At 32.8% G+C, this 71,503-nt stretch overlaps 7 protein-coding genes and 1 long non-coding RNA gene across 8 annotated transcripts; 4 read left to right on the top strand and 4 right to left on the bottom strand.

Annotated features, from left to right (window-relative positions):
- Positions 1-8,210: 8,210 nt before the first annotated feature.
- LOC131649548 (uncharacterized) lies at positions 8,211-13,881 on the bottom strand. The gene is made up of 4 exons (XM_058919308.1): positions 12,939-13,881; positions 12,568-12,705; positions 8,621-8,860; positions 8,211-8,506 (listed from the first exon to the last, which is right to left on the bottom strand). The coding sequence occupies exons 1-4, from the start codon at positions 13,800-13,802 to the stop codon at positions 8,417-8,419; spliced, it is 1,332 nt and encodes a 443-aa protein (XP_058775291.1). The 5' UTR covers positions 13,803-13,881; the 3' UTR covers positions 8,211-8,416.
- Positions 13,882-13,985: 104 nt separating this feature from the next.
- Positions 13,986-16,657, top strand: LOC131649549 (uncharacterized). The gene is made up of 3 exons (XR_009298223.1): positions 13,986-14,401; positions 14,764-14,888; positions 15,387-16,657. It is a non-coding gene; the product is annotated as an uncharacterized LOC131649549 (long non-coding RNA).
- Positions 16,658-26,844: 10,187 nt separating this feature from the next.
- On the bottom strand, positions 26,845-30,740 carry LOC131648690 (protein FAR1-RELATED SEQUENCE 5-like). Its single transcript, XM_058918424.1, has 5 exons — positions 30,547-30,740; positions 29,766-30,139; positions 28,480-28,553; positions 26,989-28,005; positions 26,845-26,863 (listed from the first exon to the last, which is right to left on the bottom strand). Exons 1-5 carry the CDS (start codon positions 30,554-30,556, stop codon positions 26,845-26,847), a joined length of 1,494 nt encoding a protein of 497 aa, XP_058774407.1. The 5' UTR covers positions 30,557-30,740.
- A 1,982-nt stretch (positions 30,741-32,722) lies between these two features.
- On the bottom strand, positions 32,723-33,898 carry LOC131648691 (uncharacterized). Its single transcript, XM_058918425.1, has 2 exons — positions 33,727-33,898; positions 32,723-32,937 (listed from the first exon to the last, which is right to left on the bottom strand). Exons 1-2 carry the CDS (start codon positions 33,896-33,898, stop codon positions 32,723-32,725), a joined length of 387 nt encoding a protein of 128 aa, XP_058774408.1.
- Positions 33,899-35,345: 1,447 nt separating this feature from the next.
- Positions 35,346-39,298, top strand: LOC131648692 (uncharacterized). Its single transcript, XM_058918427.1, has 8 exons — positions 35,346-35,414; positions 35,550-35,838; positions 35,949-36,012; positions 36,099-36,197; positions 36,375-36,429; positions 36,734-36,832; positions 36,935-37,045; positions 39,215-39,298. Exons 1-8 carry the CDS (start codon positions 35,346-35,348, stop codon positions 39,296-39,298), a joined length of 870 nt encoding a protein of 289 aa, XP_058774410.1.
- Positions 39,299-45,350: 6,052 nt separating this feature from the next.
- On the top strand, positions 45,351-47,141 carry LOC131645994 (transmembrane emp24 domain-containing protein p24delta3-like). Its single transcript, XM_058916174.1, has 4 exons — positions 45,351-45,661; positions 46,110-46,322; positions 46,410-46,486; positions 46,678-47,141. The coding sequence occupies exons 1-4, from the start codon at positions 45,452-45,454 to the stop codon at positions 46,820-46,822; spliced, it is 645 nt and encodes a 214-aa protein (XP_058772157.1). The 5' UTR covers positions 45,351-45,451; the 3' UTR covers positions 46,823-47,141.
- A 4,655-nt stretch (positions 47,142-51,796) lies between these two features.
- On the top strand, positions 51,797-55,548 carry LOC131645995 (transmembrane emp24 domain-containing protein p24delta3-like). Its single transcript, XM_058916175.1, has 4 exons — positions 51,797-52,142; positions 52,361-52,573; positions 52,667-52,743; positions 53,017-55,548. Exons 1-4 carry the CDS (start codon positions 51,933-51,935, stop codon positions 53,159-53,161), a joined length of 645 nt encoding a protein of 214 aa, XP_058772158.1. The 5' UTR covers positions 51,797-51,932; the 3' UTR covers positions 53,162-55,548.
- A 7,733-nt stretch (positions 55,549-63,281) lies between these two features.
- Positions 63,282-67,318, bottom strand: LOC131649550 (alpha-xylosidase 1-like). The gene is made up of 3 exons (XM_058919309.1): positions 66,997-67,318; positions 66,178-66,866; positions 63,282-65,278 (listed from the first exon to the last, which is right to left on the bottom strand). Exons 1-3 carry the CDS (start codon positions 67,233-67,235, stop codon positions 63,411-63,413), a joined length of 2,796 nt encoding a protein of 931 aa, XP_058775292.1. The 5' UTR covers positions 67,236-67,318; the 3' UTR covers positions 63,282-63,410.
- Positions 67,319-71,503: the final 4,185 nt, after the last annotated feature.

Raw genomic sequence — 71,503 nt, forward strand, 5'->3', positions numbered from 1 at the left:
TAATTCGTAACCTTGCTTCTCATCAGAACTTCGATATATAGGCGTTTGAGAAGATGACCGTTGGGAGCATTTAATGCTTTGCGTGATCCGTACAGCATTGCATTTAATGTTTCACTCTTTTGTCAACTACCTCGAGCCTTGCTTTCGCTGTGTCTACTGACGTTGCCTTTAATAGCTTTCAACGTTCCTTTTGTCAGTCAGCGTAACCTGCCAGCTAGTACTTACTTCTGATCTGATGTTTGTGTAAACAACGTTTGAATATCATCAGAGTCAAACAGCTTGGTGCAGAGCATCTTCTTGTCTTCTGACCTTGAAGTGCTTCTGAGCGTGATACCATGAGAACTTCAGTGCTTCTGCTTCTGATCTCAAGTCCTTCTGATGCTTCCATAGACCATGTTTTGATTCTGCTTGACCATCTTCTGATGTCTTGCCAGACCATGTTCTGATGTTGCATGTTGAACCTTCTGAGTCAGTGCTTCTTGCGCTGATTTTGTGCATACTCTTTATATAGTTCCTGATATGGAAATTGCAAATTATTAGAGTACCACATTATCTCATACAAAATTCATATACATTGTTATCATCAAAACTAAGAATATTGATCAGAACATATCTTGTTCTAACATCAATTTCTCAAGCCATTATCAAAATTCTTCAAGAATTTATTCATTTTGTATTCAAGTGTTCATCATTGGGCCATTAGGTGCAAGGAAATAGCAAAAATCATAAGTTGGTGCATGTTTGGTTGACCTAAAATAAAGTATGGCATGTCATTTGGTCCAGTCACCATAACTTTCTCATCTCTCAACATTTTTGGAATCTACTTTGAGCCAAATGTCACATTTGAACTCCTCTACAACTTTGTTTCAAGGATCAAACATCAATTTTGCATCTAAATATCTCAATTTTGGAATTGGCCAAGATGCCCATGTGTACACAAAATCTAGTCCAAAACCCGGTCAACCTATTGTCTGACCTAGAATTGCAGCCTATGGCCGCAACTTGTCATCCATACCATTTTCAACTCAAGTATCCTTTTGACTTAGTTCTTTTTGCATTTGATTTTATGTCATGAGGATATCATTAGGCTCAAATAATACCACAAAACATATGAGGGAGTTTCATTTCTTCTAAGCTCAAACATGTTGCCATGAACTCTACATTTTGCTCATGACCTGTAACTTGAAATCTTCCAAATCTTCACTTGGTGCCACCAACACATGTGAAAACTCATTTTTCCTTGCAAAACGCGTAGGGTGGAGTGTAAAACGACCTTGTTCCATGTTCAATTCATGATTTTCACCCATACACTTACACGGATTGCAAAATGAAAATTTCTCACTTGGTTCACATGTTCTAGATCCAATCTCACACGTACCATGACTTCATTTCATTTCCTATAATTAGAGGATCATTTTGCCTTCATTTGCAAGCTTGAAGAGCCAGTGAACCTCTTCCATTTTCACTCACGGAAGCTCCGAAAAACCAGAAGCTCTCTTTTCATTTTAAGCTTGTCTTAACTTCAAATATTTACCATAATCACTCACCAGGACCTTTTGAAGCTAATTGAACCATTATTGAAGCTTGTAACCTCCTATAACCTTCAACTAGATTTCACCATTGTTGACCTTTAAAGCTTCAACTAAAAAGGTAGATACAAGTTACATTTCTGAGCAAACAAGTTACCACTCTCTTCGTTTTGATTCACTGATTAAAAGCCCTCACTTATCTAAGATTTATCGTTTATATTTGTCATTTAATTTTACTTTGAAGAACTATGGTTCTTCATGTTCTTTAGCAAACTCTCTCTGCTCAATGGCAATCAATGGCTCTAATGCAGAGAGACATGAACGATGACATGAGTAGAAGTACAAATGTGTGTTGTTTGAGCTTAAAACTCAAAGTTCATGGATTTGCAGAAATTGTTTCAAGGTTGAAGACGAAGAAGCTCTTCGAGCGCTTTGGTGGGAGAATCCAAATTCTAACCAATCACAAGGCGCCACGTAGCTAGCCGTTGGCCTATTTTTATTTTCTTTTGTTTTTTAATCATTTTAATTTCCTTTTATTTTATGATTTAATTTTAAATGATCCTTTAACATTTTTTACTCCTATTTTTTTCCATAATACACAAAAATTATTTTCTATCACTTTTTTTTCCAGATTTTTAAAATCATTTTTAATATTATTTGCTATTTTATCTTTATTTTCTTTTTAATTTTCATTTAAAAAATAATTTTTAGACATTTTTAAATATATTTCTCTCCTTCTTTTGAGATCCATTTATTTGGCATATTGTGGACTTTCTGAAACTTTCTTGGAAATTTATTTGTTGTTTCGATGCTTCTTTTGAATTTTCTATTTTATTTTTTTTAAAACCATTTTAATCTCTTTTTAATTGTTTTTTAATCTATTTTTTGTTTGACTTTTGTTAACTTGGATCTGAATTTTGGTTTATTGATACTTCATCAATCTCAATTGGTCAAGAAATGATATTTCGGTTCATGAACTTTCTTCATTTCAAACTTATCATTTAAATGATCATTTGGTCATTTTTGGTACTTTGGATTAATGATAAGTTTATCCCATTGTGTTATAATCTTGAATGATTAAAATTGAAGATAGATGATCCCTTGCTTGATTATAAATGTGCTTGATCATCTCTCATTCTTCATCTTTTTCTTCTTTTGATTTTGTTTGGATCATTGTGTTATATTATTTTAGGAAGATAATTTTGTGTCATTCATCTAACATGTGTGACATATCAATTTCTATTGACCGGCCTCATATAGGTGTGACTTCTACATAAGTCCACTTACGATTGCTTAACATAGTGTTAATTTTTCCCCGACTCGGTTGATTACTCATTAACATTAACATTGACCTATAATTGTACTAATTACGTACTTTTATTTTTATGCTCTTTACATTAATGTCATAGTTATATGTCATTTACATTCATGTCATTCACATTCTTGCCATTTTTACTGTGCCTTTTACTTTATGCTTCTTCTTTTTGCTTTATTGCTTTCTTATTTCAAGAAGAACAAAAATATTATAAAATGGATAAAACCCTAAAAAAACTTTTTTCTAATCATGTGGACTTTATGTTACTATCCTTAGCTTGAGGAGTATTTTGGACTTTGGACCTTAAGACTTAGTGCTTTCCCTTGCTTGGAGTATTTGCATCTAAGACTTTTATGATTCATCTGGACCTATGAACTTCAATTCAAGACTAGGCCTTGTTCTGAGAAACTTTTGATCTTTACTTTGAAGACTTGGGATTTCTCTGTGGCTCTTAGATCTTAGTTTTCATCTGGACCTTTTGATGTTCGTCTGCTTCCATTGCTTGCTCTTGATGATTCATATGCTTATGTGTTTGCTTACTTTCTTTGCTTATCTTGTGGCTTAATCCAAAGGGAAAAGAAGGCTCATTTTGATTTATATAAAATTCTTGCTCCATCTTGTGTTTAGTACACTTGCACGCACAAAGGCTTTCTCTTGGACTACCTTACAATGAGACATTTTATTTCATGTCATTTACTTTATTCTTTAGGATAGTCTATTCATCTTTTACCCACTTCTTCAATTTTCCAAACTTCTCCCTATTTTCAAAACTTCTTGTTTTAAACTTCAAACTCTTTCTCAATAAACCTTGACTTTGTCAAGTGATCCCGAAAATATTTTTCTTAATAAATGCTTAAACATTTCAGCATATTCAAACTCTGTTCAAAATTTGTAAAAAATAAAAACCTCATCAAACTTCTTTCTGTGCCCTTTGTTCACTTTTTCTTTTAAAACCTTTTCTCAAATATTGGATATTACTTTATTCTTGTAGTGATGCATACCCCTATACTTCTACAAGGTGTAGTGAAGTGATTGATATTTTCCACTTGAATGTTGAGATGTGCTTGTGAGAAAGTCCAAGTAAAAGTTCTCCATATTAAGATGATTCAAATTATCACTTTCTCATACTTGTGGGTACTAAGTTGTGTTTTCCACACGAATACGACAAAATGCATATTCCTCGACTGAAGAACCATGAAGCAAATGAGCTTGCCCAAATTGCATCAGGATATAGAGTGTCCAAAGAAAGATTGGAAGAAGCAATCAAAATTCAAGAAAAATTTATGGCGACAAGGTTAGCCCCGTCGGATTTAGAAATGTTGAAGTTGGGGTATGTAGATTATGAAAATTTTGAGATATTCGCCATTGATGTTTTGTCTGATATTGATTGGCGAAATCCAATAGTAGAATATCTACAGAATCCCTCAAGATCAATTGATCGAAAAGTGAAATATCACTCTCTAAATTACATTATTGTCAGGAACGAGCTATTTAAGAAAACACCTGAAGGAGTGTTGCTAAATGTTATATTGAGATTGAGAGTAAGGCGTATCTGGCCTTGCTGAATGTTCATAGTGGGGCTTGTGGTGCTCATCAGGATGGACATAAGATGAAGTGGGTTTTGTTTCAACTTGGGATTTATCGGCCTACAATGCTAAACTATTGTATTGAATTCGCCAAAGGTTGCCAATATGTATTTTGGTAAACACATGGCCATCTATTGCAAACCCTTGCCTTCACAACAGAGTACAAGGGCTTAGGATGCAACTATTCTGCGCCGACAAAAGGGCCCACAAAAGTACAAATCCCAACATGGGGGTAAGCCAAAGCAACACAAGGATAGAAAAAATTTGTTTCACACACCCCCCATATCACATTATCCAAAAAAACACATCTCCATCATCTAGATTAATCTAACGGTCATCTGCGCCTCACGCTCGTTTTCACATTTCAATTACTAATAAGCTCTCTGATCGGTCACCATTTCTATTAACTTTCCGTCGTTTATCCAACAAAAATTCATCATTTCGGTAACACATTCGGTTGTTTTATTGGTTTTATGTTAAGTTTATCATGTTTATTAATTTATAGTATTGCATAGCATTTTGTTTAAAGTTTATGTCAAAAGAGCATCTTTATGCCTTTGTTTGGTAGTGTTAGTGTTTCAGGTTGATGTGTTTGATCAGAGGAAACAATGGACGCAATTAGGGGACTTTGGAAGGCGGAGAGATGGAAGTTTATGAGGAATCAGGAGGAAAAGCACGGGCACCCGTGTGAAAAAACACTGCCCGTGTGGAAAAGCCAAGGGAAAGCACAAAAAGACATCAAGACAGTGGAAAAGCACGGGCACCCGTGTGAAAAAACACTGCCCGTGCTTTTGGGCCTGATGCAAAATTCCAAACCACGTGAATCAGAAAATAAACACGGGCACCCGTGTGAAAAAACACGGCCCGTGCTTTTGGGTGCGGACACAAACTTCACTTTTTGATCTATTTTACTCTGTCTTGTATTAAGGGTACTTTGGACTTTTTGCTGACACTGAGACTGATACTGAAGCTACTTAAACGAAGTTTATGTAAGGAAAAGAGGACTTTTGGCATCATACGATAGAAAACCATAGAAGAGAGAAGATAGCTTCATCAAGGGTTTCGGAGACGGAGAGATTCAACGGTGGACACCATTGAAGATCAAAGTTCCCAATTATCTTTGTAATGTCTAAATTCTTTACTTTGTCTTTCTTGAATATTATGAGAGGCTAAACCCCCCAATGCTAGGGGGTGGTCCTGATTTGGTTTTTGTAATAACGATGAATTTGTGATTTCGTCAATACATTGGTTTATATTATTCAGTTAAATTATGCAATGTTCTTCATGTTTTCTTTATCGGTCAAATAAGGATTAATCCATGGCTAACAAATACAGGACTGTAGTTGTTAGGGTTTGTGCATAATTTGATTATAGTAGATATCACCTAGGACTAGGGATACCCTATAATTACCACGTAATCTTGATTATATAAAAGCTTGGTTTCAATTTAGGTTCCTAAGGACTTAGGATTTAGGTTGGAAGACCAAAGGTTTTCTCACTAAGGACTTAGGAGGAAACACCCTAAGGATGTGGTAACTGAATGTTATGAACTTGTTGAAGAGATCTTAATTCTGAGTGTTGCATGCCAAATCAACCACTCACCCTAGCATCTCATATATTTGATAACAAAAATCCATTTATTTTCTCGTTATTTTTTCTGTGCAAGGATTGAATCCACCAAAACCAAAACATTAGTTTTTTTGTTCAATTGAATTAAACTTTAAGAATCTGTATTTCCTACGCAGTCCTTGAGATCGACATTCGGGGAATTTCCCCTATTATTACTACAGAGGCAAAATAGTACACTTGCTATTTTTCCGATCACTCTCCTATTTAAAGGGGGTGGCGCCCCATTTTCAAGTATGAATTTCATTTCCCATTGACACTAAAATTCTCACTTTCTTTCTAACTTGGGTGTTGGAATGCTAACCTTGTAGGTCATCTCCACTCCGCCGCATTAGAACTTTGCACCACCGCAATATTGCATCAATTTAACCTTTCCGATCATCGTTTCATTCTCGAACTAAACAAATAGACTGACTAAACCTTTCCTTATTCAGAAGAAACCCATAAACAAGATTTTTTCTAATCTCAAGGACATATAAGAAATCCTTCAAAATCAAAGTCTTTCTACTGGTGTGAGCATCTTGCAACAGCACTTTCTCATCTTCAGTATTCGTGTATGTTTTGAACATTGCATGATCATAATAGACATTACGAGAGGCGCCAATGTCTATCCATCAACCATCAAATCTACCTGCCATGATAATTTCAATTATCGTAGTAATAAATTATTCATTAATCAATATAACATGTGCATTAGGGGTAGCACCAAGTTTCGGTCTGCTCTTACATTTCTTGCAGATATGATTCTTTAATTGTTTTCCATATAGCTTTAGAACCGCAACAAATTTATTTTTGTTGTTCGAGATAACCAAGACTTCATCTTTTGAATCTTGTCTCGAATATTCTTTTTCAATTCAAAGGCGAGTAATCAAACTCCCAATTAAAAAAAAATTGTGGCAAAGTAAGTTTTTAAAATCCTCCCAACCAGGGGACAGTTTGTCAATAATAATAGTAATTTAAAACTTCATCTAGGGGCATACCTTCAGTGTTGATCTCGTGAGAAATCTTTCGAAGTTTATGACACTTCTACAAACTTTTCATCGATTATCTGATACTTCAGGTAGTGACTAACAACATACTTATTTGCTTCAGCCTCTTTAGTATCATACTTCTTTTTTAGAGTTTCCCATATCTATTTTGCAACCTCGGAATTACTGTAATAATCATACAGATCATCCGCGAGTCGATTAAGAATGTGATTTTTTCATAGATAGTCATTATCTTTCCATAGTGCGATTTTTTTTTGGGCTATAAATCATTGCTTTAATCTGAGCAGAAGATTCAGTAGTAGGAAGTGTACCATCTGAATCCACACTTTTCTTATTGTTAGTTTGCTCGCGTGATCTAGAAAAAGCAATAGGAATGTCATCAGTGGCAAACTTTTTTAAGGTTAAAGAAAATTGCATTTTTTTATTGTTAGTGTTTGAAGTAACTTTCTTCAAACTCGAAAGGTTTGTCAGAGACAACAGCCGCACAAATGCCCATATTTTCTTCAATAGACATGGCAGTTTGTAAACGTCTTAAAATTATTGTTTTATGATTTTGAAAATTTGTCATTGAAGAAATTACCATATCAAGTTGTACACTAAATTACTCTCTTTAAGACGTTTCGCGATACTGCAAATTGTGCAACGCAGACGATCACTTTAAATAACCGGTTGAAAAATACACCTTCTATGACATAAAAATCACTTTAAATAATTTTTCAAACAAAGAAATTCAAATAATTATTTAAAGGAATTCAATAATTATCGTTTGACCACTCATATAAAGAAAAATGCAAATAATTCTAAATAAAATTCAATAAAACACTAAAAAAAATCAACAAATAAAAAAAAATTCGCGTTAAGAAAAAAAATTTAACATTGAATTGATAGTGCATATTCCTTATATAATGCAATAAGCTAATCTTAAGCAATGTGAATTTTCTAACCATGTGAAACTGAAGGATTTTTTTTTTTAAAATTCATCATTATATTAGAATATTGACATGTTCCAATATCATAATGAAGAACCTGTTTAAGATTTTTTTTAGGACAATTTAATGATGTAAGATTTTTAAGGACAGTTTTATGATGTAACCACATGTTTAGGATTTTCAAGACATTTATGTCCCGTGCCTAACACTGATTATTATACTTACTACAAATACAGTTTTATCATGCAATACAGAATTTCATTCAAATTATTCAGACATATATTACATTATTATTTAATCTCCAGAATACTTGGAAGTAGAACAAATTTGATAGATACAATACACATTCAGAGAAATCCCTTAATTATATACCTATCAACATTCTCAGAATGAGATAACACAACTCAGGTGCCTTTCCATTTCCAAATACAACTGTATGCAACTAATGTGAAGCTTCTGTAAACGAACTCAAAGAGCTTATCAAAGACTCGTATACCTGTATTCCCTTCATGTACACAGTATCTCGTAGATGCTGCATGTTCAAGTTACCGTGAGTCAAAAAGATAATATAACAAAAGTAAAAGAGTTCATGCATAATGGAATAAAAGTTACAGAAAATAACAGAGAATTAGTAAAGTTGTTTAACCTCATTGTGGTCATGAAGCAAGATGGGAGTATTTCTCATTGGGGAAAAACCAAGTACAGGAATCCCTTTCTGTCGAAGATACCGAGCATCTGTTGTGGATGGAAGAATTTCAGGCTTTGAAAGTTTTTCTCCAACTGAGGATATGGCGTGCTTGAAAACTAACCACCATGGATTGGAATCATTAGTTGCAGTTAATAAAGGACGCCCCAAATAGTCTCTGATGGGTCCTTTCTCTATGATCTGCAATATTTAATTTGTCAAGAAATAAAGAAACTGGTTTTAACAACAGAGCCACAGTTTCATTAATATCTTTTTGTTTCTTATTTTGACCGGAAGAAAGAAATCCAACAGGCCATCAACTCAGTGAGAAAAAACTAATTAAAATAATTGATCTAATTGTTACAAATCACATGATCAAAGAAATTAAGAATTATCTCATTAGAAAAATAAGCTTCAGAGTTTAGTAGAAAGAAAAACTCCATAGATTTTTAGAGATAGATAAAAATGATTACACTTTGCTCTTTTTAGAAAATCCTAACAAACTAACTAATTAAAATACTACTACTATACTGGTTTTTCTTCCACCTTTTTCAACAGTAAGCCCTGTCGTCAGTGTCAGAGAGGATAATGGAGTAAGCCCAATGCAGACATCAAGAAGGAGAGGGAAGCAGTGGTCAGAAAAGCAGAGTCGGTGGTGATTACCGTGACAGAAATTTTCATTCAGTGTGTCAAAACTCAACAATAGTGCTGTGAAAAGCGGTTATGGCGTGGTCAAAAAGCAACTAAGCTCATAATTGATGGAAAGCATGGGAGAAAACAAGTGAGCGGTGAGTTGAAAGTTGAAGCCAATAACAAGAACGAATATTTTTCATATCATAATAGGATGACAAAGTTTCAATCTGATTGGTTTATGCTATCATGTTATGATTTTAGTTTAACCAAATCAAGCCAATTGTTTCCTGTATTTTTGTGACTTTTAAGTACTAGAGAAAGATAAAAAAAAAAACTATATACTGTTGAAGTAGGTTTTCTCTCCAAAGGGTCTCCTGTATTAAGTTACACAAACACTAACGATTTCCAGCTGGTTCATCGTAACTTGACGCAACAGTTAATATGGACCACCATTATAGACAGATCTAGCCCTTATTGGTACCTTTATTCTTCACTGTTAGATTGATCTAGCCCTTACACTTGTGTGGTGCACTTTCTACACTGGATATTCTCCCATCCACAACCCTTTCTTCTCCCCTTCCCCTCAGCGGGCCACCCTTCACAGGCCAAATCATTATTTTTTCAATAGTGATGATTCAATAGTTGCAACTGAAATATTTTCTACAAAAACCGATGAATCATGTTCTATGATACAAATACAATCAAAACTCAAACGAGGTATAAATAAAGCATGTTCTACAAAAATCCTTTGAGAGTGAGTATCTTTGTTGGATTTAATACTTGAGTTTCTCATCAATCATCATTCATGAGGTCAATCTCTTTGATGGAGAGTTTGTGTATATTTAATTTCCATTATCCTTATTTCTAGATGCTTCTAGATATTTCCGTTTGTTTCCTTTTATTTTCCTTCGTAACTATTTTCTCCTTTAATTGGACTCTGCTTTTTTCCAACTCGGCAAAAATATATTGAAAGGATCATATAACTAGCACAACGAGTGCTATGGATGATCAAAAGTTCTCCTAAAACCAAGCTGCTAACCAGCACAAGATCCAAGCCAAAAACAATAAGAAATACCCACATTACAAAACCAAACCAACAATACAAGACAAAATCCAAGACATACCCAACCCGATGCAAGAAAAACCATAAAAAAAAAAACTCAGGATAATACAAAAGTACCACTAACCCAAATATCCCTCCTCATGAAGACACGCAAAATAGGAGCCAAGCATCGAAACCAAAGGCAAGGCAAATTAAATGCAAGCTTCAAACACTGTCAGACCATGGTAGTGAAAAGAAGTCATACAAATGACATGGATTTTGCAGAGCCCATAATCTGAATAAGAGAGAGATCCTGCAGCAAAGGCATAACCGGCCACCTCCCTTATCAAACTGATACGCTCATACGCACGCTGAACCTACTATCTCTTGCTTGACAATTAAAATCCACTCGTTCTGCCACATGACCGGCTCAAAGATGTTGCAACTTACAATTGCCCAATCTGTCAACTCACCAACCATCACTACCGGGCACACCTCCCTTATCAAACTGATACGCACACTGAACCCACCATCTCTTGCTTAACAATTAAACCCGCCTGTTCTGCCACATGACCGACTCAATAATGTTGCAACTTGCAACTGCCCGGTCCACCAACTCACCAACCTTCAGCACCGGGCCCATCTGTAAAAAGTCATCTTTGCCAACACGTTACCCATATTAATAGGTTGTTGGACTTTTTAACTGCACTCAGACGCATTTCCTGAGTAGCCCTTGGTTCACCTCTCCTAAACTTTGATAAATTTATCATCAACTTGTATGTTCCCGCCAAACATCATTGAGCCTCTATGGCGAGTCTTCCTTCATCCCTAACATTTTTAACTTCAAAAAATCTCCTCCCTGTTTTATCAACTTTTGTTGGAATAAAGACCTCTACCAAATTTGACGAAAACATGCCATAACAGCTTTGGGCTCCTCCAAAAAGTTAGTGAAAAGGAAAGAGGTTGAAGAGTTTTCTAGATTCGTAATGTTGTTTTGTGTGTGTGTGGCCCTCCACTAACCCTCCACCACCTTTGTTGTCCCTAGCCCCGCCTATCGCCCTTCTTTGCCTACTTTCTTTCCCATCACTCTTTGGCAAGAGTAAGATGATTATGTTATTTTTAGTACTCTCTATTTAAACGAGCTTTGAGCTGAGGAATAAATCATTATCGCATTCACCTCTTATTTTCTATTACTCTTAATCACAGTTTTTCACAAAGTTATAAATTTCATTGTCTTGTTATTGTCATTCATTGGCTCTAAGATAGCCAAAAGGATTATGTGTAGAACAATCTCCAATTAAATGTCCCATTTTGGTTGGAGTTGCAACTGTCCCTTTTTGTTTATTCAACCCACAAAATGACATGTAAAAATCAAATGTGAATTCTTTAAGATTGCCGTCCCCTGACAGAACACAAAAATCTTTTCTAATTTTGCGAGGCAAAAAGAATATGGAATGGAGGTGAATAAAACCTATATATATTCATCTAGTTGATTATGCTCAACAGGAGGCTGGATGGTGCATTGGAGAGCAAAGATAAGATTATTTTGGATCGGTAGCAGAAGAGCCATAAAGGGTGGAGGGCGGTGAAAAACAGCAAAGGGGTGCCACCAACTAACTGCATGGGCGGTGGTGTGTGGCTAGAAACACGACAATTCCATATTGATTCCCAGAACAAGCTGGATCTCTGCCTGTGGACAACCTACTGATCTTCGTGTTGCAGTTCCACAAAAGGCTTAACATGCCTTTTACAAAAAAATAAGATTATATTGAGTGTGTAGCAGAAGAGTTATTGTCATCCAGTCTCAATGACGGGGAAATACAAAGTGGCTAATACCCAAACAGCAAAGGGGAAGACGTGTTGCGCTGACAGGGGAATTATACAGCAACTAAAGGATTTGGGTTGAGGGAGTCAACCCAAATGATGTTTCCCTTCCTCGTGGACTCATTTTCTTCACTGTTCTGTGAAAAGCACGGAAAGGAGAAGTACAGTACTTTTACTTCCCCTCTCTTCTATTTATTTATTTACCAACCAAACAAGAGACTCCTTCTCTCTCTTTTTAAGTCTCTCTTTCCTATTTCTCTCATAACAAAGTGTAAGTCTTCCAATTTCCACAATCTATACTTACTACACTAGATCTACCTATAGAAACTTCCTTACTTTACAAAAACACAATCATTCTGCAATAAAATCCAAAAGAAAATTAGATTTTCATAAGAGAAAGAGATCTCACCTCAAATGACACATTTCTAACCGAGGGTGCCCATTCCGCAGCAATTCGCCTCTTCATTTCCTCAGGGTCAGTGGTAGGTGTCAACCTAAGATCAAAACCAGCTTCAGCCTCCGAAGGTTGCACATTCATCGCAAATCCCTTCATAAACACCATTTAGCAACATCAACAACAATCTTCCCAAATAACAAATGAATTTAATTCATCTACACCTTACACATGCATCCAATATATTTCACCAGATGGATATTTGAGTACATAGTAGTAATATAACAAAGTGGCATCATAGTGATTTCTTACAAGCATCCAATCAAATTGCAAGAAAAAAAATGTGAGGCATTAGGCAAATATTATACAAATGTAACAACACTCACATCTTGAGTGGGAACTCCTGCTTTGAGATAAACCGGATTCACAGAAACAACTTCAGAATTCATAGCCTTCCCAGCCTTAACAACATCAAATTGGCTCTCCCTAAACCTACTCACAACTTCAACACTCTTCATCAAATTCTCCATAGCACTATTATCATACAACTTCGAACCATGTCCCGGTTGTCCCTTAGCCTTAATCTTCAAATTCCACGGAATCCTATCAGCATAAAAAACCCTAAACTCATCTCCAACAGAAGCCTGTCCTTCGTCAAGCGCGAAACCGACGTTAAGCGCTTGAAACTCCTCGGATTCAACGAATTTCGCCGCGCCACCGAAGCCGCCGACCTCCTCATCGGGGACAAGGGAGATATGAACGGAACGAAGAGGAACGAAGTTGTTGCTTCGGAGATTGCGGATTGCTTCGAGATACTGCATGGCAATGCATTTATCGTCCTGAGCGCCGCGAGCGTAGATGTTGCCGTCGGAGGTGCGGGTGGCGGAGAAGGGAGGGTGGGTCCATTTGGAGGATTCGGCGGGGACGGAGTCGAGGTGAGAGTTGAGGAGGATGGAGGGGAGGGAGGAGTGGGAGCCGGGCCATGTGAGAAGGAGGAGAGGCTTGCCGGGGGAGAATTCTAGGGTTTTGTGGAGGATTCCGCCGATGGAGTTAGCTTGGGAGATGAGGTATGAGACGGCGGAGGAGTAGTCGGGGGTTGGGTGTGCGGTGTTGATTTGGAGGTAGCGTTGGAAACGGGTGATTGGGTTGTCGTTTTGTACTTCGTGGGTTGCGGAGAGGAGGGTTGATGAAAGGAGAAGAGTGAGGTGCATGAGTGAAAGACTACACTGTGAGGTTGTTGTTGCCATCATTATTGTTGTTGGGGGTAGACACTGTGGAGTCGTACTTCAGTTCCGTTCTCAATCAATGGACTGGTATTAAAGTTCAAATGATAATTAAATATTTTTAAGGCAAATTCTTAGGTACCCTGCTTGTTTCAATGGGTACCAGTACCCAAGTGAAGTGGACCAATTAAGATGAGCTATTTGTATTATTTAATTGGTATTTTATTTAATAAATTTTCTTTTAAAACTAAATATGAAGTTTACATAAATTGCAGAGATAACCCGGTCTTTTTTTCTCACATAATCAACCCGGTCTTCTCCTCTTATCAATCTTTCTAAATCGTATGGCCAAATTCCCTTTTCTCTTGCCCTAGATTCTAGCCCTTTCTCTCACTTCACCGATTTAGGATATTGATTTCAGAAATTTCCTCACATTTTATTTCCTTCCTTTTTCAATGGACTCCGAGGATGATATGCACGATGACAACTACGTGGAGTCGCTCAACAGTGACGATATATACAGCGGTAACATCGATAGTGCTGCCATGGATTATTAAAGCGATTATGATGATGACTCCGGTGACTAATTCAACGATGCCAGTGAAATTGAGTCTCGTCGACCTGAGGTATCCATATTTTCGATTCTATAATAATAACACTAATTTTATGATGTCATGAAAATGATAAAGTTTTGATTTGGGAACATATTTTCTGATAATGTTTTCTGAAACCAACGAAAACCTTGTTTTATTTTTCCTTAAAAAATTGTTGTAGTGATTAATGTTTGTCGGATGAGGTTTATTGCAGTAATTATTGCTTTGATATATTGAGATAGGATGTTGGTTTCAATGGTTAAATTATGTCTTTATTATTGTTGTTTGTATTTTTGTTGGTTTTGAATGTGCTGGATGTGAGTCCTAGGTACTACATTTGTTTCTGCAATCTTATACAAATTTTATTGTGGCTGATTACTCTGGTTGGATTTCAGCAGAATTTTACCATCTTGAAGGATTCCAATATCCATGTAAGACAAGAAGATGACATCAGTAGAGTTGCAACTGTTAATTCTATATCAAGAGTTTTTGCAAGCATACTACTTTGTCACTACAATTGGTTAGTGCAATATTTTAAAGTTGCTTTAAATATCTATTTTGGTCGTAAGTTTGATTATATTTTCTATAAGAGTCGCTATTTGAATTTTATTCAGTTTTAATCTTGTCTTTTAGTGGCTATTTGAACTTCAACCAAGATGTATCATGCAGTTTGATTTTCTCCGGAATAATGTTTACTTGTCTAATCTGCATAATCCCGTACCACATAGATTAAGGGAGATGTTACCATTATTATTATAGAGACCTTATATTGTACTTTTAATTGTCATTTGGACTTTGGACTAGCCCTGTGAATGTCTAATTTCTTAACTGCCATTGTAATATACTGTAACTAGCATTCAAACTATCTTCTGGTTGATATGCTCAAGAGGATGCTATGTACTCACTTTACAATTTTCTTGTGGCTATTTAATTGAATTTCGCATAGCCAAGTGGTGTTTCTGACATTCATGATTGACTTTGTAGAATTTTTTATCAACTAATGTCAAATTGTTTGTAGGCACCATGGTGATTACAAAGGCAAGGATTACAGGAGAAGTGGCAGCAGGAGTTATGATAGGTATGAATGTGACAGGTACCTTGGCGGAAGAGGCAGGGACTATCGTTGTCGAAGTAATGAAATAGTGCGGTATAGACCCCATGAAATTAGTCATTGAGTGGAAGTCGAAGTAGATTGAATTCGGCGTCAGTTGGGTCAAAGTAACATTATGCAACTTTCAGATCTTTGAGTATCTAGAAAATCGGGTATAAAGAAAGTCGAACTGCGATGTAACTGACAATGCAGGATGAATATGAGCTGGCATAAGAGCTAGATGTTTGTTAGAACGGGAAAGTACACTCTTTATGCATGAGAATATGAAGGAACTGCAAACAAGCAACCTTGAAATTGAATTAAAATTTTGTAGATCCTGATCAGATTTCGGCAGCATTGGAGGTTCTGCAGAGCGGGTGCTGTAAACTGGAGTTGCAATTTCTTGGTGTAGTTTATGCAGAGTTGGTAATGCAAATATTTGTAGTGGAGTTGATCTAATCAACTATCAATCAAAAACAACTTCATGAGCTGTTAACTGTGCTACCTTAGATAGTTCTGTTTGTTGGCAGGGTTGTGGCGGTTTATGATTAATCAGTCCTTCAATTGTTTGGAAGTGCAGAGGCAGTGTCAGTTTCCTTAAGAGTTTTGATGTTTGGTTTATGGTGTGAGAATTTGATCCTGCATGAATTAGGTGTCAAAGAGTTTATGATATTTGTTTTTTGGTGTGAGAATCAGAGTTTAGTGTTATTGAAAAGGAGTGTAGCTTCTGAAGTCCTATGTTGATGCGGATGCTGGTGTAGGTTTTGCAGGCTCGTGCAGGGTCTTAGTTTTATTGCAAGTGAAGTTTTTAGGCTCAAATCTATCGTTTGTATTAGTTTGAGGCGTTTGCTTGGTTGTCTTTGTAGTATTGTTCCCTTCAATTCGATGTTGCGTTGGATCTTAGCTCTGCCAGTGTTCCATTGTGCCGGTCTTTTTCTTGGTGGCAGCTCCATAATTTCAAGTGCGTAGTATCATTTGTTTTGTAGTTTTAGGGTGATTTAGTCCTGGTATACTTGTAGATGCTGGTGCAGGCAGATGGTTTTTAGACTGGTTCGGGTGTTTTAGCGGTAGTGTGGCCTGGTGTGCTTTATCCTTATATTACAGCAGCACTTCTTGTGTTGTTCATTTTTAGTACAATTTTAGTTTTTCCAAATTTTTTATTTTTTAGAGTTGTTTATTATACTTCGTTGTCGATACACCTGTGTATACTAATAGACTTTTGTGTATGATTGCTCCTTGCTTATTTTTATCCAGTTTGATATGCTTAGTTAATGCTCTCACCTCGTGATGTCTAGATATATCACTGCATGTGAAACCTCAAAGACAGGCTTGGAGTTTTTTGCCAATGTAATTCTTAATGATATATTTTTTATATTCATTTATTTGCTACTGACATTCATTTATTTATATTAATTTTTTATCTTATATATAAAAGTTGTTAAGTCTTTTAACAAATTTTGATTCCAAAATTTTAAAAATACTATTTTGTCATTCTTATTTATTTATTATTTATTTTAGTTAATTTAATTATTTTATAATTTTTCTTTCAATAATTCATTAATATAAAAAATATCTAAAATTAGCAAACCACGTTCTCCATAAATGTTTTTAACCCATTTCTTTATTATTTGTTTTATTTAGTTATTTTATAATTTTTGTTTCAATTATTCTAACTACTTTTTCTTCTAATTAATCATTAATAAAAAATTAATTAAAATTAGTTAGCAACCATGTTCTCCATAATTTATGATACAACATCACACTTTGTAGCTCTTTTCTTTGCAGCCACAAATTATATGCCATTAGAAATTTTTATGTGATGAAGTAATTGTACATCAAATTAAGATATTTTTTGTTTATGCAAATCTCTTGATTCCTCTTTTTACGTTGGCATTATTAATACTGTAATCAATTTTATTTTAATTTGTTTGTCATACTAATATAATTAGATTTTTTTTTTACATAAGCTAACCATATCCCCCACTTCTAGATAGTTATGTAAGTCTTGATTTTTTTTTATTAATGACTAAATTAATTTGATTTAATTTTTTTATTAATGACAGTTAATTTGATTTACTGGAAATGTTTCATTTTAATTAATAATTAAGCGGCTGTTTGAAATTATGAAATTATATTCTTTGAAATAATATTTTTTGGTTTATTATTGTTAGAAGTAATTCATATTTATAAGTTGTTGTTAGTCAGAAACAATAGCTTTTGAGACTGTTAGTTAGAAGCTTTTCTAGAAGTTATTTTTAGTTATTAACTTAGCTTTATAGGAACCAGAATCTTTAGAAGAAACATCACATGAAGTATTGAATTCAGCTGATATGGCACCTCTACGAAACATGAACAACTTTTCAGATTCACTTTCTTCAACAAATATCGATGAAATGTGGTTATCACGGGCTAATTTAGTCCATCTCTTACGAATCAAACTTTTCGAAAACACATTCATATCCTCATGCCTCATGGCACAAATAATGTAAGAGCACGGAATTCCCACCGTTCAAAGAGTCCACAATCACATAAAAATACATTATCTATCTTATCAAGACAAACTGAGAATGACCCCTTTGAAGGTTATTCGAAGTATCATTTAGTGTGAAGTGGTTTTTACCTTGTCGAAAGGTATTAAAGTAAAATAGAGACAAGGATAAAAGACTTAATGTATTTTAGGAGCATTTGGAGAGTAAGTTTTGACGCCTCGAACAGAATGAGATTCAAATTCAAAATGATTCGTCTTATCCAAAAGGACATGTGGAAGCCTTAGGGTCTATTTGGTTCAAATAAGGGGGAGGGAGGGAGGGAGGGGAGGGGAGGTGAGGGGATTTTTTTAATTAGATAGGTGTTTGGTTCAAACGAGGGGAAGGGAGAGATTTTAATTAAAAATATGTATGGTTCAGGAGGGGAGGGGAGGGGTTTTATTAATAATTTACATTTTTATCCTTATTATCTTATATAAGTGATACAATATGATATTAAAATGTGAAAAATTTATACATATTTTTTTGTTAGTAAAATTCTAATATTGAGTGACTAAAAAGTTATAATTTACTATATAATGTTAAAAAATTGAGTTCACTTAATTTGATGTGTGTGTTGTTTGATCCTCAAGACGTTCTTGATCTTGTCACCGATGGTTGTGTTCCGTTTGCAGTAGATGCGACGAAGGAACAGAGAAACGCGCAAATATATATGAGGAAGAAAGATAAGCATGTGTTCCCAAGCGACCTCTGTAGTATGGAGAGCCACTCCAATTGCATGATCAATATTCGCCTTCGTACCGATGCACTTCTTTTGTGATTAATGGATTAAGGTTCACTTGCCTATTAATAAGACATCTCCACCTGAATGCCTTGATTTTGCAAGATACTTCTGAACCCCAATTCAAAGCCAACGGCTTATCGAATTCACCAACCGTACCAAAAGGAATGTAAACATAATCGTATCAATATTATTTGAAAATATTTTTATTAAACATATGGTATGAATAGTTATTTAATTAATAATAATTATTTTGATTTAGTTAGAGTTAATGGGGCGCTTTTATTGAATAGTTACTGAAATTACCATTTTTTTTAATAACCTCCCACAAATGATATGGTAAGTGATACCATAAATCAGATCATTGAACATGTCATTGGTTGTTAGTCACCGGCGGTTGCTCGTGCAAGGTTGTTAGTCACTAACCAACATTCAGCTAATCCTTTTTAGAATTGTTCGATTGAATCTCTCAGCTAGACAATTTTGCTGAGGAGTACCTACAGTAGTCTCGAGCAAAATTGATTATACTTTTCAGAATTGATTTTACTTGAAGCTAGAATTTGTAGCTTTTAATCAAACGTGATTTTTAAATGTGATTTTTATACTAGAAATTATTGTTCAACTCACTTTTGCCAAAAAAATTTCGAATATAAATCACTTTATCTTTAACTCACTTTTATCCATAATCAATTTTAAATAATTAATTCACTCAAAATCATTTTTTTTTCACCATAGAACCTAACACGTGCTAAGTTTTGGAACTAAAATTTAGGGTGGTCTTGTTATTTTTTTATAATTATTTTGCAATTTTTTCTATCTTTATTTGTCATTTGTTTTATTTAATTTAATTACTTTATACTTTTTATTTCAATAATTCATGAATACAAAGTAATAGCTAAAATTAGCGAACCACGTTCCCCGTAGATGTTTTTCACCTATTTCTTTATTATTTGTTTTATGGTGAATTCTAGCATAAGTTGAATAATTATTTTCAATTAAATTGAATTAATTGAAGATTTTATGGTTCCACTATCATTTAGACCATTTCTTACTATCCATTCAAGAACACACGTTCTCCTCATTTTTCATATACTATATAATATAACCTCTCATTAACTATTAACTGTAAGCATCATTGTAACTAAGGGCCCACTCCACTCCTATTTTCCTCCTCCACTCACACCACTCTAGTATCTACAACCATACAACCATTCACTTCAAACGTAGGTATAAATAATTATTCCATATTTTAGCATTAGTTTTGCTTCTATTCACATCACTTTTTGTTTCTACAGGTAATATCATTTTCACCCAAATTTTTTGTACTATAGAAACACAACAAAAAATTATGCATGTGTTTTTTCTACTCAGGTATGGTCAAAGATAAAAATTCAAAGCGGCAACGAAAAGATGATGACGGATCAATTACGTCACGCTCCAACCGAAACAAAAAGTTGTTGTATCAAGGAAGTTCTTTGGTCATATTGGATAGGTACTCATCTTATTTCGTATAATGTGTTTACAATAAATTTATAGATGGTGGATGTAATATATTTTATTTAATGAACTTGCAGTGAAGACAACACAAACGGCAAGCCAATGAATTGTGAAGAAGAAAATTATGATGATTGGAATCCAGATATGTTATCCTCTAAAAAAGATGATGACACGGTATTAGTTTTTAATGTTAGTTCTTGTAATTCATTAGTATTATAAAATTATTTCACAAGATACAAATTTTTCAATATGTGAGAAGGACACATCAAAAAGGATTTCTAATTTGGAGAACAATTTCGATAAAATAATCAAATCTTTTGATGATTTTAAAGAAATTGTAACAAATTACATGCGGCAATCAGTGATGTCTGATGTCAATACATCTATACCTGACATGAAAAAGCAAAGTAAAAAAGAAAAGATAACTGAAGAGGATATTGAAGATTTTGAAACTAATGTTCTCGAAGTTCAAAATTTTTTGGCACCAGGTAAAGATGGTAGCAAACCTCTTGTAACAATCAAAAGTTCATCTGGATTCTATATTAAATCCAAATCTAAATTGGTCGGACCGGTTATTCCTAAAGTAAGTAATTTTTTATTTGTGTTACTCATTTAATATAATAATTATTTTTTCATTTTTTTCATTAAGTTTTATTTTTAATGTCATATTTTTATGCAGTGGTTGTCTTTATTATTTAAACCAAAGAAGACAGTGAATCTAAGTTCTGACGAATGTGATATTGCATCATATCTATTTGGTCGTTCAAGAGATGGGTTAGTCATACTTATCCTGTTATATATATTTTGTAAGAAAAAAATTAACATTGTGAGTGTGATATAATTTTTTTTTTTGCAGTAAAAAGGTAGTGATTATCTCAGATAGATCCCGCTGCGAAGGAACAATAGAGCTTCTACAATGTTTAAAGCCTACAAAAATGCTTGATCAAGATGTAATATTAATTGTGTTTTTTTAATATTAATATATTTGTTATTTAATTAAATTATTCTTTTAACATAATATCTTTATATTGTTTTAGATAATTAATCTAGTCGTATCTATGTTGACTTATAAGGCACATAATGAGATGATCAAAAGAGGAATTTGGTTTATGACGACTACTTTTACGGTACAATCTTCACACATTTTTTAACGTAAATTATATTTGAAGTAAAAAGGTCGTGATTATCACTGAAAATATTTTCTCTTGTAGCAATATGTGATGGCATGGAATTCACCTAGACATGCCATGATACAAAGATTTCAGCATAAATTTATGAGAAACTCTGACATGATTTCAAAGGTAATTCAATAAATTATATTAATGTTTGATACTTATTTCAAATGGATATTTATCTAAATATTAAATGTCGATGTATACAGATATTTTCACCGCTACATGATTCTGAATATTTGCATTGGTTCTTGATTGTGATTGACTTTGAGAAAAAAAAGTTAATTTACTTAGACTCATTGCCAAGTATTTCAGCATATCCCGGCAGGATGAGAAGTATCAAGATATTGGTAAAAAATAATTATATTTTTATATGTTTATTGAATTAATTATATCATAAATACAGTGGCTACATCAAATGATTAACCATCATTGTTGTCTTTAGGCTTTATATATGGAAGAGTTGCTTATGGATCCATCTTTCCATGGGAGTGAGATAGCAAATAAGCCAAAGATATCTGAATATAATTTAGTCATTCCTAAGAATTTGGAAATGCAACCAAATAACTCGTAAGAATTTTAATTTAATTACACTTTTATTTTTTTATATATTTTTATTTCTTTATATGTTATCTAATCAAGGTGTTTAATGTTAGGAATGATTGTGGAATTTGGGTGATTACATGGATGATGCAAACGGGAGCACATGAATATAAGATTAATGTATGACTTCCAATATTATTCTATTTTTTTAATATATATTTTAGTACTACATGTAAATTTATTAATAACTTTGAAATTTTTACTACAGGTTAATGAAGGGACGAGGCTAAAGATAGCATTGGACTTGATATTGCATCCTTCCAACAACTTGAATGAGGAAATTTTGAGTCTGGCAAAAGAAACAAGAAAAGTTGAAGAATGCAATAAAAGTTGATTAGATTTTATTAGCTTTGAACTAATTGATTTTATTATTCATAATCCCTAGTTATATTCATCCGCTAGTGTTTTTATTTAATGGTTTTGTTATCCGAATTATTTTTTTTACCCTTTCTAATTATATAATATTTTGTTTTAATATTTTTCCTCTAAATTAATTTTTATAGATAGATTAAATTGAATTATTATTTTCAATTAATTAGTATTAATTAAGGGATCTTATTGAACCATAATAATCAAATTACATTAAAATTCATTAATTCATCGTAAGGATACAGGAATACAACATCCAAGTGAATTTCATATAAAATGCAAATCATCTAAACTTCACAAAACAAATATTATTTTATAATTTTAATTTAAGGTTATTCATTGTTGATATTTAAATTTATTACAAAAATGTGAAAAAACTTCATATAAAATGGAACCACGGCAAGTCTAATATAATTTAAATTTAGTAATTGAACTCTAAAACATATGAAATATATCAATTTAATCTATATTTTAAATTAAAAAATAATGTTTTTTTTAGCATCTTAATAGCATCAATTAAATTTACTAATTTTCCATACTTTATCAACTACTTAATAAAAAAAGTACTTGTTATATTTATATAATTTTAAAAATAAAATTAAAAAACAAATATTATTTTATAATTTTAATTTAAGGTTATTCATTATTGATATTTAAATTTATTACAAGAATATAGTTTATTCAACTTTTTAAGACCAGGAGTGAGTAGATAACATATAAAGATTCAAAATTATATCTATAATGTTTTCAAATAAAAAGTTAAGCTATTTCACATCAATTTTATTAAAAAATAAAATATAAAATTTTGAAAATAAATCAGTAATTATAGATGTAGCGAAATATATAATTTTTTCAAGTAAAGGAATTAATTATAAATGCAGCTACTTAATATTAATTATAGTTTTTTTTATCAAAACCATATAAGTATAAAATTCTAAAAATAAATCATTAATTATAGGCTTTTTTTGTTGAAAAGGCAAAAATAATTCATTACCAGTAGGCATAAGTTATGCCAAAAACAGTACAAAAGGACAACATAAAATAGCAAATAGCTAATACACCAGATTTCTTTCATAATACAGCACCACCAACCACACAGAGGCCACCTACCAACCAAATGAATAATACTTCTACAATCTAGAAAAATTGATAGACAAATGCAACAAATAACTCAAGTAAGACAGCTAACAGGAAAAAGAGAAATCGCTTCTGCCAGCCTCCAATCAACCTCAGCTACTCAGCAAAAATTGATGTTCCACCTGAGACAACATCAACAAAGGATATTTTAAAACACAAGAAGAAAACCTCACCGCGACCAGGGATCAAGCGAACCAAACTGCAGTGCTACAAAATACGAGCTCCAAAGCCTACAATATCAGCCGGACGCCTAACGCAAGCCTTTTACACCCTACTGACTTGAGACGCACAGTCTGAAACTACCAGCCAAAAACGCAAACTGATTGCCTCCACCAACTAGGGACTGCTTGAATCAACTACTCGGCATACAAAGTATCCTGCAGAAAATGCCATCGAAACATCAAAACTTTTCAATCAAACCCCTCCTCAAGTTTTTACCTTCTCATTTTCGAAGAACACTTGAAAGTGGAGGAAGTTTTGAACTGAATTGCTCGAGAGATCAAGCCTCAACTTTTTGTCCATTTTATAATAATAGGATTACAATCAACATCTCTTAATTATAGGGATGAGAAATTGAGAATAAGAACCTATATCCATCTTAAAAATTTACAATCATAAATATATCCACAAGACAAAGGAAAATAAACCAGTGCAATACCTCGACAGTAACAAAACATACATTACCTTATATACCATTAGAGATATCATAATCATTTCTAAAATATTACATTCATTGTGATGTACTTATACAAGAAAGATACAAGCATTATACCTCCAATAACTTCTGGTGCTGAAAAAAGAGTCTCAAAGATTGCTCCATTATCTTGGCAACTGCTTCACATGTGTCCCTGTGTACTGTTTCAATACCTTTGGCATCAAAAACTGGTTCAATTTGATCAGGGCTTTCATAACGATAAATTTTTCTCATATTTTTTGGTGTTGTTGGTATACAACAATGGAAGAAATATGAAGAGAAAAATTGCACAGTGGGTAAATTTATTAGAAAAAAGCAAACTGCCTTGCCACCACCATATACTCCACGTAAGACTTAACATTCAGATCTACTCATTTGGATAATTAAGAAATATTTTACGAACGATGATATGTTTGCAAGAAGAAAAAAAAATTAGACAGACTTTGCTGCAGAAACCATAGTCTACAATCAACATTACTTGATGAATAAAACATGGAGAACACAATCTCATTATACTCGATTCTATTATAACACACAATTCCCCTAAACGTTTCACACACCATGCATAAATCATAGTCACTTCTCATTTATAATATCTATCTAAACCAAAAACCGACTTAATATCAAATGTGTTATCAACTCTATACCACTTAATTAGACAACTTACATAACACACACTCTAGACTCATATAAGATAACAAAACAAAACAAAAAACATCATTTTGGATACCTGTCTCACCGATTGCGATTTGTGGGTTTGGAATCTTCATTTTCACCTTTGTTTCTAGTGAACTTTGCAGAATGTTCCATCTCCTTCAATGTGCCCATAAACTAACATAAATAGAGGATACAAATTAGAGAGAAAACGTATTTGACGACCAAAAAAGACATAATTAGTAACAAGATTGTGTTTACTCACATGCGTACTATGTGGAATATTATGTGATCTGTTATATAAAAGAGAACTTGAATGTGATGTGAAGTTGTCTACTAATGGAAATTGAGGGAAAATTGATGCCCTTTGATTTGGAACGAATTGGGGGAAAATCAATGCACTTTGATTCGGAATAAATTGAGGGCGAACCAATGCACCTTGATTTGGAACAAATTGGGGAAAGATTGATACACTTTGATTCGAAACCCCATTATAATGAGCACCATATCCCACACCATTGTGCCATGTTGCATTAAAACTTTCCATTTTGATAGGAGAGTCATGTCCCATAACATTCTGAAATAAATAAGAACATGCACATAAAGGTAAATATATTATTATACCTTTAAAAACATCTATTCCCATAAAATTTCAAAAACTAACTCCTTATAATTTCAGTATTCAAAGCGTGATTCGGAGTGACAAAAGCACTTACAGTTGGACGAGTTTGTCCATTTGTTTCCTCCATGTTTACCTTTGGTCCACTAGATTTCTCTTTCTCAACCTAATAACATATAATAAACTTTTCAGTAACATGTAATGGATATAACTTACTTAGATTCAATTAAAAGGTAAACAAATTAACAATGTCACTTCACTTGTTTAGAAGTTATTTTATTGATAGAGTCTTGTGTTGAAAAAGCAACATTGACACCTTTTCCCTTTTGTTTACTACCACGAGTGTTATCTACACCCTGCACTAACAAATTAAATTGAAATTGAATACAATATAACATGAACATATAAAACTAGATAACAATGGTGAGTGTAAACTTGCCTTGTTTTTATTTGAGACTTTTAGGGAGTCTATGTCGTCATTGATACTATGACTTATGGACACCTAAGTATAAACCAAATATATATAACTACAAGAATATAATATTAAATAATTTTTTAAGTATATAAACTAATTAAAATAAACCATAATAATTAACTTACATTAAAATTCATTGATTCATCAATAGATTGGTCGGATGAAAACTTATCGTCAACCTGATGTAAATCATCACGTGCAGCTAGTACCGGGCACTTCCGTTTTGTGTGATCTGGTAGTTTACAATGAGAACATTGTCTTGACTTCCATGACTTTTTTTCTTTACGAATAGCACCTTTTGTCTTCCACAATTTTTCTTCTTATGAGGGGCACCTTTTGTTTTAGCCTCTATAGGATCACCAATAACCGACGGATTAGACTTACGTTTATCATTTACTTCATGACGCTTCTTTATATTTTCACACAATTTGTAAACTCCTTCTAGAGCCTCTTTATAGGAACCAGAATCTTTACAAGAAACATCACACAAAGTGTTGAATGCAGCAGACATTGCGCCTCTACGAAACATGAACAACTTTTCAGAATCACTTTCTTCAGAAAACACCGACGCAATGTGATCATCCTTGGCTGATTTAGTCCATCTCTTACAAATCAAACTTTTTGGAAACACATTCATATGCTCATGCCTCATGGCACAAATAATGTGAGAGCACGGAATTCCTAAACGTTCAAACAGTCGACAATCACATAAAAATACAGTCTCCGTCTTCTCAAGACAAACTGAAAATTCAGAATTTGGATTGCAAAATCTATTCATCTTCAATGTCACGTTATTACCAATCTCAATTATGTCAATGACATTCAATGCACCTGCACCTTCTATCTCATTTTTAACATCCCTAAATTTTTTACATGTAAATATTTCTGATGCTCCAGTCTCAATTCCTTCTAAAGCATCTGTCAACACGGGTTCATAATAGAACGACTTAAAATCAGATAATAATTCGTTATGTTTGTATTCTTTCAAAGCTCTTTCAAAATTATGCATGAAATCCACAAGACTGTTTTTATTATCCACATACCCTTGGATAAATGAATTGATACCTTCATACATTGATGTAGTTCTTATACCACATAAAAGTTTGTCTCGCATGTACGCACTTGACCACATTTTCTTTATCTCATAAGTTTTCTTAACCCATTTGTTGTCTGAGAGACCATTATTATCAACAATTCTCTTCCACTCATCTTCAAATGTCTCGGGGGTATAATTAGCATATATCAACGACTTAAACTCTTCTAGTAACTTGTTATTCTTGACATTCTCAATAGCATTTTGATGTAAATGCCATAAACAGAGGCGATGTGACGCATTTGGAAATTCAACTCTGATAGCTTCCCGCATTGCACCATCTCCGTCAGTAACAAATATATTAGGACATTTATGGAACATTGCTTCAGAAAACGCATTTAAAATCCACTTATATGTCTCTGTCTTTTCGTCTGAAATTAAAGCACACCCAAAAATTGTAGTTTCACCATGATGATTGTACCCACAAAAAATAACAAAGGGTTTGTTGTACCTGTTCTTTTTGTAGGTCGTGTCAAATGCAACCACATCACCAAAACATTCAAAGTCAAATCGGCTAGTACCATCTGACCAAAATAAATTTTGTAGACGACCATCCTCTGTTGTGGTAAACTTCGAAAAAAACATCGGATCATTGTCGGCTTTAGCCTGTAAATAAGACAAAGCAGCAAAAGCATCTCCATTCTCTCTTTTAGCCTTGGCTCCATTACTAAAATAATTATATAGGTCCTTCTTGATAAATCCCAAATCTTCATGACCACCTTTCTGACCCAACATAAAACCCAAAATATGACATGTTCTAACACCACATGTATGCAAGCCATCAACAAGCGCTTTATCAACTTCACTCAGTCGACGATACTTAAGAATAAAATGAACAAACCGTTGTGGAGTTAACTTATGATTATGAGCAGATTCAAATGCAACAACTCTCCAACTCCTAGTCACAACATCATATGACACACGCAATCGAGCATGACAACCTGTTCTAGTGATAGGCCTTGGCTCCCTGTGTCGATTGATAACAGGATTTTATATCGTATATTTAGCTTAAAATCCATAGATATTTATAGCATTTTCCATTTATTATGTTAATTTATTATGATATTACGCGAGTATTTGCTTTGTTTCAGGTTTTACACTCTAATCACGACTATTTGCGAAAAGGAAAGAAAATGGAGCTTAAATGACCAATATTTATGCCTAAAAGATGAAAAAGGAGTGCTGAAGTGAAAGAGGGGTGCAAATAAGACCTAAAGGCCCAATGAAGCAATCCAGCCCACGAAGGAAGGCAGCCCAAACCACACAAGCTAGTGGAGACGCACGTCTCCAACGTTCCAAAGGCCACCTCAGCAAAAGGAGACGCACGTCTCCAAGCCTTCCTACATCTTCTCCACTTGAGACGCACGTCTCAAGTCAGTCAAGGCCGCTTCCTGAAGAAACGGAGACGCACGTCTCCACACCCAGTCTGCAAAGTCCCCACTTTTCACGCAACGTCACAACAGAACCTGCCCTATAAATAGAACCTGCTACCTCACTTCCAAAGAGTCCGATTTCCTGCCAACGAAGTGCTGCCGAAATTGTACCGCGAACCGTATTTCTTTATTCTGCTTTCATTCAAACACTTATTTTCTCACAACGGTTTCTACACCGGAAATTGTTGTGAACTTTTTATAGATCTAGCCTTACGTTAGATTTATCGCTTTTATTTCCTTGTTTATTTTTTCTGTCCGTTTAAATTCCGAAGAACGATCCAGCCAACCTGTGGTGGAAGTTCAGTACTCGAAGATCCAATTACCATTTATTTAATTCAGGTTTAATATTTACCGCCTTATTTATACTTTTATTTGCATGATATATTGTATGCCTATTAACATGCCTATTATTATAAACCGAATCTGTTTATGCATGTTTAACCATATTAATATGTCTGGCTAAATTACTAAGGTGTCGGTATGTAAAGTAAGTTAACCGTAGGGATCCGAAATAAATTGGCTTAATTATGTTTTATTAACTATCACTTGTTTTTGGTCTGTATGTCTAATTTAATTAGTAAGTCTTAAAACCAATAGAGCGAAAGTTTGAGGGGTTAAGACGGTCAAAGGTTAAAATCAATAGAGCGAAAGTTTGAGATCTTTAACTGGATAGTAGACATAGGACATTAGTTTTAAGGATGGCGAAAGCGTATTAAAACTAATTGGGACTTATTTATTTTCAAAAATTGTTTTTACACCCGAGCGGGATGGCGAAAGCGTACGTTAGGGATATTAGCATGTTCCGAGTCAACAGAGCGAAAGTTTGAGATTAGGAGATTTAAATAGATAACAACTTCATAAAACGGGCATTTTATTAATTACGTTGTTTCCAAAAAGCTTTTCTAAAATCTAATGGGATGGCGAAAGCGTACATTAGGTTTAGGACGGTAATCTAAATCAACAGAGCGAAAGTTTGAGACGAGGATTTTTAATCAATTGAATTAGTAAAGATTTTTAACTAAATTATGCAAAAGCCAATGGACCTTCGGATCACCTTAAGTTAAACGAAATACATACTGATACCTGTCTTTTATTATATTCTTTATTTCTCACTATCACTCTCCCTTAGAAACAATTGAAATTTTAGTAGCCCTAGCTTTACATAGTAACCTTAGATAACGGTAGATCGATTCATAGTCCCTGTGGATTCGATATCTTTTAAAACTACACGACACGACTGTGCACTTGCAGTCATCAGATTTATAGACACGTAAAGTCGCGATCATCGATCCACCCTTAACATATGTTTCTTATGTCTTTTCCCCTCTCTATTACAAACTAATTGGCGCATAATAATATTTTTTTTGAAATCACGGTCAATCTCATCTCTTCTTACAGCAAACCCATGATATTCTGCATATGTTTCATAAAACTCACAAGCTTTTTTCTCTGATTCAAATTTCATATCTCTTATATCATCATCTGAGATTTCACCAATATTTTTATGACCATCCAAGTCCTCTTTTCCTTCTTCATTATCCTCATAACTACCATTGCTCACTTCAACGTCATTAGCATCTCTCCCGTCATTCATGCTTGCTACACAGTTTGTACTATTTATGAATTGAATGTCTCCTTTACAATCGTTACTCCTATCGCATCTATTGTCTGCACCACATGAAAAAGTAACAACCTTAAGTGTTGTTATTCCAAAAGAAATCAAGAAACCAAAACAAATAAAAATCAAAGTGCAAAGAACATAACAACTTCCTTTGTCCCGACTAGCATCGTCAATCTAAAGAACTATAGTACAAACAAAACTTAATTATTTATCTTGGAAATTAGTGACCTCTAGTGCAACATACCCCCTGGTAATAAATTAGCACAGTTACTCCAAATCTACCATTAATTTTGTTTTAATTTATTGGCCTAAAATTAACTTTAATTGTTCTCATATAACCAATCTCAAACGATACCTTCTTAAACCAGATCAAATCTTAAAATTCACTATTATAATATTAAACTAAATAATATTTCAGGAAAATAAAAGAAATCACAAACTGCATATGACTAACCATATTCCATGAACTTGAATGGAAAGAATAGCAGCTAATAACAGTGTTGGTCTAGTCAGGTGCATGAGGCGGGGGACATTAATGTCTATTTTATTTCTGTGGTAATCTTGAAATGGCTTTCACTTGAGATTCTAAAACTAAAAATTGCATGAAAGATGTGGATAAAAAATTGTCACTACTGTTTCTGTTGTTATTAGAAATGGTGGGAAAGTTGGGTAAACAGTGCATGTTTATACCATTTGTTCTAGAGTGATGCTATATAGAGCGAAAAAGTTTTTCACGATTTTCACGAAAGTATACTTTTTATTTTCGGTTACTATTCTTTTAAATCAAGTCAGTCTCAGTTTTATTTTAATTCTTAAAAATTAATAATACTTCTTTAATAAGTATGTCCTAGAACTAGGTCAATCAAACTGGTTTAAAAACTAATCATCAAACTCAGTATGTTCTTATCAGATCAATCAATTTTCATTCTCAAATAATTTATAAAAGTATTTTAAACATGAGAATTTGTTAGTGTAGGTAAGATGAAAATGGAATATGAAAACCATGGAAGTACCAACACATAACTGTCTTCTTTGAAGACTACCATGGAAGTGATAATCAAGGATTCATCACCTATGAAGTAGCGGTGGAAGCCATACACAGATAATTGACTAGCTAGAGTTTTACTTTGGAGAGATCTTTTTATTTAGAGAACTGCTATATGAATGTCCCAAAACTACCTTGTGTTTCTTTTTAATTGGTAAGTTAGATTTTCAATATTTTTTGGTGAAGAATACAAAGTTAATTGAAAAGTTTACATATTCGTTATTTTTCACGAAAATATATTCGCTATATTCAGCATTTCCCTTTGTTCTATCTAGTCTCTTTTGTCCATCTTTAAGTGATTCCTATGCATTATTGAGACGGACATATCCATGAGTAAGCAAAGGCTATATGAGGGGTAGTTGTTATGTGGTAAAACTGAAAATGTTTAATAGAATCCATCCTTCAACATCACCTCACCTATGGTTTAACAACAACACAAGCTCAATAAATATGATTTTTCACATCTTTTTGTATTAGGCTTATACAATACAGTAGTTGGTGGTGTCTTTATATTAACTAAGGAAATACTGAGAGTAAAATAATTATATAGAACTGATTCTACATCCATTTCTCCTTAGACCCCGAACCCTATGTGCAACACAACCGTAATGATAACTATGTCTTACTCGCAAAGCTCTATCTAAATTCATAGTTGTTGATTACCATGGTGGTTCCTGGCTTCAAATTTGTTCTCCTATCCACTCAAATTTACAAAATATAGAAAGAAGATCATGTTCATCTTTCTTCTACTCCCTTCCAATATGTTCACAAATTGAATACAGGAAGAAGAAAATTTATAGAATACATAAAGATTCACACAATAGATGTTCTATATTATTAATTTATTAACATGAAACAAATGCACAATGCAATGGGATAGCTAACAGGAAACTTCATGTCTCTAATGTACAATTGCAATTAATTAACACAATCACTTTTAATTAATTAACACAATCACGATAATAAAAGCGAAAATAAAAATCGAAACAATCAAATTCGTAAAGTTATTGAAAAAGATTTCAGATTGAAAGAGAAATAATAACTTACCAAAAACCGATCGGTAAAAGATGAACGGTAAGAAGAGTGGTGGGTTTTTGCGAGGAGGAAACCCAAAACCAGTTACAAGAAGATAGAAAGAAGAGTTTCTGAAAAGAAATTAACTAAAAAAAAGAGAGAGAAAGTGGGGGTGTTAGTGATAGCAATTAGAGTTACATGGAGAAAGAAGTTGCAGAGAAATTGGGGCTCGTGAAAGAATTTCCAGAAAAGAAATCACGAAACCAAAACAAACAAAAAGCAAAGTGCATAGAATATAAAAACAGATGAGTAGCAGGTGTGGAGAAAATAAATAAATGACTCATTTGTTTTCAAGTTCTGACCTTGATAATTCCTTGCTGCTAGTTCTTTTTTGGTTTCAACAGCGTCCTCAACTCCTCTTCCTACAATCAATCAACGCCAACAAACACAAAACAGATTAACACTGTTATAAAAAAATTTTATTTATCAAAAAAATTGCAACTTTCTAGGGTTCAATGGAAGAAGCATTGAAGAGAAAATGATGGATACTTACTGGCATCAGAAGAAATGCTCAGACATGTGAATCACGAAGGGCGATTCGATAAAGAAGAGGTGTGACAGAAGGATGTGTCGCCGGTAACTGCGAGAGATTGTTTTCTGGCGTTCGATAAAGTGTGATTGCGGCGGTAACTGCGAGAGATTCTCTTATGGTATTCAATGAAGTGCGGTTGGAGAACTTTAGAAAAAGAGGAAGAAGGAAGCCAGTCGGCGGTTGCGAAGAAGAGCCTGTTTGAAAAGAATGAAAATTAGGAAGGAGAAAAGAAAAGAGAAACTGAAGTTGTTTGGGTTAATATTACAATTTCATAAATTTAATGGTATAATATTTATTAATATAATAATTATTTATAATAAAATAATATTAATAATATAAATTAAGTGGACCAATCAAAATATTACATGTCACATGGGTACCGGTACCCCATAAAATTTGATGGGTACCGGAGTGCTGACCTATTTTTAAAGAGTTTAATATGTTCTTCGCCCCTGTAAAATTATTAAATTTTATTTTTGTTTTTTATTGAAAAAATGATGTGTTTTGGTCTTCAAAAATTTATTATGCACGTAGTTTTAGTCATTCTCTTAAAGTGATGTGTATTTTTAGAGCGTTATAAAAAAAATTTTGAAAAAAAACTCAAAATTTAATTTTTAAGTTTAGATTCATATTAATTTTATTATTATCATTTGAAATTTAAAATGTTCATTTTTTTTTGGAAATAATAATTATATTAAAACCAAAAACAGATCAAGTACATCCACGATCCAAAGGATCCAGCAGAAACCACAACGAAAGCCCAACTAACAATAATCTAGGGCATCAACATTTGAGCTAATTTTCCTCTAAACTTAGGGTACCCCCATAACCTGTATACTATATTATCTATAACTTTCTTTGTAGTATCCTTATTACTATTAGTTATACTATGAACAGCCAGATTTCTATCCCACCATATCTCGTATATCGTCTCCGCAATGACCATCTTGACAAGGGGGATATTGGATCCCTTTGCCTCAAACCTCTAGTTGCCTTCATAGATTTAGATATCACACCGTTGATGTTGAACTGGTACGAAACAGAAGTAACCGCCAGCATCACCCACTTTATGAACCTTCTAGGAAAGCCAACTTCAACAAGAATAGTTTGCATAACATTCCAATCCACTGAATCATAAGCTTTCATGATATCCATTTGGACCATGCACCTCGGCATCCCACCTTTCCTACTATAACCACGAATCAGCTCGTATGCCACCAGTAATTTTTTAAAATTAGAAAATTAAAATTTTCATATTTAATTCTTCTAATTTTAAAAAAAATTATAATTTAATAAAGAAATATTTTATAATATTCTAAAAACATAGAAAAAAATTAAGGACTAAAACTGAATGCATACAAATTTTGTAGGAACTAAAATATGTGCACTAAAAATAAAATTTCAAATATTTATAAAAACCAAAAACATATTTAACCTTTTTTAAAATTATTTTGATGATAGGTTAAATTGTCGGTTTTTCTATTTATCGGTTTATAGTATAAAACTATTTTATAATCTAAATGGATATCAATTAAACCCATTTTTCCACCTCTCTTCTTAATTATAAAACTATCTTAAATTTTTTTTCTTTGTCACCTTTTTCAATTTTTAAAATGCATTAATTATTTTTTTTCAAATATATCTATAAGAAAAATTACATTACATCTTTTTTTACTATATGTAATAAATATTTTTGTATAAACATTAATTATTAATTATTTCTTTTTCCTAACAATAAACTTATAAAATTATATAATTTTAATAAATTGAATATATTAACCAATTTTCTTAATTGACGTAATTTATTCAAGTAATATAAGTATGAAGACATTACTCTCTATGTTTCTTTTTTAAGTGTTAGTCTTTAACTTTTTATATATATACTAAAAAAAACTAATCATTTTTGTTACTTTTTAAACAATAATTGTATATTTTTTTATATAATACCCTCAATTTTTTTATTACTTTAGTTAATTTTTATATATATATATATATATATATATATATATATATATATATATATATATATATATATAATTATGGGTAATTTTGGCAAAATAACAATCATTACTATTTTGAAATTTGAAATGACACTTTAAAAAAAATCTTTCAAAAGTAATAATTAAAAAGAAACCGATGGAGTAATTTACAGCATGTTTGGATGCGTGTTTGTCTATCCTTCTTCACATCTCAATGCATCTTTTATAATATAAGAAAGGAAGGTGTTTTGGAAAACACTTTCCTTCCCTAGCATATGGTTCTGCCATGTGTCTAGAGTAGGGGTATTTGATGTCCAAAATTTATTTTCCTTGACTAAAAGTTGTTTTTTGTCCATTATCAACCTATTTTCCTATGATTCGGTTAAACTACAACTGATATTTATACTTTATGCTTTCCCCTCAACCAAACTATTGGTCATGTCACAAACTTCTCCTTACTGTTTCGTGACAGCCTTTTGAAGCAATAACATTTATCTTACTACCAACTCTGCCTTTTATTCCATTCAATTATTCTCTTTCTACTACGATTTTATTTTTCACTCTTCTTTATGCTTACCATTCTTATTAGTTTCTCATTCTCATCTTCAACCATTTCTCTTGCAATGGCCCGGCCTTTTGAGTCAGCCAAAGACATCACCGGCAAAAAAGAGTTGTGGAAGATAGATGTGAGGGTTATACACAGATGAAATGTCTTCTCCAACAACAAAGAGAACACAAAAATGATTTTAATAGACAAAGATGTTGTTTGAATATTTTTAAATTTTTATTCTAAGTTTATGGTTTATTTCATGGCAATGGTTTTACAGGTTGAATGTTTAACATTGCAGGGTACCAATATTCAAGATATAATACCAGCATTCTATAAGGGGGACTTTGAGAGTGCTTTAGCTCCCAATAATACTTACACCATTTCCAACTTCCAAGTACAAAATAATGATATGCTTTTCAAGGCGTCCGACCATGGCTATCTCCTTAAGTTTATCGGTGGAACAAAAGTTTTTTATGCTAACAAAAATACCATTGGTGATGGATCCATAAACTTCAAACCTTTTGCTGATATAATTTCTAGAAAGTGGAAGATTGATCGATTAATAGGTATGTATAGATGCTAGAGATTTGTTGCTACATATTTACCTATCTTATACGCATATTATTTGCGACCTTAATCATGATTACAAATGTTATTGGGTTGGTTCATGAGATAGGATATACGCAGAGCCAATGTGGTTCCAAGAAACAACAAGTGAATGTTATTTTGAAGGATTTATGGTTAGTGTTCTTCATTACACCCTAAATAAAAAATCTTTGTTGTAACATGTTTAACATTTTGTGTTAAAATCTTTTTTATCACACAGTAACGACCCAATCAACTGCACTCTCTGGGAAAGCTATGCAGTTAAGTTTCTACAATTTTATGAAGGTAGGAAAGATATGGATCTGGTTATAATTGTACTGTGATATGCGTAGGTTAAAGAAGAATGATCTCAATCATCTGGATATACTCAGATCTCTATTTATGACAAATTCATGTATGATGTAATACTTTGCTTTCTTCCAGACATTCTAAAGTTCAAAGATATTAAATTTTGTTTGTTCCTATTAACATATGAAATACTTATTACCCTTTGCAGGATACTTTATGTACTACATTTGGAAAAACATGAGTTCTTAAGTCTTCGCAACATGGTTGGTACTACCAAGCTTTTTCCATAAATGGCCCAATAAGGCGAGGGGAGAAAAACCACCTTATATTTATGTTGCTAGTCATGCAACAGAGACTGAAATTTGGAGGTTTAGTTTAGCCACTTAAACACTATATTTGTGAGGTTCACGTGTTTATGTGGTCGTATAATAACTCTATAAAACTATTGTCATATGTGAAGGTATAAGATTAAAATTGAATTCAAACACGATCTTGGCCAGGATACATTTGTTTTCTAAGATCGTGAATGCGAACATCTCTTGGTTATTTTTTCTGCTTACCTTTAAGGTAAAATGGCAACCTAAGTGGAAAACTATGTCAGTTGTATCTATTATTCCAAATGACATGACTGTCAAGAAATTTTTATCAAAATTGGAAGAAGCTAAGGTACATGCAACAATGAACCCAGGTTAACATATATTAATTATTTTGATCTGTTTGTATCAATTGATATGCATTGTTTTGATATGTTGCCTTTATTTGAGGCAGCCAAGTTCTACTGATGTTAATGATACTAACTCACATCAGCTTAATGATCCAAACCCATCTAATGTTAACGATCCAAACTTGTTTCATGTTAATGACCCCAGTTCTTTTCAGGTATATAATGAACCCAGGTTAAGATATATTAATTATTCCTCTTATATACAATTATATATCATGCCCAAGTTGTATTGTAGATAAAGGAAAGGGTGGATGAGATAACGGGTGGAGAAGACTTTAATGTCTTGAACTTGAGCTTAATTATCATAACCGACTTATCATTATACTAATATTATTTTGTATTTTGACATGGGATTCCCCATGTATATTGTTTACTTATTCCTTCACTCTTCTAGAGGAATTGGAGAAAACCTCTAAAATGCAGGAAGAACACGTTACACCAGTTGTCTCCCCCAAGAGGGGTGCACCTTATGGTTCCAGCGAGTCAACTACAATAAAGGAGGTTTCTAAGGGGGTCATGTCAACTACTAGGACAAGAATGAGGAAGACCAATCATGTCAAGATTGTGAATAAATAGCTCTTTTTATTATGTCAATTGTGTAACCTTAAAGAAAGTTGCTTGTCATTTGCATCATCTTTATCTGTGAACAATATTTATTTCTTAATATTTGGCGCACAATCCTATACTAATTGTTATCTTTTAATTAACAACTTTAATTTCCTACCTATTTCACTTGAAATTTTTTTGGTTTAGTTATCTTGCTAACTGTCTTTCATAAAGTTGCTTTACTATATTGTATAGTCGTATAATTTTTACATACTTTGATATATTAAATGATACTTAATTATTGTTGTATAAGTACACGTGTCAAATAAACATAACCTTTGGTCCCAGTTACACTTACACCCACCCCCATCCAATGAATATCATAGTGTACATCTCAACCCACAGCAACCAAAACTATAAATAAGAACATTCCGAAAAATTAGAGGGAACAACATATACAAGTACATGAAAACCAATATACACTTAAGAAATTAGTCGCTTCCAAACTTCCTTCCTCGGAACAATTGCTTTTGAATAGAATTCTCCACCAACTCAACAAGTATGTCCAATTATTGTTCCTAACAATACAATTATGTGGAATAAAGTGGAAAATAATTTGATCTATTTCGCTTTATTCCACATAATTTTATAAAGTTGATTTACTATATTGTATAATCGTATAACTTTTACATACTTTGATATATTAAAAAATACTTATTTATTGTTATACAAGTACATGTGCTAAATAAATATGGTTCTACTAAGCAAGTGGCTTTGGAGAATTTTAGATGATCATAATCCTATTTGGGTTGAGTTGTTGAGATTTAGATAGGAAGACATCAAAGGAAAAGTCCTCAACCATTCTTGCCCTATTTTTGGCAAGAAAAACTCAACATGGTGGAAGGATCTGCTATCCTTATGTCATGATTCAACAAACGAAGGCAATTGGTTCTCTGGTTCCATAAGCTATAAACTAGGAGACAACATGAAGATTTATTTTTGGAACTTTAACTAGATTGGACTAACCCCTTTTTTTAGGTTGTTCCCAAATGCTTTTGAAATATTAGAAAATCCTAGGGCTAAAGTAGCAGATAAGGGAGTTTAGCATGAAGGAAGTTTGTGTTGGTCCTTGGAATCATTTCCATCAATATAGAAAGGTAGGATAAATTTGAAGTTGAGAAAAAACACAAGAAGGTGGGGGTGAATTGTGTTTTCTTTTTCTTTCTTTTATGAAACTCTCTTATCATATTCTGAACCAATGGTCTAGAATCTAATTCAAGGTAAGTTGTTTGCAGCAGATAAAAGAAATATCATAGTTAGAGAGTAAGAGAAAGAGAGACGCAAACGATATATCCTGGTTCCTCCCACAAATCAGGAGTTATCCAATCCCTTTGCACTTCCAAAGGATTTCACTGTAACTAAATCTGATTACAAATGCTCAAGTACACAAGTAAGACACTTCCAATTCTTAAGCACACAAGAAAGAGACTTCTAATGATCAAACTCTCAAGTAATAGACTTCTAGTGCTCAAGCACACAGACAAAAGACTTACAGATGCTCAAGCACACAAGAAAGAGATTTCACACGCTCAAGCACACAAGAAGAGACTTCTTACAATCTAACTTACATATGAGAAATTGTTTGAGAGTTACACTTGATATACAATTATAGGTATAAATAATATACAACACAAAAGACTATTAAGACTTAAGAATTTCTAGAATGCACATGTGTTAAGAAATTCTAAGTTAAACTTGTGCTTTTTGTTTGTCAATAGTTTACTGCTTTCTTCTTCAAGTATTCAGCTCCTTATATAGAGAAACATAAGAGAGACATTGGAGAAGACTTCTTGCACAAGTGAGTCTTGGAAAAGCTCTGATTATAGATGTTGGGATGTTTCTTCAAATGGTTTATGCTTGGAAAAACACTTTAAAAATCCTTAGATTCCAAAGGAATTATATGTTCCATCCCTGATGTTTGTGTGGATCTTTTTCTTTGTTATACACGAGAGTAGAAGAGGACAAAGTGACCTCTAAGTCTAATAGTGACCTCTTAAAGTCTTCTTGATCTTTGCATTTGAGTGGCTTCAGAATTTGAGTCTTTAATGTTTGGATCTTCAGAGGTTGACCTTCTTTAGAGTTTAAGTCTTCAGAAGTTGACTTCTCTTCATAGATAGACATTATTCAGAGTCTGGTATTCAAAAGCTCATTCATAGTCTGAGTCTTTAGAGTATGATGCTTAAGTTCTGATCCTTCATACAGATCTTCAAACTTCTCTTTAATGTTCAACTTCAGTGTCAGAGCCTAACTTGTATCACAAATTTTAGTCAATGGTCTTGCACACTTGAACATAAGTTGGTGTACTCGATTGTTCTTTATGGTACAAACCAATTTTGTTCCAAAAAATTTCATTTGGTGGAAAGATAAGAATGGTTTCAATGTATGCAGTAGCTATATAAAGTGTTATCAACAAACTTGAAAAATGACATGCCTTTGAAAGGAATTGCACAGGCGTGGAATTCAAAATTCCAAGCTCTATCCAAAGTTTTCGACTAAAACTGATTTAGAATCGTCTTTCAACTAGAATTCAATTGGCAAAAAGAAAAGTACTTGAAGGAGGAAAAAGTTTGTTGTGTCTATTGTGTTTTGCAGGAGAAGAAAACGAGATCCACGTGTTCCTCAATTGTTCCTTTAGCTCAGGGATTTGGCATAAAAAGTGCATTTGGCTTGACATTAAGTTGGTGGATGGTAGCAGCTCAATCCCTCTATACTATGATATTTTTCTTTAAATTTAATAAAAAGTTATTTAGGCTTTTTTAGTATGCTATTTGTTGGAACCTTTGGATATGTACAAACAATTTGGTTTTTAAGGGAGGAAATTTGGATGAGTTAGATCTTTTAGATATGATTCAAAAGCAAATTTGGAAATGGTATCAGGTGAATTTACAAAGGTCTCACTATCATTGTTGGAAGGACTGACTGGCGGATCCGATATAGTGTTTCTAAATTGTATTGTTTAATAGTTCTTTTGTGCTCTTTTTTGTTGTATCTGTTTAGCTAATGACTTGTTAATGTCTCGTATTAAGGGTTGAGTACTACTTATACTCTCTTTAACACAATTGATTGCTTATAAAAAAAAGATATGACAATTTTATAGAGTCATCTAAGATAAATATTCTCATATTCGTAGAATTTGTTGTACCTATCACCCATTTATGAAGTAATATATCATTTTATTATAATAATTTTTTTAAATAAATTAAAAATTTAAATTAATTTAAATTAAAGTTATCAACACTCAACTTCAATGTACGAATCTACTATTATGTAAATACAAATATTTTGGCTCTGTTTGGTAAGACATGTTTTCGAACTTATGGCTTATGTCTTATGTCTTATAAGCTCATATGATAATTTAGACCCGTTTGGTAACGGTTTTTTTATCACGAGCTTATAGCTTATTTTACTAGCTTATAGCTTATTTTCCAGATGCTATTTTAAATAGCGTTTTAGCTTATGTCTTATAGCTTATTATTTTTTCTTTCTTTTTTATCCTTACTATTTTAATTAAAATTCATTTTTAACCCTTATAATTTATTTAAATTTAAAATAAAATAATTATACATTAAATATCTTTTATGTCATTTTACATTTATAAGTTAATTAAACCGCTAATTTTATCAAACACTTCAATGAGCTTATAAGCTACCAGTCTCAACCATCCGCTATAAGCTATAAGTCATCAGTCATCAGCCATCAGTCATCAGCTATAAGCTATCAGCTAGCTTATCATTCAACCGCTATTTTTACCAAACAGACCCAAAAATTTCTTTTATTTAAATTTATCAAAGAAAAGTCAACACTGCAAATTTAATATAAATAATTAATTAAAATATAAAACATAAAAAATGAATTTAATTTTTCTTAAAGGAACATTAGTATAATATTATCTATCATATAAGAAAATAAGATGTTTTGGAAATACCATATTTGCCCTTCTGATTCCACAACTAGCCACATGGACAGCTTCACAAACCAACATTTCAAATGCTTTTCTTTCCATTCTATTTTAACATTTTCTCTCTCATTGATGTTATAGTAAAACAAGTTTCTCTCTCATTGCAACTCTATTTCTCTCATTAGCAAACTCATTCTCCTACAACTTCTCTAATCCATTTCATATTTTTTACAAATCTCTTTTTATCTCATTGCTGCAAACAACAAACTAATTGCTTTCTACCTCTTCCTTTTTCTTTGGTTGGTATGTTTTATTTGCATCTTTCTTTTTTATTTAGGGATAACACATTTTGTTAAATCTTTCATTTTAAAGTTGTTCTTCTCTAAAGGTTTTGACATTTTTGTACCGGGTTTCTTTTCTTTCAGGTTCGTTTTAGTTTTCAACTTTAGTAGGATACCTACTTCTTTTATTATTTCAGACTATAGATCTATCGATAAGAACACACAAATGGGTATTTTTGATATGTTATTTTTATTTATGTTATTTTTATTTATGTTAATTTTAGGAAAAAATGTAAACGATCTTTTGGAGACATTTATGCTTTTATTTATTTTTTATTTAACTTTCATTTATTAATAAAAATTATTTTTAAATTAATTAATGATTCGATCTTCTATAGTAATAACATTAATTGATTATAAATTCCAATTATTTATAAATGTTGATTTTTAAATTATTTTTTTAAGTTTATATTTTTGAAAAAGATTATTTTTATGATTAGTTTTGTTTGTGTTATTGACGAGTCCATAAAATTGGCAAAATGGGTAGCACCCTTCTTTTATGATCAGGTTTGTTTGTGTTATTGGATTTTTTAAGGGCTAATGTGTTGAGTTTTTTACACTTTATTATTTGCATGCACTCTGTTTGAAGAAATGTCTATATGTATATGGTTGTTATATAGACATTTTGTTATTTTGTTTAAATATTGATATATTGATATTTTGTTTGAATTTATACATGTAGTTACTGTATTTAAAAATGGTTTCTCTAAAGAATAATTCCATAAATAGAGTGAAGTTTGATGTATTCAAAAGGAAAAGATAAAGATATGGTGTTTTAATTATCATGTTAAAAGAAATGAAAAGAAGAAAGGTTTGATGCATTGAGAGAGAAAAAATGTATGGATAAGTGAGAAGATAAGTGTTGAGATGGGTATCAAAGGCATAATGGTTATAAAAAAAGTTATAAAGTAAAGATCTAATTTATTCAAATTGTACTCAAGTTTGAGAAAGTTAATTTTTTGGATTTGCAGAAAAGTGTAATGATGAATCATTGGGAAGGTAGTGGTTGTCAAGTCAGTTGTCAATTTTGTAATAATTAATGATAATAATAGTACAATAGTACAGTATTGTATTAAAAATTTATCCTTAATTAAATTTTATGTTAAGTCAAATAAGTCATCAAATAGAGGTTATCGTTTGTTTGTCTCACACTTTTTTATAAATAAATTAATTATTTAAATATTACACATGTTTTAAATATAAATTTATGATTTGATATTATAAAATGGTAGAATTTAAATCAATCATTTCATTAGAGGACAAAACTGTCTCTCCTATTAAAGAATAAATAATAGAAAATAAAAAAAAAATTATTGTGTAATCTATATTTTGCCACCTTTTTTACTGCTATGATAAGACAACACATCTACATCTTATCAAAAGTTCTCCTCAAAAGTAATAATTCTTTGTATTTTAATATATTAGTTTTTCATCAGTTTGCATAATTACCAATCTCTAACTCTATGAACATATTGCTATAACAATCTATGAAGACTTATTTGTTTGGATCTAAAAAATTAGCATAAAGTTAAATATTATTTTACAAATTTTTTAGAGAGAGAAGACAATTATATTAAAAAATATATATATTATTTTTAAAAAATAACACAAATGAATTTTAGTATTTTTAAATCTTTATAAAAAAACTAATTATTTTTTTTTACCAATTTTTGAGATTAAAAAACATCCATACAGAAGAAAGAAAGACAAATATGCATATTTTATCTGTTTTATTTTTATTTTTATTATTTTTTAAGTATACATATTCATCTCAACTAAAATTAATAAAATAAAATTATGATTATTAGTCAAAGGTATTTAAAATGTTTAAATAGACTTTGAACTAAAAATATATTATAAATAGTATAAATTAAATATTAAATGATAATAAATAGAGTGATTGTACAAATGTTAACTGTGATTTGACAAGTCTATATGAAGAGAAAATGAAAACACATATAATAATTCATGATAAAAACTAAAAGTGACAAAAGTGTAATGGAGTAGTCACATATTGTCAAAATTGATTAAAAGGGTATGATGGAGTTGTTACGTATTGACAAAAGATTAAAGTAACATTTTTCTTCACTCTAAATATTTTGCAGGAATGTGATCAAGACCTGATCACAAATTAAAGTAGGAGTAACATTTTTTCTCACTCTAAATATTTTGCAAGAATGTGATCTAGACCTGGTCAATGGGGCAGGCAAGATAGAAAAAGCCTAAGGCGTTCAATTTTTATTTTTATATATTATATTGTAATTATTATTACTACTATTACCATTCCCCTTTATTTATTTCTTTTTATTATATTAATGATGAATAAAGCTAACTATATGGGTAGTATTAAATACTTTATCAAAATTTTCATAGGTCTATTTATAATAGAATTTAATTTTTAAAAATTTACTTCTGTGTACCACTGATTTAATTTTACGTCAAAGAAAAATCGTTTGAAATAATTTTTAATAGAAGATACAATTTTTTTTTAATAAAATAAATAACTTTTAATATAAAAAATCTTAAATTCTCAATTAAAATAAATTAAAAAATAAATTTGAAAATGTTTGTCATTAAATAAAATATAAAAATACGTGTGACTTATCACTACTTTTATTTTATACAACTCAAAATATTATTACATTAATGAGTTCAAAATATTATTACTATATAGTTTTGATTAAAATAATATTAATTTATGTATTATATACAAGGGCAAGAAAATAGACAAAAATATAATTTATGTTATCCAAATAAAATAAAAATTAAGAGATGACTTTGTAAAGACTAGGCTTGATTTGTCCATCTTTAGATTTTCTTTCGGTTGAGAGGGTTTTTAGTTTATGTCCCCTGTCTCTCTATTTGTATATCAACTTTTCTTTTTTATGATATTTTGCCTTATTCAAAAAAAAAAAAAACGGGACATTAACAAATCAAAATATTTTTTTATTAATTATATATTTAATTATTATTTTTTCACGGGTAAGATATTTTTCGATTAAAAAATATACATTTGAAATAAATGGATAGGAACATGAAGTTATTGATCAAAATATTGATTATTAATAGAACATGAATTTACTAATTAAAATATTGATTATTAATGGGATATGAAATGATTAATCAAAATATTGATTATTAACGGGAAATGAAGTTACTGATCAAAATATTTTTTTAAGGTACACGGGGACATGAAGTTATTGATCAAAATATTGATTGTTAACGATTACATATCAAATTATTTTTTAAGGTTCATGAGAAAATGAAGTTATTGATAAAACTAATATTTATACACGAGAACATGAAGTTATTTATCAAAATATTAATTATTAACGGGACATGAATTTACTAATCAAAATATTTTTGTATGAATTATACATTCAATTATTATTTTTTCACGAGTAATCATATATCTTTCTATTAAAAAATATACATTGAAATAAATGCGCGTCGCGTATCAGAACCCGTGCGAACGCACGGGTTTGTTACTAGTTTATAATAGTGAAAACAAATGAATGAATGCCATTGGTCGACGCCACGCCATGTAGGCTGCATATGCGTCACCACGCGTCCAAACCCTCTTGTTCCATTTAATAAAATAAAAAATAAACATTACCTCCAAAAAAAGCAACACCCAATACTGCAACAAATTGAATTCTATTTTCTCAAAAAAGTTAGATCTAAAAACACAGTGTTTTATTCTCTAAGGTGAAGCTATGAAACTAAGAGATGGAAGTGGAATCACTCTCCTAGTATTGCTATTGTGCTTAACACGTCTCTCTCTGAAAACAGAAGCTGTGTGGATGACAATTCCCAGTTCAGGAACAAAGTGCGTGTCTGAGGATATCCAAACACACGTTGTCGTTTTAGCTGATTATTATGTTGTTACTGAAGAAGGTCCTCAGCTTCAAACAATTTCTGCAAAGGTTTGTTCACATGAATTAACCATCTATTATTATTTTTTATTTAATTTTCCATTCATGTTTTTTAGTCAAAAAGTCAACTAGGCAATACATTTATTTCCTCAATTTTAGTTTAATTTTTCAAAAAATAAGGATAAGGTAGTTCAAGGTAGAGATCGATCTATATAGCAGGGTACTTTAGGCACGGTCCGGACAATGGCTGTTTTGCTCGCACAATTTTGCGGGACGGATTAAGGTATTTAGGCCCGCACTCTCTGATGTGTGCGCCCCGCCTCCTTTTTTTTTCTTTTCTGGGCGGGTTAAAATTTTAGACCGGTATCATCAACTATGTATGTCCGGCCCGGTTTTTTGCAGGCTTTTATGAGACCGCCGTATTGTAGGCGGCCATGCCCTTTTGCCGCAAGTTGTTTTTTGAGGGACTATATTTCTGAGGCATGTTATATTTGTGCAGGTAACGTCTCCATATGGAAACAATCTTCACCATAATGAAAATGTTACACAAGGGCAGTTTGCATTTACGACAACCGAAAGTGGAAATTATGTTGCGTGCTTTTGGATGGGTGGAAATCAACAAGAAGGTGCAACTGCAAGTGTAAACCTTGATTGGAAAACTGGAATTGCAGCCAAGGATTGGGATTCTGTTGCAAAGAAAGAAAAGATTGAGGTGAATACAAATTTACATTCTTATATACATTTTATATGAATTTCTTATCAATGTTTTGATCTGTTTATTCTTTTGGTATGGTTTAAGGGCGTTGAACTTGAACTCTTGAAGCTTGAAGGAATAGTCGATGCTATCCACCAATACCTAACTTACTTGAAGGACAAGTAAGTTTTTTACTCTTAACTTTTAAAGTTTGATTTCAATTTGATTAAATTAGTTTTTAGTTTCACTGCATAAGTATGCATATGCAGTATGCACTAGCCGCATCTGTTTCGATACACCAAAACAGTCTCGCGTTATTTGAGAATCAAAGCTCCTAAAGGTGGTTTAATTTTTCTTGGACTTTTTGCAACAGGGAAGCAAATCTGAGGGAAGTGAGTGAAAAAACAAATGCTAGAGTCGCATGGTTTAGCATCATGTCTCTCGGTCTCTGCGTTTCTGTTTCCGCGTTGCAACTTTGGTATCTAAAGAGCTATTTTCGAAAGAAGAAACTCATATAGATATTGCTATTTATACGAGACTCCTCGACAACATTATTTTTCCTTTTTGAGAATTTGGTTGAAGTAGGAGCACTCGCATCGCAATAGGTTTCCTTCCTAACAGAATGCATACGAATTGAGTAGTGGAATGTGTACTTCTTGTCATTCTTCTTGAATTTTCTCTATGTTGTTTTGTTTTCAGTGTTTGTAGAATCTCATCCATTTGTATTACATTAAACACGAGATGCCTCGGCGATTCGATGGTTGAATGTAAGTTATTAATCTTGATAATTGAAGGCACACATAAAAAAAATGATTAATTACAACTTTTGTTTTGGAAGTGTATGGCTCTTAGAAGAAACTTATGATCGCTTGCTGAATGAAAACTGGGACAGTAGTATTCTGTTAAGTTATGTTAAGTTGATTTCTAACTTATAGCTTCAGGAATCTAATGATTGACTCATAATTTTGAAAAATCAATGTGATCGAAAAATGCTCTTCTCTTAGTGAAGATATCACTTCATTTTAAAATACTATTTGCAAAACCGTAAGCTTTTATCAACAAGCAATATTTAACACTAAAAGACCTCCAAATGCATAAAGTACAATGGCAACTAAGTGCATGTTTGATTTGGCTTTTAGAAAGATCAAAAGCAATTTTAGAGGCTTAGAATTGATTCTGAATGATTTTAAGATGTTTGGTTAGGTAAAAGTAGAATTGATTCTGTCTCCAGAATTGATTCTATTTGAAGCTAGAATTTGTAGCTTCTGCCTCCAGAATTGATTCTAGATGATTTTTACATTATAATTTATTATTCAACTCACTTTTACATAAATATATCCAAACATAAATCAATTCTGCTAAACTCAATTCTAATAAAATCAATTCTACCAAAATCAATTCTGCTAGAATCAATTCTGTCCACCGCCAATCCAAACACACAGACCTTCACGAGCATCAATTTCAGCAGCAACAAAAGTTATGTAGGTTCATACAAGGAAATGTTGGGGTTTTTCATATTACAGAGAAACATCTCCGGAATCCAGAGATGCATCTCCGGTCATTTTTAAGACAAAATAAAGGCATCTCAATTGCAACATCTTTGTTGATGTGATTTTAGATGCGTCCGGAGATGCATTTCCGAGTACATGAAAAATATTTTTGAGTTTCCAAGGGTGTGGGATACACTCATAAGAGTGGAAGGAACAACCCTTAGATTTATGACTCGAGCAACGAATGCTAGATGACTCAAAAACTCATTACAGACCATTCTTTCAGTTTTATTTAATACAAAATGCTCAATCAATAAAAAAATGCATAAATTAAATGATAAATGAAAAAAATTGTGCTATCTTTCAATTAGCGCTTGTTTAATGTCTTTAGCTCGATATATGATTCTTGAATTTTCACAGATGATCAAAAGTTTTATACGAGTTAAGAAGATTGCTTAATCCTTTTGTTATTTGTGTCAGTTTTTTTATTAATGAAACGACTGCCTAATCCTTTTATTATTTGTGTCAGTTCTTTGATTAATGACATGTGAAATTCACGGTAGTAACTAACAATTATAGAAGAGAATGAATAGTGGCATGCGTGCATGGCATTAGGACATGGTGTGTTACTTGCTTCCATAGTCTCTTAGTGCATGCACACGTGTTAGGGTTAGTTATTTTCGATTTGCATGCACACGTGGAAAAAAGAATGCAAAAAGTTCTTGCCACAAAGAACAAGTTCAGATTTGTGAATGACTCTATTCTGGTTCCGAAGGCTGATGATCTTAACTATGTTACATGGGAACGGTGCAACAATCTTGTTCACTCATGGCTGATTAATTACATGAAATCACAAATTGCAGAGAGTGTGGTGTATATCGAGAACGTGATATGTGTATGGAACGACCTCAAAGAAAGGTATTTGCATGAAGATAGGGTTCATGTTGCTGTGCTATATCAAGATCTTTTCAATTTCAAGCAAGGGGAGATGAAGGTTTCAGATTACTTCACTGGGATGCGAGCCATGTGGAAAGAATTGGACCAGTTCAAACCTATGCCTAAGTGTACTTGCCCCGTTGCTTGTGCTTGTGCTTCCATGCAAGATGCAAGAAAGTTCAAGAAAGAAGATCAAATCACTCAATTCCTTATGGGATTGAATGACCAATATAAGAATGTTAAATCTAAAATATTGTTAATGGATTACTTACCCTCTATTAACAAGGTTTTGTCTATTGTTTTACAAGAGGAAAGACAACAAAGTTATGGGGCTAGTGCTCATCCAAGTGATAAAAATGAAGAAACTAATGTTTTAGCTAATGCTATTGATATCCTTAATGCCAATTGTATTATTGGCGGAGGAAGAGGGCATGGTGCCTCTTAAGGAGGAAGAGGCAGAAGTAACTCCTACAAAGAAAAGATATGTACTCATTGTAGAAAGAATGGTCATACAATGAATTTGTACTCTAAATTATTATTTAATTATGATAATTTAGAATATTAAATATGTGGTAAATGTTTTGATATTTTGATTTGTATTTATTATTTAAAATATTTGAAACGTTTGTAATTTGATTTTGATAAAAAAAATATTTCTATTAAAGAAATTGATTTCATTAAATAGATGGTGGTGGGGACGAGATATCTGAACTCGACCTAAATTTGTTTGGGACGAATTTAAGTTTTAATTCTTCACCTTCGTTGGAGATCAGGGTTATAAACTGATATGTTTGAGGATTTAGGTTTAAATTTGGAGGATGTAAAAAATGTCTCCGACCTGCCCCATTCCAATGCATATCTATACCTTTCAATATTTTAAAAATGAGACCAAATCGACTGGTTGATCCGGGAACTAGAGGGGTCACCGGTCTGATCGTATTATTGAATCGGGTAAGCTATTGAACCTGTGAAAATTGGCTAGAAGTGGTCAAAACCAGTAAAATCGAAGAATCGATGGTTTTAGAAAACTGACGGGTTAAATGTTTGATTTTTTCTTTGACAAAAAAGTATGCAGTTTTATTTTTTTTTAAAAATAAACTAAAATATAAGTTGACTTTGTTCAAAACCTATTTAAAACAATTTTTCCTCCTTACCTTAGAATTAAATATATTAGACACTGCATTTATTTTATTATTTATGTTAGTTCCATAGTTTTGTGATTGACATAATTTTGCTAAAACATGGTTGTTAATTGATGTTAGCAAGATGTTGAAACATCTTGTCTTACTGTCATAACAGGTTCAGCTGTTATGTGTTTTGATAGATGTTTTGACATCCTACACCAAAACATCCTGACAGTTCAGACTGGTTTTTATCCTTGAAAGATTTTATTGAAAAATATGAGAATCTGGAAGATTCAGATACCCATTACAGGCGCAGGCAATCAAGGAGTGTATAGGACAAATGCAAATTTGTTTTGGTTTTTAGAAAAAAAATCTTTGATATTTCTTTTAGAAAACTAAGATTTGATTTAATTTGATTTGTTCCTATTTTCTATGAAGATCTTGCAACTGTTTTCAGAAAGGAGAAGATTGGATTTATTTCAGAGTCCAAACCCATACTACAAGAGTCTATAAATAAGGACTTAGAAAATCTAGTTTTGCAAGCATTCACAAATAGAGACAGTGTCACTAGTGCAGATCCAAGCCCGATTCGAAATCCGTTATAACAAAATGTTATTTTATTTACGAAACTGCCACCGTGTAATTTTTTTATTTGTAAACTTTTTACATCAGTGTAAATTTAGGCCCGATGTAAAATTCATTATAACAAAATTTCATTTTATTTACTAAACTGCCACCGTGTTATTTTTCACATCAGTGGAAATAAATGTCTGATGTAAAATCCTTAAATCAAATATTTTTCACATCATTGGAAATAAATGTCTGATGTAAAATCCTTTGACAAATATTTTTCCCATCATATATCTTAAAACCTGATGTAAAATCCTTTAACTAAATGTCTTATTTTTAGTAGTGTGTGTGCAAAATAAGGGTTGGTGTTTTGGGAGTCCCCTAAGGTTTTCACGTGTTCTGTATTTTCGGTCACTCATGTATCTTCTGATACATTGAGGTGGACGCGTGTTGTGTTCTTACTCTTGAAGCTTTTAAGCAAGAGAGTTGAGTATTGTTCTTGATCAAAGCTTTTAAGCAGGATCAAGTATTGTTCTTAGTTAAGATTCTTGACTAAGTATTGTTTATTTGAAAGTGTAATCTTTCTATTTGGTTTCTCTGATCACGGGTTGCGTGGCTGTGTTTATCACTGCGGTGATTGAAAGTGGGAGGTCGATTTCTCATATTTAAATGTTGATTTCTAGGTAGAAGTTGCACTGTATAGGAATTATGAGAGAAGTTGTAAACTGAGACTATTTAAGTTTTGAACTAGTATTACTAATAGTGAATTTCCTTCATTGCTTGGTAGCTCATAGATTAGGTGTTGTTGCACTGAACTGGGTTAACAATTTATTGTGTTATTTATCATTCTGCATTTAGTTTTCAGTTTTAATAATTGTGATGTAAGTCGGCCGATGTTATAACATTTGTCTTGATATTGTGTGTTGTTAGGATATCTGTTGTGTAAGTGTCAGAATTTTAATTTAGTTTATGTTGCAATTAGATTTTGTTCAAAATTTATTTAGAATTTATTTTGTACTATTTTATTGTGTGTGATGACTATGTTTAAAATTTTAATTTTAAAATTATGTTATTTTAGAATTTTCTAAGAATTATATATTTTTTTAGATATCGAGTTAAATTTTAAAAACGAATTCAATTTTTTTTTTTTTTTTGAATTTGTCTAAAGTACGGCTATTGTAATATTATTCATAATCGTAAAAAGTAAAAACAGTTGGGTGATACTGATACGCCATATCATCCTATTAAGTGCAACATCATACCACTTCGTGAATCCCATTGGTCAAGGCCACGCCATGTATGCCGCATATACGTCACCACGCCCGCCCCCTTATTAGTAGTACTTAATTTATGATTCAATTTACCACAAACCCAAACCATAAAATAAAAAATAAACATTACCTCCAAAAATAGCAAGACCCAACACTGCAACTTTGCAACAAATTGAATTGTACTTTCTCAAGAAATCTAAGAACTCACTGTGTTTTATTTTATTCTAAGGTCAAGCTATGAAGTTAAGAATTGGAAGTGAAATCACTCTTCTAGTATTGTTACTATGCTTAACAACTCTCTTTCTTGAAACACAAGCTCTATGGATGAAAATTCCCAGTTCAGGAACAAAGTGTGTGTCTGAGGATATTCAATCACACGTCGTCGTTTTAGCTGATTACTATTCTGTAGTTGAACAAGGTCATCAGGTTCATAGAATTTCCACCAAGGTATCTATCTTCACACAAATCAATCATCTATTTCTTTTTTAAAAATAAGCCTGACCTATCTTAGACCTGAGTAGGCTAGACCGTAAGCAGTGTTAGTTGATCTGACATATTCTCATAGATAGCATGTTTGTTTTGTGAGGGACTATTTAAAGGACTCAATTGCTATTTTGCAAACTTGAGGGACTATATTTCTGAAGCATGTTATATTTGTGGTGCAGGTAACTTCTCCTTGTGGAAACAACCTTCACCATAAGGAAAATGTTACACATGGGCAGTTTGCATTTACAACTACTGAAAGTGGAAATTATGTTGTGTGCTTTTGGTTGAGTGGAAATCAACAAGAAGGTGCAACTCCAAGTGTCAACCTTGATTGGAGAACTGGAATTGCTGCCAAGGATTGGGATTCTGTTGCAAAGAAAGAAAAGATTGAGGTGAATACTAATTTACATTCATATATACATTTATTAATATTTTGTTTTTTATTAATGTTTATTAATCTGTTTGTTCTTTTGGTATGATTTAAGGGTGTTGAACTTGAACTCTTGAAGCTTAAAGGAATAGTCGATGCCATCCACCATTATCTAACTTACTTGAAGGATAAGTAAGTTTTTTACTGTTACTTTTTTAAAGTGTGATTTCAGTTTCATTAAATTAGTTTTTAGTTTCACTGCATAAGTATGCACGATTCGCACCTGTTTCGGTACATCAAAATAGTTCTATATTGCTTGGGATAATACGCAATCCTCGGTGGACTTAGGTCGACCGGAACAACATCAAATTATTTCTCATCACATAGACAATAGCTGCTAATAACTATTATACTTGATTGTTGCATTTCAAAATGTAATTTTTTTCCTTGGACTTTTTGCCACAGGGAAGCAAAGCTGAGGGAAGTGAGTGAAAAAACAAATGCTAAAGTCGCATGGTTTAGCATCATGTCTCTTGGTCTCTGCATTTCTGTTTCTGCATTGCAACTTTGGTATCTAAATAGCTACTTTAGAAAGAAGAAACTCATATAGGTATTGCTATTTATATGAGACTCCACGACAAGGTAATTTTTTCTTTAAGATTCTGGTTGAAGCAACTGATTCAACAATCAAGGAACCAAAAAAGGAGCACTCGTATTGCAATAGGTTTCTCTCTGTTGTTTTGTTTTCAGTGTTTGTAGAATCTCATTAGGGCCGGCCCAAGGGCCTAGCCACTAAGGCTAGGGCTTTAGGCTTCAAAAGTTTGTGCTTAAAAAATGCTTCAAAATTTTTTTATTTAGTTATCAAAATATATAATGATACATTAGTCATATATATAATTGTAGTTGAGTCTCTTAGCAACCACAAAATTATTATTCAAAAATATAATTTAAAGGCCTCATTTTAAAATTTGTTTTAGGCCTCTAAACGAGTAGGGTCGGCCCTGAATCTCATCCATTTGTATTACATTAAACATAAGATGCCTAGTTGATTCAATGGTTGAACGTAAGTTATTAATATTGATAATTGTTTAATTAAACGGATAAGTTAAAAACATTTGGCACATGATAAGCCAATAGTAACTATCGTGACATGATATGTATTTGTTCTGAGTTTCAAAGAAAAGCATAGTTCATAAGTGGAAACCAAAATATCTCCTTAACCAAGAGAAATTTTCCTTCATTGACACCCCCCTTATTTCAATCATACCCATGTTGCACTTGGAGAAATTTAAGCCAAAAGTCTGGACAAAATATCTGATAGTTTAATCTAAAATTCGGTAGTGTATATGAAATAGCCGGTGCACCAGATATTTGAAAATTTGTCCGAAATATTTGCGTAGTTCAAATTTTTTGTAAAATTCAAAAAATATCGGATATTTAGTACATGTGTGAAAAATATGGTAGCTACAAAAGAGTGAAAATTGAACAGTTAAGGTTTTACCGACATTTTTATACGACTGTGATTGCACTGGCTGTATTGTGTGCAATAGTTGATTACTTGAGGAATTCAACAGTGTCCATAGAGCAAAAAATCAGGTATCGTTCTTTAAGTTATACTCTTATGGGTAATGAATTGTTCAAGAAGACACCTGAAGGAGTCTTTCTCAAATGTCTCAGCGAAAATGAGGCATATTTATCCCTGTCGAATATCCATAATGGGGCATGTGGAGCTTATCAAGTTGGCCACAAAATGAAGTGGTTGCTATTTCAACAAGGGATGTATTGGTCCACTATATTGAAAGATTACATTGAGTTTTCTAAAGGGTGTCAAGAGTGCCAGATACATGCAGGTATTCAACATGTCTCTGCAAACGAATTGCATTCTACTGTAAAACCTTGGCCCTTTAGAGGTTGGGCTTTGGACCTGGTTGGTGAGATTCGACCAACATCATCGAAGGGACAAAAATACATCGTAGTAGGCATTGACTACTTTACTAAATGGATCGAGACTATACCTCTGTTTAATGTTGACCAAGAGGCAGTCATTGAGTTTATCTAGAAACATATTATTTATAGGTTTGAGATACCTAAGACCATTATGACTGACCAAGGGTCGGTGTTTACTGATCGAAAGATGCAAGAGTTTGCTAGTGAGATAGGGATTAAACTACTAACGTCTACACCTTAATATATGCCCAAATGAATGGTCAAACTGAAGCAGCAAACAAGGTAGTTATTGGCTTAATAAAAAAGCATGTAGGGAAGAAACCAAAAAATTGGTATAAGACATTAGACCAAATATTATGGGTCTGTCGCACGTCGCCTAAGGAGGCTACAAACACCACGCCTTTTTGATTGAGTTATGGACACGATGTTGTGTTACCCGTCGAAATTTATCTCAAATCAACAAGAGTTCAAAAACAAGGTGAAATCCCGTCTGGGACTTATTGGTATATGATGCTGGGTGAGTTGGTTGATTTGGACAAAGAGAGGTCAAAAGCTTTATATTTTCTAAAGAAGGCAAAAAGAGCGAGTGCCTAGGGCTTATAATAAGAAAGTTAGGGCTAAAACCTTATTAACGGGTGAATACGTTTGGAAGGTTATCTTGCCTATGGATCGTAAAGATAGAATCTTAGGAAAATGGTCCCCAAACTGGGAAGGTCCATTTGAGATTGTCCAAGTTTTTTCAAATAATGCTTACGAAATTAAAGTAGCCTTAGATCGAAGAATCCTGAGAGTAAATGGGAAATATTTGAAGAAATATAAACCTATACTTCAGGATATTAAAATAGGAAAATTTCTTTACCCACCTCCCTATGGGGGTCACCCCCAGCGAAAAACCCATTTTACCCCGCTTTGGAAATGCATTTCCGAAATTTTTTTTTTTTTCAAAATTTTTCCAGACTTCGGAAGTGCATTTCCGAAAAAATCCCAAAAATTGGGATTTTGACTAATTCGGAGATGCATCTCCGAAACAACAAAAAAAATCTTAAAAAATCCCAAAAATTAATTTTAGGATATTAATTAATTCACATATCATAAATTTGATATAATTTATGAGTAAATAATAATAATTATATATTTTGATATAAATTTATGAGTTATGAATAATAGTTATTATATATTTCTATCCTAATTCAAATTTTAAAATTTAAAATAATTTTAATTAAAAAAATAACATATTCTTATTTTAAAACAAAAATCACGTTTTTATTTTCTTTAAAAAAATCATATTCAATTAATTAAAGTAAATAATAAAATTATTTCAATTTTAAATAGAATAAAAAATAATGCTCAAAATGTGCATAAATAATGAATACTAAAATTTAATTGAAGGTCAGATTTTTTTTTATTTCAATATAACGTTTATTATTTATTAATATTAAAAAATTTATAATTTGAAAATTAAAAATTAAAATAAGTTTGTAGAATATAATTTTTCTTAATTATCAAAATTGTCATTTGTTTAAAATTGAGATAAATCATTATTTAATAAAAAATAACATTTCCTACAAATAAATATTAAAAATCACGTATTTTTAAGAAAAATTAATATAAATTACGTGATTATTATTATTATTAATTATAATACATTATTTTTATTATTTATTAAGAAAAAATGTGATTTTTTAATTAAAAAAAACGTGTATTCATTATTTGAAACAAATTTCACAATTATTTAAAATACAATTATATATTTTTTTCACAATAAAATTATTATGCTAATTATTATTTAGTTTTTGTATATTTTTTATAGACACTTTGTGAATTTGTATATATTATATTTAGAGAAAAGAGGTGATGCACTGACAGTGTAAAATATTTTTACACTGTCAACCAATCACCACCCATGTATCCAATTAAATCATTTTTTTATTTACAAAAAACTTAATGACATGGCACATTTATGATTTTCTATTGGATGACAGTGTAAAATTATTTTAGTGCACTACCTTTTAACTCTTATATTTAAAAATGAAACAACTTTATTATTGATATTAAGTGAATTCAATATGATTAAATTTAAATAAAATTAAAAAAAAATCAAAAATATTTAGCATTATGATTTTTTTTATATGAAGTATAATTAGATAGTTATACAAAAATGTGAAAAATCTATTTTATGTATGAGAATAGGGAATTATGATTTATTAGAGAGAAAATTATTTATTACTAAAAATAGGAGAAAATTATTTTAAGTAAGAATCTTGAGAAAATTATTGATTCACTTTCATTTTATACCTATTAATTGTATTGATTCACCTTGATTTTAATTTTTTAATAATTATTGAATTATTTCGGAAGTGTATATCCGAAACATTCCAAGACCAATTTGGTCTTGGAATATTTCGGATATGCATCTCCGAAAACACCTCCCTCTCCCAAAAAGGAGTGTTTTCGGAAATGCATCTCCGAAAACTCAAAAAAGGGGTGTTTTCGGAAATGCATCTCCGAAAACACCTTTTTTTCGTGTTTTTGGAAGTGCATTTCCGAAAACACCTTTTTTTTCCAATAAAAGTACGTTTTCGGAAATGTATTTCCGAAATAAGGGGTATTTTGGTAATTTCGCCAGAGGTGGGTAAGAAGGTTAGGAGGTGGGTAAAGAAATTTTCTAAAATAGCAACAGAATAACATATGTATAAGAGAGATGCCAAAATGGTAACTTAACATAAAGTGCCTAAATGGCTAAATTCATTACAAATTATCAAAGCCTGGAAGGCAAAAGATACAGAAGCCAATTCAGTGAGACAAAATAAATTAAGTACAAAAGTTTAACAAACAATTGCAAAATTAAATGGGTATAGAGGCCTTGATTCGAGTATATTTCTCCTTGGTTAAGGTCAAGCGCCGATCAATCAAAGTCTTGGTGGAGGTAAGGTTAGAAATTTCTTCCTCCAGGCGTGTAGCTTTTTCGACATGATACACTCCTACTGCGGCCTCTTCATCTATGATTTTGCGATCAAGGTTTTGGATTTCTTTGCTGTCGACCCTTTGCTTTTTGGATTTTAGCTTGCAGCTCCTTTACCTGTTACTCCTAGTTGGAAATCTTGGCAATACAAAGGTCGACTTCATTCTTATTTTTTTGGAAGGATTTTTGCATTTCCTCAATTTTGGTGGTGGATTCCGCTGCCAGATACCATTTAGCTGCTTGAGTCTCTTACTTTTTTGTTGATCTTGTTCGACATATCTCGTTTACGGTTGAGATCATCAGTCACATGGTCAACTAGGAAGCCAAGTTCCACAATGACATCAACAATTTCTAGAGGGACATTTAGGATATTGACCTTTTTCAGCAAATCCTTTATTCCATATCAAGCAGCAGCATCACCTTCCAGAGTTTGGAACAGGTCGATGTCAAATACCTTTTCTTTGTATCTTTGAAGCAGTTGCTCAGTAGGTTTGGCGGGAGATTTACCACCAGAGACATCTAAAGAGCTGGAGCACTTATCAGTCGAACTTTCCCGCACACTTATCATTAGTTTTAGATAATCAGAAGTTTTAGTCTTCTTCAGATCATCTAATTTTTCATTAGAGAGAACAGTGGTGTTGGCGATTGGAGGAACCTTAAAGTCTGAAATGGTACCAAAGGTTTTGTTGCCTTCAGTCGCAATATCTTATTGGATATTGGCGTTGTTAAAATCCTATCGTCTTGTTTTTCCTCAAAGAGATTGGAAATGCCTTCATCCTCGTCTTCGTGATCATCTCCGCCATAATTCGGGATTACATGAGAAGAAGTTTGAGGTTGTTCCTGATTGAGGTCTTTTGTGTCTGGAATATCCATGTTTTCATGATCAAACTCTTCATTTCCGCTTTTAGAAAGCACTTGTTGGTGAGTAGTTCCTTGTTAAGGGATTTCCTGTAGAATCTCATTAGGTTTATTGACTTCGCCCGTTGAGCCTTTCTTCGATCCTTTTTTTAACTCTAGGTGAACAGAAGGAGAGATGGTACTTGGAGGGATGATGTACTTGATGCTGGATGTCACAGTCACAGCCAAAATTTCATGCAAAGAAAAAGAAGTTAATACATAAAGGAATAAAAGCATGGTAAAAAGAGTGGTGGTCGAAGTCATTTTACCTTAAGTCATTCAGCTTCAGGGTTGGAGTTATCACTCTCAGCATGCTTAGAGGCGACATTTGTGCCTTGTTCCAAGTCGACAGTAATAGCCTTGTGACTGTTGGGTTTCAGCCTCTTAACCTTAATGGTGTTTGTTTTCTTGGAAGGAGAGGGGGCAGAAGACTTTGATGTCTTCTTTTTTTTTCCACTAGTTTAGAAGTGTCAGGTGATAAATCCTTAACATTAACTTTTCACCTGTGGTGGCTTTTTGTTTGTGTTATTTCGCATCATGGGAGTGAGAGGAGGTTTCTTAGCAGCCTGAAAATAACAAAATGTATCAGATGAAATAACACATATTAGGCGAATCAAAAATTAAGATGTGGAAAAAGAGTAGAACCTTTCTGTCTGCCTCATTGAGGGACTTCTACTCCACTTGAATGGCATATTGGATCGAAGGTGCAGTCTCTTTAGTGAGAGTAGTTGTGGCTGCATCTTTGATTTGTCTTTTTCGATCAATAGCTAAGAAGGAAAAAGAAACAAGTCCAATTGTTATATTTTTAAAAATTTAAAAAGGTTAAAGAAAATAGATCAAAATATCCTCCCATTCTGCACCTTCATATATTGGAGAAAGTATGCGAACATGTTTCATGTCCATGTGAATGTGACCTTTGAAACTGTCTAGAGTGAGTTTAGTCGGAACCAACCGTTTGACAAGTTCTTGAGAATATTTTTGAGAAGTTTCAAATGAGACCCACAGACGAACCATTCTGAGATTGGAGGTCGAAATGCCAAGGCCAAATCATCACTTGGAAAAGGTGGGAATCTTGGTGGATAAAATTTAAAGGCGAACTCATACTTATCTTTGTATTTAACATACGAAGGGATATTTAGGTCGGGGAGTTTCTTCATGAACTTTTCCTTTAAAATAGGCGCAGCCTCATGAATGGTTCGACTAAGATTATCGGGCCTGTATACAGGTTCAAAGTATTTTTGGAAATCATAGATTTCATTGATGTGAGTGGCTCTACCTTTCTTGAATCTCGCCTGTATGTAAGAAAAAGCAGTTGTTAGATGTTGGGACAAGGTAGCAGCATCAAGAAACTCATCTCCATAGTATTTTCTCCACCATTCGTCAAATGCTTGAGTACAATAGAAAGATAGTGGAAAGGAGATGTCAGTGAATTTGGAAGGTTTAGAATTTTTTTGCTCCACGTGCTTGATATATTCACTTTCTGAAAAGATCATGCTTGAAAGATAAATAGCATTTTCGTGCTATAGAAAGGTTTAAGTAGTAATTAGCAGAGCCCAAATTATCGAGAGACAAGGTTTGGTTGATAGCCAAGAAGCGTGAATTGGTCTTTTGAAGGCCTAAGTCTAGTCGAAATCATTTTGGAATGAGATATTCTTCCCATATTGTCAAAGACTCTGCTTCTTGATCATCTGAGGGAGAAATAAATTCTCTTGTGAACCACTCAGGTCCATGGGTTCTATTGACAAAGGGAGCCATCAAAGATGTGAAGTTTTGACGCTTGGCAAACATCATCATGTATCTAATAAAGGAATCCTTCAAGCTTCGCCCCTCATTGGAAGAAGTTAGTTGAGCCAATCTAGTTCATTCGACTTCATATTCTTGATAGACTCATCATCTTCATTAGGCTTGGGACCTTAGAGCGAAGGCTAAAAAGTTGCATTTATCCATAATTGAAGTAGCTAGTACGGACCAGCTAGTAAGAAGTTGGTTCCTAATTTGTATTTCTTCAGGAACTCGATAGTATCTCCCAAAGTATCATAAAGACTACCCAGTATCAGTTGACTAAGGGAGATGTTGCGACCAACATGCAATTGGTTCGCGAGAGTCAAAAATCTTTTCGCAACCTTTAGAGATTTGCAGCAAAAGATGCAGTGCGATAACCAAAGAGCTAGGAAAGCAATGTGCTCCTTGTATGATACTTCGGAACTTTCTGTGTTATGATGATCGACTATATAATTGGAGAAGATATCCCTATTAGTGTTGAAGTCGATGGTATCTTCAGTCATCTCATAAGGGTCAAAGTCTTCCCCAGTTGGTCGAAGACCAATGATAGCAGCGATGTCGAAGAAGATTGGAGTTATCATCATGCAGGGAAGGTGGAAGGTGTTGGTGGTGTTATCCCCGAAATACAAGAAAGCGACCAACATATTTTGACAATATGAAGACCCCACTTTTGACAGTTGTATCATGTCGTAAATGCCCATGTCCTTCCAGGTTTGAGACTCTTTCTTTTTGAATTTTGCAAGCCATGAAAGATAAGCCTTAGGATCTTTAAATAAAGGGCAAGAGAGAAAAACTCTAAGAGTGTTGCTCATATAATTTAATTTAATGAGGCTTTTGGTTTCTGCTACAATGTTATCTTCAGTTGCTATGGCATTAGTCGAAGATTTCTTGGATTCATCTATTGTTGTGGTAATGTTTCCTTAGAGCTCTTGCTTTCCTTGTTGTTATTTGACTTTGAAGGAGCCATTATTGAGCTGATTGAAAGATTTGAAGAAGGAAGAGGGTTTTAATGTTTGCTAATGGTGATCTAAATGCTGAGAGTTGTGAGCAAGAAATGCTGAAAGAGACAAATGAATGAAGGAAATTCTATTTATAAGAAGAGAAAAGAAACTGTTTGAGTTGAGATAATGGACAAATGGGGGAGAACGTGGGACACGCGTTGGCGTTAGAGAGGCTGGATCAGAGGTTAGCCTTTTCAGTTGTCATGATGTTCCTGGAATGTAGGAATCATGATGAAACCCTCAGCATTGCACGTCTTGATGAGAAGTTTGGGAAAAGTAGTCATAATGACCATGACATCATGATAGTAAGAAACTATAGCGTCAAAGTGATCAAAAAATGTCGCTTTCTCCATGTTGTCGAAAAAGACATTTTTGGGGGGGGCAATTTGTTAGCTGGAAAATCCACGCTAATATGGATTTGACAGATCAAGAAAGGTTGAAAATATGTTTAGTAGAATTACGTGGAATTGGTAAAGTTTTTGACTGGCAAAGTTGTGAAGAGGGCTTTGACAAAAAGTTAGATCTAGGGTATTCACTTTTTCAATACAATGTTAGGACTTAGCATATTTCGGGGAAGTTGTGCTATTTTGACAGAGAAATTTGAAACAAGGCTAAGTAACTATTTTTTTTGTCTTATCCATTAGTAGATGACGCGTGGAAGTCAAGTGGTGAGCGAAGTGCATGCAGGCGAAACGTGTCAAGCAGTGAAGAAAAGACCGTTCGTTACGGTTATTTCATTTTCATTATAAATAGTGATTTTCAATATTAGATTTCGTGTGTTCAATTTGTACAAACTCATATTACTCAAAGTATCTAGCGTATTGAGAAAAGAGTTTTTTGAGTGCAATGTACGTATGAATCACCATATTTATTTTCAATATCAAGTCTTTTACATTCATATTATTTTTATGCACTTTAAATTCCAGCCGAAGTTATTTTACATTCCTTTACATTTTATAAACATTTCTTGCATTATCATGGAGATTAATGTCGAAATCCTTGTCATTAAGAAAACTTAGAGAAAAACTTTGCACATATGTCCTATGATCAATCTAGTCGATCCTACAAGTAATTAAATCATCACTTTTGAAAGACTAGCAGTTGTTTACCAAAATCCAGAGTAAATACCCATATAAGAGTGCAAAGAGTAATACCCTTGTTTAGATTGCGTTATTTAGATCGCGGCTATTTTGAACCAGTCCCAAACAATAGCAATGGTGAAAAAAATGATATCTCTTTTGTCATCATTACCTTTTAAATGCATTTGAACAACAATTAGGGTTATTCATGGTATGATTTACTGTGAAAATCAAACCAAACCATAATAAAAATGGACTCGAACTAAAACGAACTGTTTCAATTTTCTCAGAATCGAACCGAACCATTATAATTGGTTTGGTATACCGTTTAGAAATTTTGTACCGTTAAAAGTTAATTTTTGCCAAATCGAACCGTTTATTAAAAGAACCGAACCATTAAACTATTTTTATTTTAAAAAAAATTAAAACTTGTTTATTGTATTTTTCATTTTCAATTTCAGTTCAGTTCGGTTATAGTTTCGGTTCAATTCAGTTACAGTTTTGGTTCAGTTCTGGAACTGTTTGTACAATATGGTTTGGTTCACTAACCAAACATAACGATTCAGTTATTTTAATTTGAGTACGGTACGGTTCGGTTCGATTTGGCAGTACGGTTCGGTTCATAGTTTTATTTAACTGCCCTAACAACAATACTAAAAAAAAATTTATTGATGTTAGTTGAAACAAGTTAGTTGTACAATTGAATTAGAAAAGTAATTTTATCACCAATTTTGTCCTCCATTAACACTATTTGCAACTCTTAACATGAGAGTACAACAAACTTTTTCTTATATTATAGACAAGTAGGCTAAAAGAAACCATATTCCTCGATGCTAAAGAGTGGTAAGTATGGACTTAAATTAAGCATAAATTCCATAAAAATAATGCGACCAAATTACAAACTCCCACCAACCCCATCTAGATCCTTCAATATGATATGGACAACTTTAGTATTTAGGATAGAACCTTATTTTATTATTAAGTGAAGATTGGAAAATTTAGAAACACAATTCTAAATCACTTGAATGACAACAAACAAGTCTCAACTCATAAGTACCTACCTTAAAAAACTAAAAACCAACATTCATATTTCAACTCATAAAAAAAAGCCATGTTCTTGTCTTGGCATATTACTTAAAACTGAAAAATAAACAAAGCTAAGATAAGAGAAATCTCAATCAATCTAAATCATCATCCCATTTTCCATGTCATAGCAAAGTTCTTCCCAACAGGAATGCTCAACCCTCTCAATGCAACCATCACAGTCTTACTTTCTCCATTTCCTTCACCATTCAAATTCACATGTTCAGAAGTAGTAACATCCAAACCCGACTTACCAATTAAGGGCTTTCCATCTAACTCAAGTGATGCCACTGCTCCAACATTTGCTTCCAATCCCAACACAGATATTGAATCAATGATCAAACCTTGGTCTAAAGCAAACTTACCCTCTTGAACTTCTGACCACACTTTCACACCTCCTTGTTTCACACTCGCGTATAGATCGATAAAACTCGAGTATCCGTTTCCAAGCTTTATTTCCGGACGTTCGTCGTCGTCGATGAAAAGTGTACCTTTGGCTTCTCCTTCTGTTGCGCCGGCCGGGAATGTTACAATGAGTGTGAACGGCGTTGTTCTAGCTTCCTTGGAGATCAAGCCACCTTGCTGCATTGGAAGAATTGTGTTCTGATATAAATGGACATTCACCACATGAAGAGGTGCATCGAGTGTAACATAAGTTCCGCCTTTCGATGTTATGGTGTGAGTCCAATCAAGTAAACTGTACCAACTACCGGGAGGAAACAACGCTTTCACTTGTGTTTTTCCTTGCTCGAGCACCGGCGAGATCATGAGACTGCTTCCGAGTAAAAACTGAGTGCTGAGGCCGTAACATTCGGTGTAAGACGGGAAAGTGAAGAAAAGTGGTCTTGCAATTGGTGATCCACTGACATGAGCTTCGTAGTTTAAGGTGTAAAGATATGGGAGAATCTTGTATCTTATACCTAACGCGTTTCTAGCTGACTGTGCTACTGAATCCCATTGGTAAAGCTCTTGTCTAGGGGAGTAGTAGTTTGCATGATCTCTTGAAAAAGGGTAGAAAGCACCAACTTCAATCCATCTGTTGCATAGTTCTTCAGTTGGTTGTGGATAGAATCCACAAATGTCTGAACCAACCATTGGAACACCGAAGATACCGAAATTCAACATAGTGGATATTGAATACCTCAAATTCTCCCATGTTCCTTGATTGTCGCCAGTCCAATGTGCAGCGTATTTCCCTGAGCCGACGTAAGTGGACCGCGACAAAATAAAAGGCCTTTTACCTTCAAGTCCAAGAAGACCCTTGTGTGTTGCAACGGATTGCGAGAAACCATAGATACTATGAGCATCATACTCCAATACGCCGTTATAGTGGGTTGCACTAGTGGCTATTGTTTTGTACCCGATTGGAGCTTGTATTCCCGAAGCGTTGATTTTGTAAGGAGGATCGTCCCATCTTGTTTTGGTGATGTTCTTGCAATCCAAGCAACAGATCCATCCTGGTCCTGTTCCACTCGGGCATATCTTTCCCTTTGGAATTGTGCATTTACCAGAACAGAAATTCGAAGCTTCGTTCATGTCAATCCATAGGCCATCAACAGGTACGAGTTCATGGAAGCGGCGGATCTCGTCACCCCACCAAGATACTGTCTTTGGATTGAGAAAATCAGGAAAGTTTACTGCTCCGGGCCAAACTTGAGCCAAGAAAGGTTCACCTTCGTACTTGATGAAAACATCGTTAGCCAAACCTCTTTGATATACACCGTAACTCGAGTTAACACCAATTCCAGGGTCAATAATGACAATGTACTTCATGCCAATGTTGTGTATCTTGTTTAAGAAATTTAGAAGCTTAGGGCGAGGATAGTTGTTTGGATTGAGTGTGAAGTCTTTGTGTCCGTCCATGTGATCATCGTCGTTCCAAATCACATCAAGTGGGATTTGAGCCTTCTTGTAACTATCCACAACATCTTCCACTACTGATAGATTGTGATATCCCCATCTGCATTGGTGGAATCCTGTAATACGAATAAGTCAATAAGTAAAAATACTCAGGACCCAGGTTTAAATCCAAGAATCAAAATCGAATCTGAGACCTTGAGAGAAACACACTCATAAGTCTCAAGCCTTCACCAACAGATCAACCCGAGTAAATATAACAACTAATTACTATTTACGGTTAGCTACATTGAAAAGTGATAATTGAATTTCCCACCTTAAATTCTTACCCTTAAGCACAATGGACCATATTTAAGTGACTGATACTAATTCCACCAACAAAAGAAGCATATCTTTAAAAGACATTAAAAACCTTCCACATGGTTGGTGCTATTAGCAACACAATTTGAAAGAGTAATAATAGTAAAGACCCACATATTGGTTTATAGATGCATACATACTAGTATAAAAGAAATTGAAACTCTAGACCCAAAAGTTTAGCATAAAGGATCAATTATTATTTTTATATGGAAAAGTTAAGTTTCCATTTTTAGTGGGTGATATCATTCCATGTGGTCCTAAAAGGTAATAAATTACTCAACAACAGCACAAGGTGGACCAGATAAGATTTTGTTTGGATTCAAATCATGCAAACAGTGACAGAATTGAAAATAACTTTGCAAAACCCAACTTTTGAAAAGAATCAAAACATCCAATAATACGTGTGTTCTTCTCAAAGTCTCAGGTTCAAATCCTACTAGGTGCAAACAATCACTTAATGGATCAGACCATACAGAGATATGGTCTAGTTTTAAATGGGCCTTTGGCCAGTGGACGGTGAAATTGGTCCCCTTGAATTAATCAGTCTCATTAGTCATTGGATTATCAAATGTTCTCATGATAAAAATTCAACAAAGTCATTGAACTACACACACAAACACAATCATATATTAGTAAAGTGAGAATTGAAGAATCATACCAAAAGCCCAGTAAGGCATAGGAGCAGGTCTTCCAATCAAAGAAGTATACTGATCAACAACATTCAAAGGAGTAGGACCAGAAAAGAAGTAAAAATCAAACACACCCCCAATAACCTTGTAAGTAAGAGAATTCCCTCTATAAAAAACATCCATCCCATTACTATTCAACAAAAGAACAGCATGTGCAGAAGCTTCACCACCATTATTCCTCAGATCCATATACATAGGATGTGATCCATACAAATCAGCATTCAGATTAATAGCAGAGATATCAGTAGTATACAAAGTGTAAGGGTCACTAGGATACAACTTAATCCCATGTGGCTGTGTGTTCTCTCCCAAACCATACAAAGATGCATCTTTTGGTAACTTTGTTGAAATCTCAAGATACTGGTCTTTGAAAACAAGTGAACTGAAAGGGTCTGAAGAAATGGATGTGGAGTTGAAAAGGGTTTCACCGTTTGATTTTCTTTTTACTGAAAAACTAAATGGGTTTGAAATGTAGCTGAAGAGAAGCTCAGAGCCTGAATACTCTGAGACTTCAATAGGGTTGATAACCTTCTTCATCTTTCCTATTGTTTGTGTTAACGTTGGTGGTTGTTCTCTTGGGATTAGGTTGTAGGGTACTTCCCATCTTTGCTTGTTTGCATCTGTTATGTGTACCCTTAAACGGTTATCAGTTTCATGCCTGCAAAACAAAACAAAACAAAAACAAAAATAAAAACAAAAACAAAACAAAAAAACAACCTTTGAGAAACACAAGAAAATGCTACACTTTGTTTAAGAAGATTAACAAGATGTGTTTTTTTAGGACTTACTTGGCATAGAATCTGAGAAGGGGAATATCAGGGCCATAGATTTTGGTTTTCTTGTTGATTTGAAGGAGTCCAACAAGGGCACCATCATGGGTCTCTTCAATGGAAACAAGACTATAGCCATTGCCAATTTTGGTGACATTATTGGATGATGAAGAAGAAGTGACCTCAGATGCAAAGAGAACAAGAGTTAGAAGAAGAGAAGAGAGACATAGAGATGCTAAACGGTGAGGTGAAACCATAGCTCACTGAAATGGAGTGTAGAGTGAGGGGAGTGAGTGAGCAAGGTAGTGTCTAGGTAGATGTGGAGTATAAATAACCAAGCACCAACCAGATCCAAAAAAAAAAGATTACTCCCCTACCATTATTTACAATAGAGGTCTCCGTCGTTGGAAATAAATGGTGGATGACCTGTAGACGATCTACTAAAGAGACTTTTGATATCATGTTTCAATCATATAAAATCGGATTATAAAAATATGTTCAGGTTATATACCATCTGATGCGGGATTTTTAACACATCCTCTCGCGTCTAAGAATGAACATTTAGAATATGGAAATAAATTGTGGGTGTCTCAATAGCATAGACAAGGTAACAAGTGTTCTATCAAATCTTAAACGAGACATTTGATACATGTAAAAAATGTGATTAGACATAACTCAATTCCACAAAATCGATTTGTAAGGTAAAAATTGTCTTCACATGTTCATTCGACCATATATTATTCAATGTGCAACTCTTAACGGAACCAGATGTTATATTAATTTCTCAAATAGAAAGAAAAATTCTTTTTAATGATGTTTGTATGAGAAAATGTTAATACCTTTTTCTTACCGAATAAGATGTGAAGATAATGAAAGAAATTTTTGAGTTAATCAACATTAGTCATTGTTGAATTGAAGACCCTTGTCTTCTGTGTTTAGTAACGTGTTTTATCAATTCTATTGTACGGAAGTTCTCTTAATCTACCATTTTAACACTTGTAGGGTAGAAGATTCCTTAGTCCAACACGTGATACCATAAATAAAAAAATACTGAATTCAATAATGTGAGTTTTTTTTTTTTTTTAATCAAAAGGCCAAAATATTATACCAAAATAAAAAGAGAACCAGATACACAAGGGGGGACCGAACCAAGACCCCTTAACGATAAAGCCTAAGTCTAGGGGTACCCGACTTGTCTAACAAGTACTCTTTAATAATATTTTGAGGAATTTGAGTGTACCAATTCGTAGCTTTAGACTGTAAACCAAAACTCGCCAGATAATCCGCACAAAAATTGGCTTCACGATAGTTGTGGGTGATTCTAAAATCGATAGATAACGCATACTCCCAACAAAAGAGCCAACGAGATCGGAGTTTCCAAGGAACGTCGAAATGGTTTTTGAAAGCATTAACCACAAAGCTACAGTCAGTTTCCAACCAAAAGAACCTATAATTATTTTGCTTGGCCTTCTCTAAGGCTATAAGGGCTGCCGTGAACTCCGCCACCTCAGGACTTCCATAACCAATAAAAGCACTGAAACTTAAGATGTGGTTGGCGTTGTGATCTCTAAAAATTCCACCGCACACAGCAACCCGCAGATTACCATTAACAGCTCCATCTATATTACACTTAATCCATCCTAATAGAGGAGGGCTCCAAAGGACAGTTTTAATTTTCAAAGGGTTCTTAGCTTTAATGTTTATATCAAACTTCTTTAGCATTGAATAATGTGAGTTAAATTAAGCGTTACACATAATCTATCATTTTGTTTAGGTCTTCATTTATCATTTTCTTAAATTACTAATGTTAGAATAGGACTTTTTTTATTTGTTAAAATAAATGGATTTTTAAAGAAAAAAGATGAAGATAAAAAATTTAAAAATAGTTCATGACATTGAAATTTTTTAATTTTTTAGTTTAATTAGAATTATTTTTTGGAAAGCAATGTATTTTAAAATTTTAAAAAATCATATAGAAAGAAATAAAAAAAATAAGAGAGTCTTGAGAATAATTACGAAGGTACTAGTAATATTTTGTATAAAAAATGTGATAAATCACTTTCTTTTATTTTTTAAAATATATTTTGAATTGTATGTTGGGTTTAAAGTCTATTTTAATTTTTTTTTTTAACCTAATGCAAATTAATCAATTTTTAAAGTAACATTTGATATAGTGAAATGTTTTATTCGAGAGAGATGTATATACTGAAATGTAAAGTCATTTTGTTATAAAGTATTTTTTTAAAAAAAAAAAGTGAAAGAGATAAAATGAAATAGATTACACTTTCAAGAAAAAGGTTTCATGCATCATTAAGTGTCTTTGGGGCCAAGTGGAGAACCTTGGACCAGAAGGTCAAGATTAGAAAAAGCATAAAGTTTCTCCATGAAAGCAACACATTGTTTACCTTAGTGAATGGTACAAATAATTCTAATGAAGAATTAAGAAATTGTCAGTTGTCACGTAGTAAATATTTAACGTCTTGGATTACCACAATATATTTATGAAACTTGATAATGGAATCCTTGACGAGATTGATACAAAAGCGTTTATATAACAAACAATGTCATGGAGGAGAGAAAGAGAGAAAATAAAGGAAATAAGATTACATTATTGATTTAAATGGTATAAAGGGTCATGTTAATATGTTAATATGTTATGTGTCTTTATGGTATATGTTAGTGATACGATAATTAGAAAAATTTAAGTATAATAAAATTAAGTTTAAATTTTAAAAAATTGAGTGCACGCAATCTAAAAGAATATTTATAATTATAGTACTCCCTCTATTTCAAAATGAATGACGTTTACATTTTACACTATGTTTGGTTGGTAAAAGAAAGTTGAAGGAAAGAATAGAAGGAAAGAATGTAGAAGGAAAGAAGGAGAATAGAAAGTGAGATGAATAATTTAATTGTTTGGTTTGAAAGAAAATAGAAGGAAAGAAAGATAAAAGTTTCTAGAAAGGGAAAATAAATTAAAACACATATTTATGAAATGACAAAGATATTCTTGAACAAAAATTTAATAGAAAAAAAATTAAAAGAATATCAAACATTCTAATTAATTTATAAAACAAAATTTGTAAAAAATTAGAAAAACAAACAAAACTTGCAGAACATTTATTTATACACGTTAATCTAGAAGTAATTGCTTAGAGCTGAATAATACAAAAAATTTCATAAGAATAAGTCAATTAAAATTTTTAAATAAAATTATGGGTATATTAGTATTTTCATTCAACTTTAATACACCCATCCAACTTTCTTTTCATTTTGGCGTGGAAGATTTATTTATGTGGGACCCAGCAAAATGTAATCTTTCCTTTACCTTTTTGTGGGAGCCAAACGAAGGAAGGATATTGTTTTATGTGCTTTCTTTCTACAATCAATCTTTTCACCTTCTTTTAAAACAAACACACCATTAAGGTTTTTGCACACATATTAAAAAATGTAATAATAGTGTCATAAAACATTGTACTTTTACTAAATTAACCTTATTATTGTATTGGAAGTCGTGTACAAAGTAATAATTAAAGAACACAATTGGAAAAATAGGAATCATCTCTACATTGAAAAGTGATAATGACATTCATTTTGAAACAAATTTTGTTCTCTAAAATGACACTCATTTTGAAACAGAGGGGGTATTCAATAGCATTTTCCTTGTATAAATAATGATACAAACTATGACTATTTATATACATTTAACTTATACACTAAGTAGGCTAACAAACCCTACTTGGGCTTGAGCTTAGGTTACACAATTTGGATTAGGTCTAATATCTCAACATACCCATATAATTCAAGTTGTCGAACATACTCTAAAAATAGTCAATCTGAACTATTCCTAATTTCTTTCTCAAATTTAGGAATTTGTCAATCTTCAATCCTTTGGTAAAAATTTCGGCCAATTGTGCTTCACTTGAGCAATGTCTAACTTCAAGTTCACCTCGATTTACCTTTTACCTTAAGAAGTGAAATCTAGCTTTGATATGCTTACTCTTTTCTTGCAGAGCTGAATTCTTCGTCAGATTTATGGCTAACTTGTTGTCGATTTGCAACACAAGAGGTTTCTTCACTCCGACCTCCATTTCTTCAAGTATTTGTCTCATCTAAATTGTTTGACATGTAGCATAAGATCCTGATATATCTATATATATTCATCTTCACATGATGATAATGCCACCACAGGTTGCTTTTTTGAACTCCATGAGATTGGGGCACCAAATACCTGGAAGAAATAGTCAATTGTACTTCTTCGATCTTCCTTATCTATGCACCAATCAGCATCTAAAAAACAAGTAATTGTTGCTTCTTTTCCTTCAGAGCCTCGTCGAAAGAGAATTTCATAGTCTATCGGTCCTTTTAAGTATCCTAGAATTCTCCGCAGCCTTCATGTGAGACACTCTTGGTTCACTCATGTATCTGCTCACTAGTCCGATTATGAAACCTATACCGGGTCTATTGTTGCATACATATCTCAAAGATCTGACAATTTGTTTGGACAAAGTTACATAGACTTTGT

This window comes from Vicia villosa, linkage group LG2, assembly GCF_029867415.1.
Source record: "Vicia villosa cultivar HV-30 ecotype Madison, WI linkage group LG2, Vvil1.0, whole genome shotgun sequence".
Taxonomy (NCBI): Eukaryota; Viridiplantae; Streptophyta; class Magnoliopsida; order Fabales; family Fabaceae; genus Vicia; species Vicia villosa.

Excerpts from the sequence above, each read along its gene's own strand:
- LOC131649548 (XM_058919308.1), bottom strand. The coding sequence starts at position 13,802 with ATGATGGCAACAACAACCTCACAGTGTAGTCTTTCACTCATGCACCTC. Across the intron at positions 12,706-12,938 it reads CAGGAGTTCCCACTCAAGAT|GGATTTGCGATGAATGTGCA; the intron begins GTGAGTGTTGTT and ends GTGTTTATGAAG. Across the intron at positions 8,861-12,567 it reads TTAGAAATGTGTCATTTGAG|ATCATAGAGAAAGGACCCAT; the intron begins GTGAGATCTCTT and ends TAAATATTGCAG.
- LOC131648690 (XM_058918424.1), bottom strand. Across the intron at positions 28,554-29,765 it reads ATAAGAAACATATGTTAAGG|GAAATCGGACTCTTTGGAAG; the intron begins GTGGATCGATGA and ends CTTCGTTGGCAG. Across the intron at positions 28,006-28,479 it reads GTTGTGACGTTGCGTGAAAA|GGAGCCAAGGCCTATCACTA; the intron begins GTGGGGACTTTG and ends CAATCGACACAG.
- LOC131648691 (XM_058918425.1), bottom strand. The coding sequence starts at position 33,898 with ATGGATATCATGAAAGCTTATGATTCAGTGGATTGGAATGTTATGCAA. Across the intron at positions 32,938-33,726 it reads ATCTATGAAGGCAACTAGAG|GCTCTTCTTCGCAACCGCCG; the intron begins GTTTGAGGCAAA and ends CTTTTCAAACAG.
- LOC131648692 (XM_058918427.1), top strand. The coding sequence starts at position 35,346 with ATGGCCCGGCCTTTTGAGTCAGCCAAAGACATCACCGGCAAAAAAGAG. Across the intron at positions 35,839-35,948 it reads GAAGATTGATCGATTAATAG|GATATACGCAGAGCCAATGT; the intron begins GTATGTATAGAT and ends TTCATGAGATAG. Across the intron at positions 37,046-39,214 it reads ATGACCCCAGTTCTTTTCAG|TTTACTGCTTTCTTCTTCAA; the intron begins GTATATAATGAA and ends GTTTGTCAATAG.
- LOC131645994 (XM_058916174.1), top strand. The coding sequence starts at position 45,452 with ATGAAACTAAGAGATGGAAGTGGAATCACTCTCCTAGTATTGCTATTG. Across the intron at positions 45,662-46,109 it reads TTCAAACAATTTCTGCAAAG|GTAACGTCTCCATATGGAAA; the intron begins GTTTGTTCACAT and ends ATATTTGTGCAG. Across the intron at positions 46,487-46,677 it reads CTAACTTACTTGAAGGACAA|GGAAGCAAATCTGAGGGAAG; the intron begins GTAAGTTTTTTA and ends TTTTTGCAACAG.
- LOC131645995 (XM_058916175.1), top strand. The coding sequence starts at position 51,933 with ATGAAGTTAAGAATTGGAAGTGAAATCACTCTTCTAGTATTGTTACTA. Across the intron at positions 52,143-52,360 it reads TTCATAGAATTTCCACCAAG|GTAACTTCTCCTTGTGGAAA; the intron begins GTATCTATCTTC and ends TTTGTGGTGCAG. Across the intron at positions 52,574-52,666 it reads CAAAGAAAGAAAAGATTGAG|GGTGTTGAACTTGAACTCTT; the intron begins GTGAATACTAAT and ends GTATGATTTAAG.
- LOC131649550 (XM_058919309.1), bottom strand. The coding sequence starts at position 67,235 with ATGGTTTCACCTCACCGTTTAGCATCTCTATGTCTCTCTTCTCTTCTT. Across the intron at positions 66,867-66,996 it reads CTTCTCAGATTCTATGCCAA|GCATGAAACTGATAACCGTT; the intron begins GTAAGTCCTAAA and ends TTTGTTTTGCAG. Across the intron at positions 65,279-66,177 it reads TATGCCTTACTGGGCTTTTG|GATTCCACCAATGCAGATGG; the intron begins GTATGATTCTTC and ends TTCGTATTACAG.